Source organism: Myotis myotis, unplaced genomic scaffold, assembly GCF_014108235.1.
Source record: "Myotis myotis isolate mMyoMyo1 unplaced genomic scaffold, mMyoMyo1.p scaffold_m19_p_10, whole genome shotgun sequence".
Lineage (NCBI taxonomy): Eukaryota > Metazoa > Chordata > Mammalia > Chiroptera > Vespertilionidae > Myotis > Myotis myotis.
Window position 1 is genome coordinate 15,956,153 of NW_023416314.1, and position 72,089 is coordinate 16,028,241.

The 72,089-nt window shown below is 42.4% G+C and overlaps 2 protein-coding genes and 1 pseudogene across 2 annotated transcripts; 2 read left to right on the plus strand and 1 right to left on the minus strand.

Moving 5' to 3' along the window:
• Nucleotides 1-5,855, minus strand: part of LOC118664135 — a 9,557-nt pseudogene extending 3,702 nt beyond the window's left edge.
• Nucleotides 5,856-24,121: 18,266 nt separating this feature from the next.
• On the plus strand, nt 24,122-35,770 carry MMP8 (matrix metallopeptidase 8). The gene is made up of 10 exons (XM_036324577.1): nt 24,122-24,415; nt 26,568-26,812; nt 27,484-27,632; nt 27,720-27,845; nt 30,703-30,864; nt 32,385-32,502; nt 33,232-33,365; nt 34,293-34,446; nt 35,287-35,390; nt 35,548-35,770. The coding sequence occupies exons 1-10, from the start codon at nt 24,305-24,307 to the stop codon at nt 35,649-35,651; spliced, it is 1,407 nt and encodes a 468-aa protein (XP_036180470.1). The 5' UTR covers nt 24,122-24,304; the 3' UTR covers nt 35,652-35,770.
• A 3,814-nt stretch (nt 35,771-39,584) lies between these two features.
• Nucleotides 39,585-55,705, plus strand: MMP27 (matrix metallopeptidase 27). Its single transcript, XM_036324576.1, has 11 exons — nt 39,585-39,634; nt 43,425-43,555; nt 44,623-44,861; nt 45,959-46,107; nt 46,197-46,325; nt 50,382-50,543; nt 50,720-50,840; nt 52,099-52,229; nt 53,172-53,331; nt 54,118-54,221; nt 55,185-55,705. The coding sequence occupies exons 2-11, from the start codon at nt 43,454-43,456 to the stop codon at nt 55,424-55,426; spliced, it is 1,539 nt and encodes a 512-aa protein (XP_036180469.1). The 5' UTR covers nt 39,585-39,634; nt 43,425-43,453; the 3' UTR covers nt 55,427-55,705.
• The last annotated feature ends 16,384 nt before the right edge of the window (nt 55,706-72,089 follow it).

Sequence of the window (72,089 nt, forward strand, 5' to 3'; positions counted from 1 at the left end):
GGACAACCTCAGAGCTATTGCTGAAGTGGTGGGTGTGTCAAGGTTATTCAAAGGGCAATGAAACAACATGAAGGGGGAGATCAATTTTCAGTGGAAATCCACTCTTCCTGCCAAGAGAGCTTCCTCCCCTGAAGACTTAGGATTCAGAAAAGTGCTGATCCCACGGACGAACTTAAAACTTGGCCCAGGAGAACAGACACACTGTGATGAGAGACCTAGAAATTGCTAGGTGTTAGAAAGAAGATCAAGACATCCTGCTGTGGGTAATAAGGACTTTGAATGAAAAAAAGACATGTTGATGCAGACCAGCTGGTGTGAGATGTGGACGATATCATGAAGATATCATATATATCATGATATCATTAATATAGTTCACAAACTGGCTCTTATGATTATCAAATCCTAGTCCCACCTCACTATATTATAACATGCAGGCCAATTCAAATATCCTTGGTTTTCATTCTAGGGTAACAAAAAACTCTGCCAGGCTAGACTCTGAAATTGGGATAAAAAGGAAGGGTTTTGCCAAATCTACAGCAGCATACAGGTCCCATTGGCCTTTGCACTTACTGTATGGTGTTAACTCTATCAAATCTGTTGGAACCATTTGAGTGACTGCCTCATTTGATCTGTGATCGCCTCTGATAAACTTCCATGAGCTATCTGCCTGAAACGCTGGCTACACTAGATCATTAAAAGGGCATTTGGTGGAAATCAGAAGTCGTGCCTCAACCATTTCTTTTATTACCAACAGTGGTCTTTTGTTGTTCTCCGAAACAGGACTAGCAACAGGATGTGCAGTGCCCAGTGCAAAGTGCAAATGCGGGTCCTTGTTCCAGAGCAGAGTTCAGCTCCTTTCTCAGGCAGTCAAGTCTCTCTCTCGTCCTGTCATGATGTTTTGTTTGTTCACTGTGTACGCCCTTTTCTACTCCTAAATACTTCAGGATATATTTCCTGGAACACAGAGTTTCTCTTGCCTGTCCACAAAACAATGACCAAATTAGGAAATCAACATTGATAAAATGCTATGACTTATTCTAAAGATCTGATTCAAATTTTACCAATTGTTCCAATAATACCCTTTATTTTATTTTAACCAAAATAAAAAGCAGTTCACCTATTTTTCACACCCTTCACTCATCACCTCTGACAATTACCAATCTGTTCTCTGTATCTATGAGCTTGGTTTTTGGTTTTTGGTTTTTGGTTGTTTTTAGATTCCACATATAAGAGACATCAGATGGTCTTTGCTTTTTTCTGTCTGATTTACTTCACTTAGCATAGTACCCCAAGGTTTTTTAATTTACTATTTAATGTCACACTCCATTGAGCTTAGGGATAGTTGTGAGGCAAGTTCAGACTCTTCCTGGGGCACCTTTCTGGCAATCTGGGGGTGCAAGTGCACGCTAGGCCCAGGAGCTGCTGGCTCCCCTTCTCACCATGCCTGGCAAAGGACAGAAACTTTGAGCCAGCAGTTTCCCATGGGTGGCTGCTCATAGTGGACAGGCAACACCCAAGGGTATTGCAACTTCTGCACCAGAATGTGCATGTCACTGGGAGTGGGCAAGAGGCTTGCACCCACCAAATTGCTTGCTAAAAGCACAGTATTGCAATGCCCCCAACCTGTGAAGCAGATGATTCAGCTTGTTGGTTTATTATGAGGAAAATATTTGGTTTTCTCAGCTTTATCTCATTGCACAGCAATAATTTCCTCATACTCATTTCCTTTGGTAAGTTCAAATCCTCTTAAAATGATCTTACTCTGTCCCATGAATCATAGTCACAATTGTTTTTCTTTCTAAGAAATAAAACTGAGAATTTGAAGGTCTCAGTTTTCTCATTTCCAATGTAAGAGGGTTTAAATAGGTACTTTTAAGATATTTTTAACTTTAAGAAGAATCATCACTCAAGAAAAACTATGTAACAAACATTGAAGTACATGTATATAATATACATTATTTTGTTTAATTCTTGTAAAAACCATTATAGGGTGATAGTATTGTTATTACTAGGGGCCCAGTGCACGAATTCGGGCACCTTGAAAGGAACTGTGGGCTGCGAGGCTGTAGTAGGCACAGGGGCAGGTCTCGGCCCATCCTCCACGCCCCTGCCTGGGCCCTCCTGCCGCGGCCTCCGGTCCCTGTCTGCCTGCAGCCCCGCTCCCACTGCTGCTCCCACACACTGACGGCACTGGCCCTGCTCGTACCCACTGAAGGCGCAAAGCAATTAGGGCTGGCGCCATCAGTGGATGCGAGCAGCAGCTCTGCCCCGATAGCCCCTCAGGAGCAGGGGTAGGTGAAGAAGCCCTCAGGGAAGATCAGGGCCATCAGCCACCACTCGCACCCGCCGATGGTGCCAAGTGATCAGGACTGGTGCTGGGCACTGGCAGTGGGTGCGAGTGGTCCTGGCACCGGCAGCAGGCGCAGGAACTAAGAATTTTCAGTAACCACCAGAGGCTCAACCCAAAGACAGCAACCAGCACCCTGCCTTGGTCTGGCACCCCCACTCACCTGCTCCACCATCCCACCGCAGCCGATGCCCACCATGTTCTGCACACACCCCCTGGAGGTCGGTGCACATCATAGCAACCAGTTTCCCGTTGTTCCGGTTGTTCCGCTGTTCGGTCTATTTGCATATTAACCTTTTATTATATAAGATTCCAATCTTCCTAGTGAAGGGACTGAACTGAGTCTATACACCTAATAAGGAGTAGCTCAGATTTCAAATCTCTATCTGCTTCATACCAAAATCTTAACTGAAGTATTGCCTCTGATTCAACATCCCATGAGCCTATTATAATGAAACTAGAGGCCCGGTGCACAAAAATTTGTGCACTCAGGGGGGAGGGGGAGTCCCTCAGCCCGGCCTGTGCCCTCTCGCAGTCTGGGACCTCTCGGGAGATAACGACCTGCTGGCTTGGGCCTGCTCCCGGGTGGCAGAGGGCAGGCCCAATCCCTAGATGCAGCCCCTGGTCGGGCTCAGAGCAGGGCCAATTGGGGAGTTGGGGTGCCGCCCCCTGTCATGCACAGAGCAGGGAGATTGGGAGGTTGTGATGCCACCCTCAGTCACAATCAGGGTAGGGCCGATTGGGGGGTTGGGGCACCGTCCCCGTCACACTCAAGGCAGGGTCGATGGAAAGGTTGCAGTGCCACCCCCTGTCATGCACAGAGCAGGGCCCATCAGGGGGTTGGGGCACTGCCCCCTGTCACTCACAGAGCAGGGCCCATCAGGGGGGTTGGGGCTCTGTACCCTGTCACTCACAGAGCAGGGCCCATCAGGGGGGTTGGGGCTCTGTACCCTGTCATGCACAGAGCAAGGCCCATCAGGGGGTTGGGGCACTGCCACTCTCACACTCAGGGCAGGGCCGATGAGGAGGTTATGGCTCTACCCCGTCACACACAGAGCAGGGCCTGTGGGGGGGTGGGGTTGGGGAGCTCTCCCCTATCAGGCACAGAGCAGGGAGGATCAGGGGGTTGGGGTGCCTTCCCCTGTCACGAACAGAGCAGGGTGGATAGGGAGGTTGTGGCCCCGCCCCCTGTCACACACAGAGCCACAGGGCGATCAGGGGGTTTGGGCGCTGCCCCCTGTCACGCTGATCCCGGTGCCGGGAGGCATATTACCCTTTTACTATATAGAATAGAGGCCTGGTGCATGGGTGGGGGCTGGCTGGTTTGCCCTGAAGGGTGTCCTGGATCAGGGTGGGGGTCCCCACTGGGGTGCCTGGCCAGCCTGGGTGAGGGGATGATGGCTGTTTGCAGCTGGTCACACACCCTTCAGGGTAGGGGTCCCCACTGGGGTGCCTGGCCAGCCTGGGTGAGGGGCTGAGGGCTGTTTTCAAGCTGGGGTGACTGAAGCTCCCAACCACTCCTTTTTTTCTTTTTTTTTCTTTTATTCTGGGCCAGCTTTAGCTCTGAGGCTTGGCTCCAGCTCTTAGGTTTCTGGCCTTTGCTTACAATGTTGCCATCCTGCTAGCTGAAGCCCTGTGGTATTTGTTACAGAGTTTCTTAAACTGCAGGCTCAGAGGCCTGCAGCCGCAGGCGGGGATTGTTGGAGTCCTCCGTCACTGAGGCAAGCAAGCCTCATGTTAGTTTCAAGCTGCCTGGCTGCCGGCCGCCATATTGGCTGACAGTTAATTTGCATATCTCGCTGATTAGCCAATGAAAAGGGTAGCGGTCGTACGCCAATTACCATGTTTCTCTTTTATTAGTGTAGATTATTCAGCATTTGCAATGAAACAACTTGGAATATCGATTGCTTGGGAGTTGTTTTCATGCTGTCTTATATTACTAGTAACTTGGTTTATATGCCTTCCTTTAGAGCAAGAAGATATTAACCATGAACCAAGAGAATGCATTACATTTCCCTGAGTATCTTTCTTTACCCTGTATTACCATATAACACCTGATCCCAGGGAAAGTTTTGAATATCTGGGAAATAATAATTGCTGTTGTATTAGTGCAATATTCAAAACACATGTCTATAATAGCATATTTATAAAAACCTGGTAGTCTAAAATTGTTACTTCTTTTTAACAATTGAGCATGATATAGGTTAAGAAACATCGCCATGTTTACAGAGTTTATAAGTGTTGGAGCTAGACGTCAAAGCCAGGCTCTTTGACTCCAATTCTGTGCTTTTTCAAACACTCTGCGGGGACAGTGTGAATTAATAGAAAAAGTATCTATATTGGTCTCTGCCCCAGTTCCTGTCAGAGAGCTCCTGAAATCCTTGAAATTTCCTGGGTAGTAGAGGTGTCTTTTGTTCTAACGAGGTGATATTTTTTAAGCACTTGTCTCCTTTATTGAACAACTGCAGGGGCCCCGGGCACTGGCCAGGCAGCAGGAGGAAGGGCAGGCAGGCAGGCAGGGGGTGGGCACATCAAGATGGCCCTCGCACTTCCAGTTCTTGAAGAATCGCTAGCAGATGAGACTCTCACGGCCCTGGTGCAGAATCTCCACCTGAGTGTTTGGCCGGAGACCAAGTCCTCGGCCACTTGGAGGGCCGCCTGCTGCTCCTTCTCATTAGCTTTCTGCCCCTTCCAGATGTAGATCTTGCCACAGAGCCCAGCACCAAGCAGTCATCAGGTATCAGCAACTCATGGCAAAGGTGCTGGAGTCAGCCGCCTGGGTCAGGTTCATCTGTCCTGTGGCATCAGAGACCTTCTACAGAGCCGCAGCGTGGGCATTAGTCTGGCCAGGGGTGAGGCCTGGGGCCCAGGCCCTGGGTCATCTCGGCAGGCACCTCCCCATTAGTGACGCTCTCCATCTGGGCCTTGCCCTGCTGCTCACGGGCCCTGACGGCCAAGGCCAGGTCGCGAGCCTTGTTGCGCTCCAGGATGTTGGTTGTTCCGCCAACCAGGCGAAGATGTCCCGGCCCAGGTCCAGGATGAAGCTGCCCCCCGCCGTTGAAGCTGTCCCAGCTCAGTGGCGCGGATATGCTTCTTCCCCTTCACCTGGTAGAGTTTCCTGATGGCAGCTGGGGTGGCCTCTGCGGAGACTTTGTGAAATGCTGACTCCACTCCGTCTTCCTGGTACTTGAGGCCCCTCGGGAAATAGCTCATGAGGAGGTCGGACTCATTGCCCTGCACCTCTCGGTGCTGCACAGGCCGCTCCCCGAGCTGGTGACAAGGAGCACAGTGTGCACAGCCCAGGCTCCCTGTGCATCCCAGGAGGACCGCTGGCCTGGCCACAGGTACAGGTGGGAGAATTCCGTGCCTTTGAACAGCACTAGGTAGGAGGTCCCCGGGAAGAAAATGGCACTGGCTTCATCTTCTCCACTAGCCCTAAGAATGAACAGGCGGGGTCCTGCACTGATGTCCAGAATGGAGACTGGCTCTGGGGGATGGGTGTATACATGCTGTTTCCAGATCTTTCTGCAGCTCTGCTTCTACTTCTACTTCCCAGGCTCTGCTTCCTCCATTGTACTATTGAGGTGATTCTTAAAAAGTGTATCTTTATTGTTGAAAGTCTTACAGATGTCCCCTTGATTTTTGATAAGCTCTTGCCTGGGGGCTGATCACCAGAAAGACCAAGCTATGATTAGAAAACCTGGAGTTTCCAGCCCCACCCCATTCTCCAGAGAGGGAAGGGCTAGAGCTGGAATTAATAACTGAACATGGCTATGTGATGAGGCCTCCAAAAACCCTGAAAGTATTGGGTTGGAAGAGCTTCCGGGTTGATGAATGTATCCACACACCAGGAGGATGAGGTACCCCAATTCCACAGGGACAGAAGCTCCTGAGCTCATGACCTTCCTAGACATCTCCCTGTGTATCTCTACATCTAGTCATTCATCTGTATTATCATGTCCTTTAGTACAAAACAAACTTGTAAATGGAAGTAAGGGTTTCCCTGAGTCTGTGAGCTGTTCTAGAAATGATTGAATTCAAGGGGGTGTCATGGGACCTCCAATTTGTAGTAAAACTCGAACAGAAGTGGTGGGTAACTTGGAGACCCACTACTTGTGACTGGCATTTGGAGTGGGGGTTGGCCTAATGGAGATGAGCCCTCACCCAGTGAAATCTGATGCTGTCTCTAGGTAGGTGGTGTCAGAACTGGGGTAAATTGTAGGGTACCCAGCTGGTGTCACAGAGAATTGCTTGTTGTGGGGAAAACACCCACACATCTGATGTCAGAGTGTTGTCAGTGTGGCAGTAATGTGAGAGTAAAAGAGAAACACAGAGCCCTAGCTGGTTTGGCTCAGTGGATAGAGCATTGGCCTGCAGACTGAAAGGTCCTCAGTTTGATTCCAGTTAAGGGCACATGCCCGGGTTATGGGCTTGATCCCCAAAAGAAGGCATGCTGGAGGCAGGCGATCAATGATCATCTCTCATCATTGATGTTTCTATCTCTCTCTCCTTCTCTGAAATCACTAATATATATATACACACACTAGAGGCCCAATGCACAAAATTCATGCAAGGGGCTCGGCCCCTGCAGCCGTGGTGGCTTGCCTCGGCCCTCTAAGCCACGGCTTCATGTTATGCTTTTATAATATATATATATATATATATATAGAGAGAGAGAGAGAGAGAGAGAGAGAGAGAGAGAGAGAGAGGGAGAGAGAGAGGGAGGGAGAGAGAGAAGCACAGGGAGAGCATAAGGTTTCTAAACAGATAGTATGAAAGAACCACCTTCCTCTTCACACATGCACAACTCTCCTCAGATCCAAAGTCCTTACTGGATACCTCAAATGGCACTGTGTCAAGCAACTAAATTTGTGGCAATTTGTTATGCAGCAATAGCTAATTAGTACACAGAGGGGAAAGTCCCTGGAAAGCACTGACTTGTATATTGAATATTTCTTTTTCTGTTCTTTCTCATAAAAAAATTTTTTTTGGTGATGTGTGCCCACCTTAAAACTATTTCCTCCATTAAAATTGTGGTGATTTGTGGCTTCCTAGGAATGAATTGCCCTATAGAGTATGAAAATCACACTCAAAGTTTCTGCAGAATTTTAAGGACCATAGTACTGTACCCTTGTTTCCCATATGATGGAATCTTCACAAATATGCTTTATTAAATCAGTGAGAGAGTCTATGTTTATTCCATCTGTTTATACAAAAATTCAAAGGCTCTAATAACCAACATGAGCTTGTCTATTTATTTGATAGCACCTAGATAATTATAATTTCACTAAGAGAGCACCGTGACTCCTTGGGTTTAAATATTTTGGCACTTATATTGACTTGGTCTTTCCCCCAGTTATTTCAAACCATTCCAACTGCAGCAATCAGCAGTGATGCTGTTTGAGTAAAGCCTTCAGTGGTGTAAAAACTCATTGCCAAGCATTGAATAATCCCTGGGTTCCCTTACTGAATGAGTCTTTATTAACCCTAACTGTGGTTTCCTAAGTTTCCCAGAGGTCTCTCTTCCTATTGCCATGGCCGCTGAGTGAGGTTGGTGATCCCTGGCTGGAAGCAGCAGGAGAGCTGGGTGACTGTCCCTCCACTCCCAGAGAGCGCGCTCCCTAGTGAGCTGGGAGCTCTGCCTCCCCCTGCCTGGGAAAGCATGGCCTGTATTCTGCCTGTCAGAGAAAATACCGCCTTTCCCGCTGTCCCTGGTCTCTGCGGGCATCAGGGGTCCTGTGTTTGTTCCTGAGAAGTTATTCACTTCCCCTTTTCTGCTTGTATGCATGTGATACCCCATCGAGACAGGGAAGTTGTGGTTAAACATTAAGTTGACAAAACAGGGACAAATGAACTGTTACTCGTCATATGTTGCAAGTCCACCCGAGCATTCCTGTTATGCACCAGGTAACATCAGGGAATTCTGTGAAATCAAATGGACTTGGAAGGAAAGGGGAGAGACACCTGCCAAAGAGGAGGGAGAGGAAGAGGAAGAATCCTGCAGGGATGTCCCGATACCTTGCCTGTCTAGGTCATGCTCTCAGGAAGGAGGTTAGTTTGCTGAGTAGGGAGAAGAAGCTGTCAGGCTAGGGCAGTTTTTCCAAAGGGTGGAGAGCAAACCACTGGAGACACTGAGATGCTTCTATGGAGCACAGGGATAACATTGAATATGAAATCGAACTACTAATCATGTTCCCACGAATAACGTTGCTTAGAATTAGGTTATGTTTTTATTTTTTTTAATACATTTTATTAATTTTTTACAGAGAGGAAGGGAGAGGGATAGAGAGTTAGAAACATCGATGAGAGAGAAACATTGATCAGCTGCCTCCTACACAACCCCCACTGGGGATGTGCCCACAACCCAAGTACATGCCCTTGACCGGAATCGAACCTGGGACCTTTCAGTCCGAAGGCCAACGCTCCCAGGGGTGGGCAAACTTTTTGACTCGAGGGCCACAATGCGTTCTTAAACTGGACCGGAGGGCCGGAACAAAAGCATGGATGGACTGTTTGTGTGAACTAATATAAATTCAAAGTAAACATCATTACATAAAAGGGTACGGTCTTTTTTTTTTTTTAGTTTTATTCATTTCAAACGGGCCGGATCCGGCCCGCGGGCTGTAGTTTGCCCACAGCTGCTATCCACTGAGCCAAACCGGTTAGGGCTAGGTTATGTTTTTTAAAGGATTACTTTTTTTTTTTTTTAAGGGAAAGCAAAGAAGAACAAGGAGGGGTACAATATCTGACAAAATCCAAGAGGAAAAATGAAGATTAGTGAAGGTCAGGAAACACAAGGTGCAGGGGACAGAATTATAAAGGGGAAGGGGCTGCTAGGGTGAGGCTGGAACAGAATGCAGCTATGGCAGTCCTTGGGATCCACAGACATCAGCTATCTTTAGTCATCAGGTGATGAGATGGTGTTTTGACTCCTGGTGGGTTGGTCTGACCATGCTTATCGGTTCTGCTTGCTGGATTCACAGATGAGTCACCTCTTTAATCACTTCACACAGGCCTTGAAAAAGAAACTTTAGAAAAACTTAATCCCTTATTCACATATAAGAAACTTAACCTCCTATTCACATAAGTATTTGTGTTCTAAGATTTAAAATAATATGATTATTGTTCAGATTAATTCAGGTGCTCTATCTATCAGATATAAGTCTCCCGCCCCCTTTCCCCCTACTCTCACACCATCCTCCAGGCTTCCCTACCAAGACACCAGACCTTTGATGAAACTGGTACATCTTGGATATCCCAGCTCTCCCCCATCGGACTATAAGCCATAGAAGAGACTCCAAAAAAGACCAGCCAAACTGCCCAGCTGAGACCCCATCAGCCATAGAATCATGACAGATGATTGAGTAATTGTATTGTGTTAAGACACTAAGTTTTGCAGTGGTTTGCTACACAGCAATAGATCACTGAAATATTTGTCCTCAAGAAGCTAAATATATAAACAAACAAACAAACAAAAAATGTCCCACGAGGAAAAGGGCTAAACAAAATCTGTACCACAACTAGACTCTGTGCAGACCTTTCCCCCATTTCCAGAAAAATTTTCTTCCCAGGTGAGAAAGGACTGGCTGGTGGTGTAGAGACTCCTCCAACTCTTCTGTCTCACAGTCACTATAAAGCTCCCTTCATTTAGCATTATAACACAAAGTTACAGACTCAGTTCCCCAACTTCTGCTTTTATATATTTCCTTTCTAAAATCATCTCACATTTGAACTGCAGACCAGGTGGCTTCATGCAAACCTGGGCTCCTCTGTGATGGAGAAAGGCCATGGAGGCTATAAAAACAAAGTATGTCCAGGAGCTGGGAACCCACTGGAAATCCTTAGGCACCTGTAAAAGCAAGCCAGCTGTAGAGCCGGTTCTCTGTTCTGTGAGGCTGGAGAGTCTCTATACCACCAGCCAGTCCTTTCTCACTTGGGAAGAAAGTGCACACAGAATCCAGAGCACTTTAGTGGGACCAAGGAGTAAAGTCCATGGAGTGCTCTGTATGTTATACATTATAGACATTCTTTTGTTGCTGTTAATCCTCACCAGAGGATATTTCCCCATTGGTTTTTAGAAAGAGTGAAGGGAGCGAGCGGGAGAGACAGAGAGAGAAACATCAGTGTGAGAGATTGGTTACCTCCCGCACATGCCCCCGACCAAGGCCTAGGATCGAGTCTTCAACCCAGGCATGAATCAAACCCAGGACCCTCAGTCCCAGGGCCAATGCTCTAACCACCACACCAGCTCCTAAAGAATTCTTCCTTTTTTTCCTCCCAGCTCAGATATCAGAAAAGTACAGACATAGCAACGGCCCTCAGAAATACTCAGCGCCCCAGACAGTTTCTGAGTGGTCCTTGAGGGGAGGGGCCGCTGAGGAGGAAGAGAAGTGAGAGTAGTTGGGTATAGACTTTGTCACCAAGCACCATGCCCTGAGCTGCTTTCATTCTATCCCAGCCCCTAGAGTAACAGAGACAACAAGCCCAGACCCAGGCTACACCCCATCTAAAGAGGCCGGGGAAACCGACAGTCCCATGGAAATATGAGATCACAGGGGAAAGATGTATTTGTAATACATATATCTGACAAACATTTTTTACCCAGGGTATATTAAAAGGTCCTACAGATGTCCTTTTAAAATGATAAATATCCAATTAAAAATGCATAAAAGTCTTAATCAAATCAGACTTTTCACAAAAAAAAAGACATATAGTCAATAAAAAGTACTTAACATCACTAGTTATAAGAAAATACAATTCTTATAAGGTACTACCTACAAAACCACTCAAATAATTAATATTAACAAGCCTGAAAGCACTAATAGGAATAAGAGAAGGGTGCCTCCTACCACTGATACTTGTTCAGCATAGTCCTGGCAGGCTGGCCAAAAGTTAAGACCAAAAATAAATAAACAAATAAAAACAGGTATAAAAATTAAAAGAAATTTACCCAAATTACCATTATTTGCAGATAATTTGATCATTTACATAGAAAAAAACCCCCAAAGAATCAAAACTCTTCAGACAAGAAAGACAATTGAAGGATTCCATACAATATCATCAAAATCATTTCTATTCCTATATACTCACAACAAAAAGCAGGTAAAAAATAGACAGTAAAATACTAATAGCTGCAGTAAAATCTATGATCGACCTAGGAAATAATCTAGCAGAAAAAGAGAACAAAACCTTAATAAATAAAATCTGAGACTCTATGAAAGATATACAAGAAAAACATAATATCATATTCCTGTATGGAATGATTTAATACTCTAAAGATGACAATTTCCATGAATTAATTCATAAATGTGATGACACTTTAAATCCCAAAAGGAGTATCCAGGAAACCTGAGAAACTGACTTTCAGGCTTATATGAAGAAAAATAATTCACTCAATGCGTTAAGAATTCTGACAAAAAGAGGAAGGACGGAGTCCCACCAGACACAAAGCCATCTTCCACACACCCTGTGGCACCAACAGTGGAGGGCTGGTCAGAACTAGAAGGGAATGTAACTGAATAAGTCCAGAAACATGCCCTTGGTATGCTGGAGGCAGCATCATTAATCAGCAAGAAAATAATGAATTAGCAAGTAATGAGTTGGAGAAAATTGATATACTACATGGAAAGAAATAAAGATGGATTTTATTTACCAACAGGTTTTCTTGATCAATACTCCTTACCATGTATTTCCAGTTCTTCGTCCACTGGACACATGGAGCAAATTACACCTTCTAGCCTACTTGTAGTAGGTTGGAGGCCATGTGACTGGTTCTGGACAGTGAATTGTGCGTGGTGACATGTGGCTCTTCTGGGCTGGAACATTTAATTGCGTGTGCAAAACCCTTCAAATATCTTTTCTCCACTCACCAGAATTCACGATCAAACCCCTCTGGAGGCCTGACAATCTGAGTCACTGCCATGAGCAGAGCCCCTCTATCCAACCATCATTCATGAAGCAGGAGCAAGAAGTAAACTTTTGTTGCTTCAAGAGACATTAAAGGACTCAGGGCTTATAATTACAGAATAATTTAGCCTCTCCTCTCTGATATAAGTCATGCACAAAATTAAACATTGGATGAATTTAAGATCGCAATATGAAAAGTAAAACTATATAAACAATATAATATTTTTGCCTTCTTAAGGTGAGAAAGAATATTGCAAACAACACCAAAAGACATAAACCATAACAGGTAAAGCTGATAGGTGTGACTATATCAAAATTAAAGAATTATGTTAAATGAGGGAGATAAAAAATGAGGACAAAGAAAAACTGAAAGAGATGATATTTGCAACATAGGAAACTAAGCAATGATTAATATATGGTCTATAAAAGGAATTCCTACAATTCAACAAGAAAAAGATAAGAAATTCAGGTGAAGGAAATAAGTTGATAATTAACGGGAAGGGAAACCTGGATAGCAAAGAGAATATGGAGAAATATAAAATCTTACTTTTCAGTTATGGAAAAGACTATGTAAACAAGATACAAATTCATACCTATCAATATGCCAGAAATTGGAAGTTTCCATAATATTAAATGCTGTTAAGAACATAGGAAAAATTAACTCTCACCAACTTCATTCACAGCTGGTGAAAGTTCATTGCTACAAGCATGGTGAGGCAAAATCTAGCGGTACGGTAAAAATGCCTTTTCCCTAACTCCAGTAATTCCACTCCTGGGTATGAATTCTGACCATTGTCCCTCGGAGACCTGTAGTAGGATAACCACTAATGAACGGTTTGTGAGAGCAGGGAACTAGCTGCAGCCTGGGTGGCCCTGGTTTAGAAACTGGTAAGTAGAATGTGAGATATATATATCTCTCTCTGAATGAATGCCATGCAGCCACGAGAAGTAGTACACTAGAATGACTTTAGAGCAACACGAACAAAAAACAAAGTGTTGATCAAACAAGTATGAGGCAGAACGAAATATAAAGTGCAAGACCATTTATAAAAAAAGTAAAATACACACAGAAAGGAACACTATATATTTTTTAAGAATACATGCAGATTTAAATGAACACTTGGAAGGATTATATTAAGTACAGTAGGCAGGGGAGGGCATCTGAGCTGCAGTTTGGGGTAGAGAAGGAAAACAATAATAAAAATAGTGATGGAGTTAAGTAAAGACTAATAAGGATAGTATGTTCTGAACTGAGGGCTACAATGAACAAAATGAATGTCTGAGTTAAAAAAAAAAAAGGAAAATGGAAAAGAGAGTTGAAGGAAAGAGAAGGAAGGAAAGGGGAGAAAGTAAAATAAATCTTTAAATATACACTCCAAAATAAAACAAAGCATCTGTAATCTTACCACCCAATGATAAGTACTGTTAATATTTTTGGTTATACATTTCTAATATTTCATGCTTATATTTGTCTTTATAAATATGAAAATATATTGTACATACCATTTTATAGCCTAGATATTTCACATAGCAAATATTATATTAAGTTTGTATCAATTGAAAAAATACTGATCACCTACTATGTGGTCTACATGGATGCTCTGATTTAGGCATTTTGGATATATCAGTAAACAAAATAATGAGTAGTCTTATTTTTTTATTTTTTAAAATATATTTTTATATTGATTCATCCACTGGGCACATGGAGGGAAATACACCTTCTAGCCTACTTATAGTAGGTTGGAGGCCAAGTGACTAGTTCTGGACAGTGAATTGTGCGTGGTGACATGTGGCTCTTCTGGGCTGGAACATTTAATTGCCTGTGCAAAACCCTTCAAATATCTTTTTTCCACTCAGCAGAATTCACGCATATTCTAACACATTGATTGGCTGCCTCCTGCACGCCCCCTACAGGGGATCGAGCCCACAACCTGGCCATGTGCCCTGACAGGGAATCGAACCATGACCTCCTGGTTCACAGGTCTACACTCAACCACTGAGCCATGCCTGTCGGGCTCAAATAGGTTTTTAGACCCTTGAAAAACTCATAAGCCTTAGGATAGTTCAGATGTCAGGCCATAACCTAGTCTATCAAATTATCCAATGTCCTTAATCTACTTTGACATTTTTCAGGAGTGATGGGTTCTGGTAACTGTTAACTTTTGATGAGTATCTTACCACCCCTTCACTCAGTAGGACCAGACCAATTCACCCTTGACTAATGTCCTGCATAATTTCCTGGTATCAATTGACCTGGTCTATCACAGAACAGATGCAGCTGCCTTGTCTTCCCTGGAACCAGCAGATATTTACTATTTGTGGTCTCCCAGGCAAGAGAAATTAGTCGTCTTTTTTTTTTTAATCCTCACCCAAGAACATGTTCTTTATTGATTTTTAAAGAAGCAAGTACAGAGGGAGTGGAGGGGAAAGGTGGGAAGGGGAAAGAAAGAGAGAGACATCAATGTGAGAGAGAAACATCAACATCAATCAGTTGCTTTCCATCCGAGGATCAATCTGGCAACTGGGGTATGAGCCCTGACCGGGAATCGAACCCTCCTCTTTTGGTGTACAGGATGATGTTCCAACCAACTGAGTCACACCAGCCTGGGGAATGTCTTTATGGGGCTTACATTTCTGTTCAGAGAACATAGATAATAGATAGTAAATATAATGTTAAAACAAAGTGTGTAAGAAGATGACAAATATTATAGGGATGGGGAAAGTACACAGCATTCGGGGAATGCAGGAGAAGAAATCAACCGATCACTGTATTAATTAGAATAGCCTGGTTAGTAGTTATTGACAAGTTGTCCCTTAAGGGAAGGAGGAGCAGGAACAAGTAACTTGAATAGATGCCGGGGTCCAACCCCAGCGGGTCCAGGGGTTCCCAAAGGTGTGGACGGAGTCGGCGAAGAAGGAAGGACACGGAGACAGCGTTCAGTTGATCAGCAGCCTAGCCAGGATCTCCAGCCAGGATCTCCAGCCAAGTTCTGGTCTGGATCTCCAGAGAGGTTCTGCTTCGGATCTCTAGCCAGGTTCTGTATCCATGTTGTCTTGCTAGGTTCTCCAGGTTCTCCAGCCAGGTTCTGTAGCCATGTTCCCTCGCTAGGTTCTCCAGCCAGGTTCTGTCCAGGTTCTCCAGCCAGGTTCAGTCACCAGGTTCTAGTCAGGTTCTCTTGCCAATTTCTGTAGTCAGGTTCAGTTCAGGATCTTTTGCCATGTTCTCTCGCTAGATTCTGTCTCTAGGTTCTGAGGCCAGTTTCTGTCCAGGATCTTTTGCCATGTTCTCTCCAGCGAAGTTCTTCTGTCTCTAGAGAACGTTCTGTGGAGGTTCTGTGCCTCCTGGTTCTGTCTTCTGAGTTGTATTCTAAGCTCTGTATTCTAAGTTCTGTCTCTTGCTGTCTTTTTACATCTGTATTTATACCAGTTGATTCAATCCTATCAATCTCTATTACAAAGGTTAGGGTGTTTCTTATCTCCATTCCAGGGAGTAAAGATTATGTAGCTTAAGCATGATTGTTCGTAGTTAAAGTGATTAATTACCCACCTGGCACTAGTTTATTCCCTCCCTAACTTCAGGGGAGGTTTTATTCCCTCCCTAACTTCAGGGGAAAATCCCTACCTGGGGAAACAACCTTTCTCAGAGACCTTGGTTAAAACACATAGTGCCAAGAAGGTGAGCAAACATATTAAGAACAGTATGCCATATATGCCAGGTCCCTTGAAACAGCAAGCATGGACTGGCTCCCAGCAAATAGAAGTCTGGCCACTTGTATTCAAGCCTCCTTTTACGAGTTTCTAAACAAGGGACCCAAGCTGCTGCTAGCTCCCTGCTCTGACAAACATTTCATTAGTGGTTATTCTACTACCAGTCTCTGAGGAAATGTTCAAGCAGAGGTAATATCGCCAAGGCAAAGGCCCTGAGAGAGGGCACACTGATGGGGCCAAGGAAAAGCTAGGTGGCCGGTGTGGCTCCAGCAGAGTGACAGAAGCCAAGAGTAGAAATTGAGGTAAGAGATGGGCCAGATCAGAAAGTTTCTTGTAGGTCATAGTCATGACTTACATTTTCACTCTGGGTGAGATCAAAACTGTAGCATATTGAACAAAGCAATACATGCTCACTGCTGAATAGCAAAAATAAAAACAAGGTCTATTGTCCTGGCAAGAGATGACTGTGTTTCAGACCAAGTTAGTACTGGAGGAGATTATGAAAGAAAATATTTCTATGTTTCCTTCTATTCTTCGCACAAATATCAATTTTCTTGCAGGTTCTTCTGGGCTGGTGGTAGGTAGTTAAGTCTCCCACTGCTAGTTGACAGCCTTACCATTTTTTCCTTTTACCATGCTCCAAAGCAAATTGTGACAACTCTGCACTTTGGGGGGGCATCCTCCTCCACATGTGCGATCCATCTCCAACCCATAATCCACTGACCTTGCTGAGAACCTGCTCTCCGCTGAGAAAGCTTCATGTGCTGATGTACTTACTGTCTTGTTGCCTCAAGAACGGTCTCAAGCAGCTGTAGAAAGAGCTGGGAAGCATGTTGAAATGAATACTCTGTGTTCAATATGTCCCAGGACCTTCTAAAGCAGCGACCCATGATGTGGCAATGAGAAGAGGTCTGTTAATGGACAAAGAGTGTGCTTAGGGACTTTGTGGCCACTCTATAGAATTTCTCATTCTGTAGTCTCAGCTACAGCAAATTGTGCATTTTAATGAGCCTTAGCTGAGTCTCCAATGCTCAATTCTCCAACTAACCTGCCTTGTTCAAATCCTGGGCTCATCCTCATCAAATAAGATAATGGCCATCTGTGTTTACATTTCTATTTCTGACTATTGACCTGACCAAACAGCTCACTGCCCAAGTGAACTCTGGGCGCCCTCTACTGGTTTCACATGGGCATGACCACCACTAGCATGACTGAATGACAGATTTTAGTCTTTAGGGCTTAGGCCTTGTTTGCTTCTCTGCACCAGCATCTGACATTTTACACTGGGGACACACTGTAGTCCTGGAAACTTCTTCTCTAACAAAAAATCTTTAATACTTGGGATTAAGACATAGACAAATATCTGGATGGCGACATATCAAAGTTAACTGTGGGTACCTCTAGAGCAGTGGTTCTCAACCTTCCTGATGCCGCGACCCTTTAATATAGTTTCTCATGTTGTGGTGACCCCCAAGCATAAAATTATTTTCGTTGCTACTTCATAACTGTAATTTTGCTACTGTTATGAATCGAATGTAAATATCTGATATGCAGGATGTACTTTCATGATTACAAACTGAACATAATTAAAGCATAGTGATTAATCACAAAAACAATATGTAATTATTTATGCGTTTTCCGATGGTCTTAGGTAACCCCTGTGAAAGGGTCGTTTGATCCCCAAAAGGGTCGCGACCCACAGGTTGAGAACCGCTGCTCTAAAGCAGTGGTCGGCAAACTCATTAGTCAACAGAGCCAAATATCAACAGTACAATGATTGAAATTTCTTTTGAGAGCCAAATTTTTTAAACTTAAACTATATAGGTAGGTACATTGTTATTAACTTAATTAGGGTACTCCTAAGGCTTAGGAAGAGCCACGCTCAAGGGGCCAAAGAGCCGCATGTGGCTCGGGAGCCTCAGTTTGCAGACAATGGCTCTCGAGGAATAGATTGACGTGAGGTGAGGGCCTTAGGAAGCTTCATATCTATTTTTTCATATTTCTGAGAATTCAAAATTTTTATAAGCAAATTAGCATGTATTTCTGTATTACTAGAATATTTCCAAATGATTTTTAAAATAAATTATTTCAACAACACTTCATAGTTCTCCTTACTTACACTTTTCCACACCTTAGTCTGTCCAGGACACTGTGGCCAGGTAAGCGTTATAACTCAGCTCAGAAGCCAACAATGACTGCATGTTATTGACATTTTCTATGTTCAATTTCTGCCCCTCCACCATCTGGCTCCAGCCTACCATCCCAGCCTGCTTCTCTTTATAAAATCTATGCTTAATCACCTAGAACCTTGTTAATCCCCACATACTGGGGTGGGCAAAAGGAGCCTTACAGTTGTCATACAAATGAATAGTACAATAATCTATACTAATAATAGAGGAATATGCAAATCGTCCAGGATGCCATCACAGTAACAGTAATGACTGAACAGCAGGTTGCATGGGGCGACCAGGCTGGCAGGGGAGTTAGTGAGGGATGACCAAACGACTGAACAGCAGGCTGCGTGGGGTGACCAAGCTGGCAGGGGGGTTAGTGAGGGATGACCAAACGACTGAACAGCAGGCTGCATGGGGCAACCAGGCTGGCAGGGGGGTTAGTGAGGGACAACCAAATGACTAAACAGCAGGTTGCATGGGGTGACCAGGCCAGTGGGGCTGGGGGAGTTGGGGGCAACCAGGCCAGTGTGGGGGGGGGGACAGTTGGGGGTGACCAGGCCAGCAGGGGGGCAGTAGGAGGGACCAGACCAGCAGGGGGGACAGTTAGGGGTGACCAGGCTGGCAGAGGGGGGCAGTTGAGAGCAATCAGCCAGTAGGCAGAGGTGGTTATGAATGATCAGGCTGGCAGGGGGGCCAGTTAGGGGCAATTTGGCAGGCAGTTGAGCAGTTAGGAACCAGCAGTCCCGGATTGTGAGAGGGATGTCCGACTGCCAGTTTATCAGGCCTAAACCGGCAGTTGGACATCCCCCAAGGGGGTCCCAGGTTGGAGAGGGTGCAGGCTGGGCTGAGGGGAACCCCCCCCACCCCCATGCACAAATTTCATGCGCTGGGTCTCTAGTGAATGAATAATAATACAAGGATAAACTTTGTGTTTCACATACTCACAATTGTAAACCTACCTGTATAACCCCAGGTTTCTCATCTCTCTGCCTTTGTTTTTTGTTTTTTCCAATCTCACTCTTATTCACCCCAGTCTCAATGCCAAAATTCAATCCATCATTCAGTATTCATCTCAAGGACCACTCCTTCTATGAAGGCTTTGCTGATCTCCCCAATAGGATATGATTGTTCCTTCCTTTAAATCTTAAAGATGTGGATGTTTACCACACCTCTTGCATGTTCTCTATCCTCTCTTACAACAGAGGTTCTTAACTCATCCTCAGAGTCACCTGAGATGCTCTCGGAAATTATGTATGCCTGAGGCCCACCCCAGAGATTCTGACTCAGTAGCAAAAGTGAAGCTTACATCTGTATTTTTAATGCAGATTCTGATATAGAACCAAGACTGAGAACCCTTGTGTTATTTTGAATTTTTCCTACTGAGAGATCAAAGGGAGTTACTAGGAAGAATAAATGAAAAGGTAAGTTTGAATCAGATCTCTGAACCTCAATGTCCTTATCTTTAAAACTAGAGGCCCAGTGCATGAATTAATACACGGGTGGGGTCCAGCCAGCCTGCCCCAATGGGAGCCTATCAGGCCAAGCCAGTGGGGAGGAGGAGCCGATCAGGGGCCAGGGCTGGCCGGGGGAGGGGCCACCCCCCAATCAGGCCAGTTGGCCTGCCGCAGTGCGTGTCATAGCGACCGGTCGTTCCAGTCATTCCAGCATTCTAGTCACTTGACTTTTTTATATATAGATGGGAATAATGACCCTTACTGCTTTAGATTGCTTCGGAACTTAGGGCGATGATAGATAGTGAACATCTAAGAGTCCTACAGGGTTTCCTCCCCCAATAGTAATGACTGCCAGCTTAGCTCAGCGTTTGGCTCATGGTGGTTTGTACGATTTTAACATAATCATTTCTACTCCGTGTAAAGGGTGCATAAGTTAAATGCATATATTCCCTGGCTGCACCCAGCACTGGATACTGAAAGAAACTGTAGAAATTACTTCATCACTCTGTGGCTTAACTTTGAAGCAGTTCTCCTTCCAAAAAGAGGACCTTCTCAACATTACTAACTGAATTCATGGAGTGGACACATGAACTAACACATCTATCACTTCATCACATTCACAATACAAAGAGGATACCACACTGGAGGATTTACTCAGACTTTTCCATATACCACTCATCTAATCCTCTCGATGCTGTCCAAGGGAGATGTTAATGTACCAACTTTCAACAAATGTGAAAGTTGAGGCTCAGAAGAATTGAAATGATTTGATAAAGTTGCATAAATAGGAAGTGGCAGAGCTACAATTGGAACTCAGTAGTATAATTTCAAGTGCAATATTCTTTACCCTTCAGTATAACTGACCCAAAAAATTATTTTATTAACTTGATCAAAGTGTGTAGGCCTCCATCCTGATCATCAAAGCTCAAAAATACCTGATGCAAAGGATATTTTGCCTTGGCTTATATGGATCAAATTAGCCATGTGCTACACTTCTGAGCTTAGTGCATGCTATTTCCTCTACAGCAGGGGTCCTCAAACTATGGCCCGCGGACCACATGCAAATACAAATATTGTATTTGTTCCCGTTTTGTTTTTTTACTTCAAAATAAGATATGTGCAGTGTGCATAGGAATTTGTCCATAGTTTTTTTTTTTAAACTATAGTCCGGCCCTCCAATGGTCTGAGGGACAGTGAACTGGCCCCCTGTTTAAAAAGTTTGAGGACCCCTGCTCTACAGGATTACATTCCTTGTTGGCAAACCCTTACTCAACCTTCAAGATCCAGCCACACATGAACACCTCCAGGCAGCTTTCCCAGTTACCTTTGCCCCTCCCTGCTGGCTGGACCCATTTTTTTTTAACTATAAAGAAAACAGACTATATCTATGCAATCAGTTTTTGCTTTTTAGACCTAAAAAGCAAAACTGAGTAATAAAAATACAATTTTTTATCTCTGCTGTGGGGGTGACCCATCAGGGGATGGCAGTGGTGAGATAAAAAGATCCTCCATTGTCTTACATTGTATTGTCTCTGTCCAAAATGAAATTTTCTTCTTTTTTTTTTTTAACCATGACCCGAGGATATGTTTTTATTGATTTTTCTTGAGAGATAGAGAGATAGGAAGCGGGGGGTGGGGGGGGGGGTGGGGGGAGGGGGGGGAGAGAAACATTGAAATGAGAGAGAAACATCAATCAGTTGCCCCCTGTACTCACCCCAACCATGGATCAAACCTGCAATGTAGGTATGGACCTTGATCAGGAATCTAACCCCACAACTTTTTGGTGTATGGTATGATGCTCCAACCAACTGAGCCATTGACCAGGGCTGAAACTAAGTTTTCTTTATCTTCCTCCTTTCTCTTAAACTAATAGGAAACAATGTTTTTTGCTTTATTTCATTTTTTGATTTGCTTGTTTGGTTTGGGTTTTTTCCTAGTAAGAAATTGGCTTAAAAGAAAATAGCCCCTAAGCTTACACTAAGGTGTAAATGACATAGTTGATCCTCTCCCAGATGCAGGATTTCCAGAAGATGGCCTAAGAGAACTCTGATTCCCGGGCATCAGAAGGGGTAAGGCGCAGACACAGTGCAGGCAGGGGATGGTCGGATGTTAAGAAAGGATTCAGAAAGCAGAAGCTGGAGGCCCTGGAAACAAACATGGCCTTCTCCATCACACCACTCGAGCTGGACCTGTTGTCAGGGATCCAGACCCAACAATTCTGTTTTTAACACAACATGCCAGAGAACTGAGTTCACCAAAGTGCTGAATTCTTATCTAAATCCCCTACCATTATGGTCAGAAGAAACTATGTTTATAAATCTTATAAATAAGTCAGCGCATCAAAATAACTCAACATAAAGAAGACCAATGTTAAGACATTCTTATTCAGTAAGGAAAGACCTGATATGGAAGAAGCCACATCATGACTAAGCTGTGCCCCCATTTGGGGATAATAAGAACATGACCTTAGAACATCTTGAACTTGGGATGAGGGGCGCTACCACATGTGTACAGGGGATGAACCATCACAACTCTACATGTTCACAATCTACTTCTCCTTCAAAGTTCAGTTCAAATTCTACCTCCACCATGAAGCCTCCCTTGGCTGCACTTCCCCCCACCATTGTTCTTTCCTTCAGACAGCATTTTATCTGAACTACTATTCACTGATCTCCAATAACCTATTATCCATCACAGCACCTGGCATATGGTAGATAGCAGGAAATGTTTATTGAGTGAATGCAGGAATCTACATCATGAACATTAATCTGCTCTCCAGATATGTTCTAACTCCAGACACATTATTCTGGATTGTTTACAAAGAATATAAGCAACATCAGGAGGGAGCTGAGCTACTTATCATAACATCCTAAACAAAGACTTTATTTACATATTAAGACATTATATATCATACATGTTTATGTATATCAGCCTGGCCTGTACCCTCTCCAATCCAGGACCCCTTGAGGGATGTCTGACCACAGAGATTGGGTCTAAACCTGCAGTCAGACATTCCCCTCGCCATCCTGGACCACTGGCTCCTAACCACTCTGCCTGCTGTCCTGATTCCCCTAACTGCTCCCCTACCAACCTGATCGCTCCCTAACTGCTCCCTGCCAATCTGATCACCCCTGACTGCCCTCCCCTGATGGCCTGATCGCCCCTAACTGCTCTCCCCTGCCGGCCTGATCACCCCTAACTGCCTCTGCCTTGGCCCCCACCACTGTGGCTTTGTCCAGAAGGACATCTGGAAGATGTCTGGTCTAATTAACATATTACCCTTTTATTAGTATAGATTTATATACAAGAATATATAAAGAATGCCCTTTAGAATATATGTAAATGAATATATACAAAAACTGTATGGTAAGGTAACATAATTTACATGCATGTAGAGTTAGAATAAGTAGGAAGAAGTGACATAATTTGAAAAGCATGCCCAAGGGCCTCTCACCAATACAGCCCCCTGTGTAGCCACATTGTCTGCAAATCCTCACTTAGTCTCATTCTCCCTCTTGTTCGTCTCCTTCTCTCGGAACACAAGCCACAGTATCCAAGTTGTTGCTGGCCTGGAGCTATTGCTCATTAGGGGCCAGCCGAGCCCCCAGTAGAGATATACCAGCGCAGGCTCCGTCTCCCTAAACATTCCACCTGGATTGAATCCTGGCTCCCCTACAATCATCGTGTGTGACTCTTATACAAGTCACCTCACTTCTCCAGATTTGAGTTCCTGTGCAAAATACAGATTATAATAGCACCTACCTCCCAAGGCTGTGTGAGGGTGACCTGGGGTGATATAGGTACAGCACATATGTCTGGGACATAATAAATATCCAATCAATGTCGATTATTGTCATCCTCAGTATTGCTTTCCTTGTCTTTCCTGTGGAAAATCCGGCTTCCAGGTTGGGGATTTTCTTTCTTTTCTTTTTTTTTTATAATATATTTTATTGATTTTTTACAGAGAGGAAGGGAAAGGGATAGAGAGTTAGAAACATCGATGAGAGAGGAACATCGATCAGCTGCCTCCTGCACACCCCCTACTGGGTACATGCCCTTGATCAGAATCGAACCTGGGACCCTTCAGTCTGCAGGTCGACACTGTATCCACTGAGCCAAACCCGTTAGGGCGAGGGATTTTCTAATACATTGATGCCAGAACCACGACCTTCAGAGCTGCTCTGAGACCCCCATAGAAATCCTGCTTTGTGACAACACTCCCAACACACCCCTCACAAACAGCAGGGGCGGTGAGTGCAGAGGCTCTCAAATTGGGCTTCCTGGTCCCAAGTTACCTACCACTAACAAACAATATTCCCTGGTATACGTGCCAGCCGTAGATGACTGCTGTTCATAACTTCACAATTAATCTCTATTCTTTTTCCTTGACCAGACGATTTTGCAAAAGTTAATATCTAACTAAAAACCCCAAAATCAAAGTGTAGTAAATTGCACTGTTTTTCTGTTGAAAGACTCCTTCATTGGCAGGATATTAAATCACATTTTAACATTGCAAAATTGTCAGAGTGTAATTAACCTGTGTTTCTTCACATTCCCGTTGTGGCAATTGTTTAAGACACAGCTTTATAAGGGACCAAGAGAGCAGCGAGGGACACATACGTGATTCTGTGAACGTCTGGGCACCCCCCGGGGAAGGACCCTACCCAGAGCGGCAGAGCGGAAGGCCAGGGGAGGTGGCGTTTGGAGGGAAGGCCATGTCCAGTCTGAAGGTGCTCCCACTTCTGCTCTTATTCCACACACAGCTTTTCAAGGCCTTTCCAGTATCTTCTCAACCCAAAGGAGAAAAATATATAGAAGTTGTTCAGGTAAATTAACGATCAGGTGGGTGGTTGATTTGCTGGTAAGTAGGAAATTGTATGGGTTGTTTTCTCCTTTTAATTAAAACAGCCTGAAAGAAATTATGTGGATAATCTGCTTGAGCTTAAACATCTCCTTTCAGTGGTTTGGGGGTTCCAAGCTGAATCCTCTGAAAGCCAGGCTCTTCAAATCCTGGCCAAACACTGCTGCTGAGCTGCCTCCATCTGGGGAACCCTTTGGGAAGGAATGGTTTTACTTACTCAACTGAGCGGTTTTCTCTTCGACTTACCTAAGATTTTCCCTCCCAGTTCATCTGCAACCCAGTTATTCCACGCCTGGCTCCTTCCATGTGACTGTCTTTGCAGCCCCAAATCCCAGGTGCACAAGAGAGCAGGAGGATGGGAAATTATAAGGGAAAAAAAATCAGTTTAAGCATAAAATAGTGTAAGCAGATTTCCCTACACCAGATCATGGGGCTTTGTACACACTCTTGGAAGCATTGTAAAAGCAGCACCAATAGCCTTTTTCTGTTGTTTCCCAGTATGAACATTAGGCCACATTTTTAAGACGCACAAGAGAAAGCTGTCCCAAACTTGTCATACGTGATTTTCTTAGCATTCTAGTTTTAGAAAAGTGTTGTGCTTATTTCTTTTTCTTTTTATCTTTTATGTTTTAAACGTATCTCTTATAATGGTAATAGTAACCCTGGCTAATAGCTAGTTTATTCAGTATTTATTCTGATATATTATCTAATTTCATCCTTATGACAACCCTGTGAAAGAGGTATTATTATTATTAATTTCCTCTTTAAGAAACCAAAGTGACTCTTAAATCAGTTAAGTGATATGTCCAAGAACTCACAGTTAATTTGTGGCAGAAATAAGATTGGAACCAAAACCAATATGATCCCATAGCTTGTGAGAGCCCCAAAGTGCCCTGTCCTCTGTCACTTACAAAGTGCCCGGAATTCAAAGGCTGCTTTAAGAAATTTTAAGATTGCCTGCACACCCCCCAGAGCCTTTCCCTCCTAATGAGTGTTGGCCCCTTTAAAAGAGTTACTGGGCCACATAAAACTAATATCAGTGAGGCTAATGTTGCCCAAAAATTTATTTAAATTTCTTTTTTTATTTATTCAACTTTTGTTTATTGACTGATTGATTAATTCATTCTCTTTTTTTCTTTTTTTTAATTCTCACCCAAGGATGTTTTTCCAATCATTTTTAGAGAGAGTGGAAGGGAGAGGGAAAGACAGAGAGAGATATCAATGTGAGAAAAACACATCGATGTGTTGCCTCCTGCACGAGCCTCAAGCAGGGCCCAGGCCGGGGAAGAGCCTGCAACCGAGGTATGTGCCCTTGACCAGAATTGAACCCAGAACCCCTCAGTCCACAGGCCAATGCTCTATCCACTGAGTAAAACCAGCTAGGGCCATTTTTTTTTTCTTAAAAAATTTTTAGTATTGACATTATTGCAGGAAATACCCCGCCCCCACCCCCTTTGTCCACTTCCGCCCTCCTCCACCTCCACCTTTCTTGGCCTTTATCAAAATATTGTCTGTGTCCATGGGGTATGCACATATGTTCTTTTATGCAATTGTGAATTCCCACTTGAGAAGCAATATGATGATTTGGGACCTGAACTGTCATCTTGGCCAGTTCCTTCCTTCTCTGCACCTGCATTTCTTTCTTTTTTCAGAGTGGTTTTATATTTTTATTTTATTTAATTTATTTTAATACACCTCCACTTCTCAGTGAGGAGGAGTAAACCCCCACTATAACAGTGAAAAGAGGATTAAAAGAGAGAATTTGCATTGATGCAGCTAATATCTCAAGAAGTGAATAAATGCTAATGCTATTTTTTTATATAAAAATAAGGCAGTCTAGGTGTGGTCTAGCATTTTGCATGGGTCTTGTACTTCATCCCTTATGAAATATCTTTTTTTTGTATAAACATTAATTGGAGTGCTGACTGGGTGGGGGGCTGTTCTTTCAAATAGGCATTGTTCTTTCAAAGTCAACCTACAAATTTGTGTTTTCTGTTTCTGTGGCTGTCAGGATATTAGACTGTTTCAAGTTGTGGTAACTTAAAAGGAATGCAAAATGCCCAGAGGAGTGAAGGTAATTTCAGAGCAAGTTCCCTCACAGGTTTGTCTTTGTCCAGAATTACCTGGAGAAGTTCTACCAGTTACCCAAGGACATCTATCAGTCTGAAAGGAAGAACAGTGCCAGTGTGATTGTTGAAAAGCTTAAGGAAATGCAGCAATTCTTCGGGTTGCCCGTGACGGGGAAGCCCGATGCGGAAACTCTGGAGATGATGGAAAAGCCTCGCTGTGGAGTGCCCGACACTGGTGAATTTATGTTGACCCCAGGATACCCCAGGTGGAAACACACTAACCTGACCTACAGGTGCTATTCCAGGGGCTTCAAAACGTACTCACGCATCCTGTTGTTATTGAGCATGCATAATGTGGCAGGCGCTGTTCTAGGACTTGAGATACACCAGAGACAAGCAACTAAATATCGCTCCCCTTGTAGAGTTTTAGATGCTAATGAATGAGTATGAAAGGGTAAAGATCTCTTCATTCCCAAGCCTGTCATTTGTTACTTCCTTCTAATAATCTAAAGAGGACTATGTCAATGTCAATGTCTAAGAACTCACTTTAGGATTTAAAAAAAAAAAAAAAAGGCTTAATCATTGCTGGAGAGAAACTGGCCCCGCCTTCCATTCATCTAATAATAATAATAATAATAATAATAATAATACTCAATATTTGTTCAATGCTACTATTTTCCAAAAACTGAACTAAATTCTTTACATGTATTTAGTCTCCCACAACAACTCTATGACATGGGTACTATTTTATTATCCTCATTTTATAAATAAAGAAGCTAAATTTAAAAACATGTAATCACATGTGCAGAACCCATATCTGTCTTCAACCCTGAGTCCTGCACTCCACCCTCCTTACACCGTCTCCAGTGGTAGCCCCTCATGTACGTAATTCACTCTAAAATGAAGAAACTCAAGCTATTGGAGTTCTAAACGATGAGCCCTCACACATCTTCTCATTTTGAAGGATTATTAACTACACCCCACAATTGTCAGAGGAGGATGTGGAAGCAGCTATTAAGAAAGCCTTTAAAGTCTGGAGTGACGTATCACCCCTGAGCTTCACCAAGGCCTCACAGGGAGAAGCAGACATCAACATTGCCTTTGTCCAAAGAGGTGGGCTCGAAGCAGTCACGCTCAATTTTGCTTTCTCTGGCTGAAGTGAGACTTGGCAAGGTCCTAACACAAATTATTTTATTTCAGCTCATGGTGACAACTCTCCGTTTGATGGGCCCAATGGAATCCTTGCCCATGCCTTCCAGCCAGGCCAAGGTATTGGAGGAGATGCTCATTTTGATGCAGAAGAAACATGGACCAAAACCTCTGAAAGTATGTTAACCAAGGTCAGGTCAACATGTGGCTTCTGAATAAACATTTTCCCTTCACAATACACATCACACACCACACGCACACACACACACATATCCAAGTTATTATAACACTTCAAACTCACACAAACTGACCATTTAAAAATTTTGCTATCTCAAGATACTAAGTCAATTTAGGTTTTAAAAAAATCCTGACTCTAATTATGGATCATTTCTTAGGGCAGAAATCAGAAAGCTACAGATCATAGGCCCTGTTCGTGGAAACTCCGTGTTGACGGGACAGGGCCACACTTGTTTGCCCACGTGTCATCTGTGGCTGCTTTCCTGCTGCCAGGGCAGAGCTGAGTGGCTGCCACAGAGGCCGCATGGCTCACAAAGCCTAAAACACTCATTACCTGGGCCTTTACCAAACAAGTTAGCTGACCGCTGCTCTAGGGTGTATCTTTCTCTTAGTTTTCTGAAGTTTAACGATGTTTGTAAAAGGTCCTATTTTTGGAAACCCAGAAATATTTGGGTTCATTTAGAAAACTGTCCTATTTAGTGAAGAGCAGCCATCTTCTTTTTCATCTAGTTACAGGTTCTTCCCCGACATCCTTTTCTTTTTTCTTTTTTAAAAATATATATATTTTATTGATTTTTTACAGAGAAGAAGGGAGACGGATTGAGAGTTAGAAACATCGATGAGAGAGAAACATCGATCAGCTGCCTCCTGCACACTCCCTACTGGGTATGTGCCCGCAACCAAGGTATATGCCCTTGACCGGAATCGAACCTGGGACCCTTGAGTCCGCAGGCCGACGCTCTATCCACTGAGCCAAACCGGTTAGGGCTCACCGACCTCCTTTTCAATGGTATGTTTCTACATAGCAGACGCCCTGTTCAGGAGAAGGCTCAGAATAAAAAGAGTTGGGACTCTTGAGGAGAAGGACAGGTACATGTGGTCCATATGACACTTCACAAGGCCCTGAGGTGACAAACAATATGTCACAGAGCACTTGAGAAAACAATAGAAAGGGAGCCTTTTACCTTCGCTCGGGCCTGTTCCTCCCACCATTTCCTCCCCATGTAGGCTGTGAGTGTTATTCTACTTGAGTCCCTGTGTTAGGAGCCGTGTGTACCCACAGATAAATTACAGTCTCAACCACTATGCATTCCTATTGGCCAACCTGCTAGGTCAGATGGTCATTACCGCTCGCTGGAATTAAATGATCCAGGTTCCCACCTGGACTGTTCACCCCCAATCTCTGCTCCCTCTGACTTTTCCCAACGCTGCAGCAAGGTTTGCCTTTGAAAAGTCTACCTGGGATCTCATGAGTCTCTTGCTTAACACTTTCAGTGCTTACGTCATATGGACCAAATAACATCCAAATACTTCGCTTGGCATTGAAGGCTCTTGGCGACTTTCCAGCCTCATCTTTCTTGGCTTCTCATAGTTCACGTGCAGCGGCCACATTGTGCGTTGGCTGTTCCTAAATCACACCATGTACTTTCCAACTTCCCTGTACTAGCTCCTGTTGCTTCCTCTTCCTAACATGCCTTTCCCCGCACCCCAAGCCCTGCCTTTCAACATCTCCCTCTTCCCAGGCTGTGTCCAATGCCACCCAGTTTTATCTTTCGTCGGGAAGTGAGGCCTCCTCCTGAGAACAACTACTGACAGCCTTTCTATCTCCTCCACCTGCTGTCATTACTCTACGCATTCGTCTTTTTTCATGCATTTCCCCTTCCAGACTGGGCGCGGTGATAAATCCCCCCGAGCCTCTGTCACTCAAAGGTGCTCTTTGTAAGGCACTCGTAAATGGAAAAAAGATATAGTGATCAAGAAAGCAAGTCTTGGGGCATGGGGAGAATGAGGCTGCTTATCAATAGGAAGCTGAACGTTGTGGTAAGAGCACAAGTCTTGCCATCATACCTGGCTTTAACCCCAGCTCTACCACTTATTGGTTACAAGCCTAACAAGAAGATATTCAAAATCTGTGTGAGTCAGTTCCTTACTGTAAAAATATTTTTAACCATACTTGACAAAAATGCTGAGAGGATGAAATAGTACTACACTTCCTAGCATAAAGGGAGTGCTCCCAGCTCTGATTTACAATGTAGGCATGTGAGAAAATGTACAGTGTGCCGTGAGATGGCACTTGGACTGGCTGGAGGGAGGGGTTCACATCGGAAGCCAAACCCCCAGATGTCTGCTGGAGCCACGGGGAGAGGTTTTGGACTTGGCGAATGAGCTTGGGCTTTATTTGATTAAAAAAGTATGAGCCTTGGAATTTTTAAGTTTCTAGTTGGGAATGGCTCTGTGCTTGTGAAGTTAAAAGTTGAAGGAATGGAGCAATAAGAGGCAGGGTTTGTCTCTTTCTGGTGGAGGATTCTGGAAGCTGTTTGGAGAACTTGGAACAGGGAAGAGCTGGTGCTGGGCTCTGGTTGAGCAGTGAGTCAGCTCAGTGCCTGAGGCTACTCCGCTGCCTGGCAGGCTTCTAGCTAACTGCCTCTTTCCTGAGACCCTGCTAATGGGCCTGAGGGCCTGGGAGACTGACAGGGGTGCACAGGAGGAGAGGGTTTCTGAGGGTCATGAGACCTGTGAGGGCTCTGCACCTAAGCCTCAGGGCCACATCCATGAAACATGGGAATCACAATAAAGGCAGGTTTATTTTATTATAAAATTTGATGTGAAGCTCACAGTCACCTAATCTGAATCCTGATTCCTTCTAATCTTCAATTCCCTGGAGAGAAAAAGAAAGTGACAGGCATGAAAGGCTATTTCTCCAGACAGTTTCGGCTCAGTAGCTGCATTCCTTGAGATCATCTTTCCACCACCCTCGGGTATACCGAGCCACTCACCACATATGCTTGCATTTCAGATTACAACTTGTTTCTTGTTGCTGCCCACGAATTTGGCCATTCCTTGGGGCTCTCTCACTCTTCTGACCCTGGTGCCCTGATGTATCCCAACTACGCCTTCAGCGAAACCAGGACCTACTTGCTCCCTCAAGATGACATCAATGGCATTCAGGCCATCTATGGTAAGGTCATCTGAAGAACATTGCAGAACGTAGTAAGACCTGGGCATTCAAGGACGTTCATTGCAGTCCCTGTTCATGGTGGTAGAACTTGGAGAGCACTTGGGAGTCTATTAGGAGGAGAATGCACAGGTGAAATGTGCTGGATGCATGCCATTAAATATGCACATAGACAAAGAAAGGTATTTTAACATGCTGACAAGAAGATATAAACAATAATCTTAAGATTATTGTTTGTGGGGGAGGGAGGACAATGTGAATGGGAAATGGAGAGAAACATTTTTTAAAGTCACTAGAGACCCGGTGCATGAAAATTCATGCACTGAATGAGGTGTCCCTCAGCCCGGCCTGCCACTCTCACAGTCTGGGAGCCCTCAGGGGAAGGTGATGCCCCCATCACACCTCTGCTGCTGCCATTTCCAGCAGTGCAAGCCTCAGCTGGCCCTGGTTACCTGAGCCTCGGGTGGCCCTGGGAGGCTGGGTAGCTGCCATCTGAGGCTTGCCTGCACCTCGAGCTGGCCCTGGGCGGCTGGGGGGCTGAGGGGACTGGGTGCTGCCATTTTGTGGCTGTGGGTGCTGCCATCTTTCAGGCCGTGACAGTCAATTAGCATATACCCTCCTTATTGGCTGTGGGTGCCGCCATCTTTGTGAGGGCATGATGGTCAATTAGCATGTTCCCTCTTTATTAGATAGGATGACTGAAACTTCGGGGAGGTAAATAGAAGCCTTTGGCCCTGTTATAGAAGTACTATCTGGGTAAGACCATTGCAACTCTCCTCTCTCTTGACCTCCTGCCCCCTAGTGGCTGTGACTAAAATGTGTTGAAGGAAATGGAATGGAGAGAGTGAAGTGGAATGAAACTGGGGGGAGCATTCGGTTCTCTCTGGTGGGATAGAATTACAAAACCAAGCCTGCCAGGGCACCACAACTAGGGAATGTTTATCATCACAGTAGAAGTTTTAGGAATGATGAGACCTACTCTAACTGCCTTCCCTCCCCAACTTCTTTTCCCCTGAAAACACCTGCTTCCTTTGCTCACCAAAGTTTTAAGTTCTCTTAACTCTCTCAATCAACAATGAAAAAACACTTTTAAGTGCAAATAGTTATAGAAAATCATATTGCTAAAATTTGACTTAGATCTATGCTGTGGGGTAAAAGTCTGGTATCCGTTCCTTTCTGAAGGTGGATTTTGGAGGAGTGGGAATTGGATACTAAGTGACCCAAAAAATTCAGAAAGAGGGGGCAAAAAGGAGGAGAAGGGTGTGATTAGGATTTTAAGTGGAGCATAAAATTCAAATTTATTAACTGCAAAATTTAACCTGGAACTGTCTCTGAAAATTACCATGACTCTTATTTTTTAAAAAATTTTAAGAGGGACAAATGTACAGTTACATTGATGCCTTGTGTGGTAGTCAGGCAGTGTTCCTCTTCATGTGAAGATGCTTCATCATCCTGAAAAGTGCTGAAATACAAAAAAAAAATCACACTGGGCTTGCACTTACAAAAAGCCTTTTCTTTTTTAGGACCTTCAGACAACCCTATCCAGCCAACAGGACCAAGCACACCCATTGCCTGTGACCCCCGCCTGACATTTGATGCTATCACCACACTCCGTGGAGAAATACTGTTCTTTAAAGACAAGTATAAGATTGAACTGTTCCTTCCTTTGGCTTACTTTACTGGCATAACTTAAAGCTATGTTTTAATTAAGTCATATGTTACATATTATTCAGCTTTCCTTTCAATTCTACACATATGTGCCTCATTGGGATTTCTAGTGGTTTCTGGACAACCGAAAACATCCAGGAAAAGAAAACTAAAATATGTATGAACATTCAGGTGTTTGTGGTGATGTAAATAGACATGGGCTCTAGCTACTTGGGAACCCTATAGCTAGGTTTACACAACACCAACACATTATTCAATTCACCCAAATTCAATCAAGTAAATGGAAATTATGACTTAAGCTATAGGGTGAATATCCAAAAGATTGAATTTTTCTATTTCCCCATTGTCTATTTTGTGCTTATGTAATCACAGGCTAAGTGTACTTGTATTGCTTTTGCTGGAGTACTCTAAATATTCTCATCATTTCTGTAGGAACAATAATGAAAGACACTAAAATAAGACTTGTCAATGAGTGAGGAGAGGACAGTGCAAACATGTCATCAAATAAGGTCACACTGATGACCTCCTCTGGAACTGTAAAGTACATACCGGATGAACAATATCGGTCCCTGTGCTAGGAACTTTGCTTTTCTTATACGGTCGTATCCTCCCAGCAATCTTATGAGGACCCATACTAGCCCACGACTCCAGAAGCGTCCTACGTAGGCTATAGTGTGTGTTCTCTCCCTTGTGCTCCATCAGGTACTTCTGGAGAAGGCACCCTCAGCTACGAAGAGTTGAACTCAATTTTATTTCCCTATTCTGGCCATCCCTGCCAACTGGTATACAGGCTGCTTATGAGGATTCTGACAGGGACCTAGTTTTCCTATTTAAAGGTAACTGCCGTGGGTTTCATTTCATTTTAGTTCTGCCTGAAGGGAAGGGAAAAGGATTTTTTTGTGGCCCCTCCCAGGTTCAGGGGAGGTGAGCCAGTGAGAGTGTTATGCTGGCCAGGCTTCATCTAGAGACCTGGGTTGGTCCCATCTCTGCCACTAACTGCTGCGTAAACTTGAGCAGGTTGTAGCCCCTTCCAGCCTCAGTTTTCTCATCTCCAAAGTGAGAAAAACTTTAGTATTTCTCCACCCTCAAGTTTCCCCAAGGCGGTAATTTAGTTTCTGGATAGAAGTCATGTAAAATAAGACATCCAATTGTGAGATGTCAAGCTGAGAAGTTGGAAATTTTTATTTTTTTTCCTCCTACATGCCCCCTACTGGGGATTGAGCCCACAACCTAGACCTGTGATGGCGAACCTTCTGAGCTCGGCGTGTCAGCATTTTGAAAAACCCCAACTTAACTCTGGTGCTGTGTCACATATAGAAAATTTTTGATATTTGCAACCATAGTAAGACAAAGACATATTTTTGATATTTATTTTATATATTTAAATGTTGTTTAACAAAGAAAAATCAACCAAAAAAATGAGTTCGTGTGTCACCTCTGACACTCGTGTCATAGGTTCGCCATCACTGACCTAGAGCATGTGCCCTGACTGGAAATCAAACCATGACCTCCTGGTTCATATTTTGATGCTCAACCACTGAGCCACACTGGCCGGGTGGGAAGTTGGAATTTTTAAATAGAAGCTGGAGTACCACTGAGGCTATTATAGCCCAATGAACTTCACTTTATCATCTTTATTTTTTAAAGACTCTTTGTCCCATTTTCATTTCTATGATAAATGTATGCAATGAATAACAAGTGGTACACATTATTTTGTAGGAAAGGAAGCATTTTATCTCACATATAAACTGAATCATTTGCAGGCAACCAGTACTGGGCTCTAAATGGCTATGACATTCAGCAAGGTTATCCCAAGGATATATCCAATTACGGGTTCCCAAGCAATGTTCAAGCAATTGATGCAGCCGTTTCCTACAGGACAAAAACATACTTCTTTGTGAATAACCAGTTCTGGAGGTAAGGTCAACCATTCGTTCAACCAGAGATTGAAATCTATGTTTATTGACCCTGTCTACAACCCACTAATAATCAAGCATCTGAAAACTTAAAAAACATAAGTACTCTTTGGCAGCCATTCTTTTTCACATGATGATTAATGTTGCTATATCTTTTGAAAAATTTTTGTTTACTATTGATTTCAGAGAAGGAGGGAGAGGGAGAGAGAGATAGAACATCAGTGATGAGAGAGAATCATTGATCGACTGCCTCCTGCATGCCCCCCACTGAGGATTGAGCCAACATCGCAGGCATGTGCGCTTGACCAGAATCAAACCCAGGACCCTTCAGTCCCCAGGCCAACGTTCTATCCACTAAGCCAACCGGCTAGGGTGAAATTTTTATTTTTTATAAAATTAAAATGCCTGCACAATGGTATTGAAGATTCTATATCAGGAGCAAATCTTAATAAAGCACTAGGATGGGCTGCAAAAAGTTAGGTTAACTCTCATTTATGAGTTCAAGTCTAACATTCTTAAGCAAGTGCTAGCCAGACAGCCCACAAAATCTGGTGCCCAAGTTAGACTTATTATTTACATTTATTCAGAGAGAGAGGGATAGACTATGTATCCGTTAACCAAATGCCTTAGAAAATATAGCTCTTCTTTTTAAAAATAACACTGCACCAGTAATCAAAAACCTATTTTAATAATAATGATACCCATATATTTTATAAATGGGTACCAATTTTAAAAGTTACTCATTCTTAGTCCCAGTAAAAAGGACATATACAATTTAAATAAAACCATTATACTTATATACTGTATTGGCCTTAAAACACAGGACTTTTTTTCTCATCAGATATGATAACGAAAGACAATCCATGGAACCAGGTTATCCCAAAAGCATAGCAAGTACCTTTCAAGGAATAGACAGTAGAGTTGATGCAGTTTTCCAGGAGAATGGTAAGTAGAAAAAAAAACTAATTTGTTTCAATATTTTAAGTGGCGTATTTGCATTTGAATGTTATGGGATAGGAGTGGAGTATTTTTAATTGAGGACATCAGAAATCTTACTCCCACAGGCTAATTCAAAACTCTATCTTTTTTTTTTTTTTTATAGATTTCTTCCTTTTCTTCAGTGGACCAAGATATTATGCATTTAATCTTAATAGTCGTAGAGTCACTAGGGTTGACAGAAGCATTCGATGGCTCAATTGTAGATAGAGTTGAAGCAAAATCAAATGTGTTTGTATCCACATGAAAGGGAAGTCTAATTTGTATATCCATGGTGTGTCCTATTATACTTTTCTCAATATTAAATAATGCTGTTTTGTATCACTCTATTTGGACTTGTCTTCTGTGAAAATATGTTTATGTATTCCGCTGTTTGCAGATTCTGATTTAGTTCCTTCATATTCCATCTTAGGTTAGTGAACCCATCTCAAGAGAAAGGGGTTAAGACCTCTTTGTCACCCAGAAGATAAGCAACTATTTCATTACTTGCTTATCTGACTTGTAAATGCATATATATTCCTAAATCTCTTTAAACATGTCTTAAGTGTACTGCTACATGCAATTTAGCACTGGGTTTTGGCTAGACAGTACCCCTTGCTTCTATTGAAAATGTGGTACTATTTTCCACTCTTGGAAATAAATATTGTTGCTACATGTGGGTAGAATTGTGTCCTCCCCACCCCCCCCCCCCAGAAAAAAATACATGTTTAAGTCCAAACCCTAGGTATCTATGAATGTACCTTATTTGGAATTAGCCTTTGCAAATGTAATGACTTAAGATGAGTTTATACTGGATTAGGTGTCCTTATGAGAAGAGGAGAGACATAAATACACAGGGGAAAAGGCGTGTGAAGATAGAGGTGAGATTGGAGCAATGCATGTACATGCCAGGAACTGCCAGAATCCACCAGAAGCTAGAAAGAGGCAAGGAAGGCTCGTCCTTAGAGCCTTCGGAGAGAACATGACCCCGCCCCCAACACCTTGATTTTAGACCTCTAGCCTCTAGAACGCTGATAGAATACACTTCTGTTGTTTTAAGCTACCAAGTCTTGGTACTTTGTTATGGTAGCCCTAGGAAGCTTATACAGTATACCTGCACTTAAGGAAATGAATCAACAGATAATGACAAAGTTGAACCCGCAGAAAGGATTATTGGCATCTTCGGGGGGGAGGGGTGGCAGCAAAAGGTACCACTTCATCTCCTGCTTCCTCCCACTCTCTCCTCTACAGTCCAAGCAAATGGGCTCATTGAAACTGTAGCTCTTTATTTCTTTTTTTCCTGAGATACTCCAGAGGACACCCTCTACAGATAATTGGGGTTTACTGTACAAACAACGCTGAGCACAAAAATTCAATAAATCTCATTAAATTGAGCTTAAATTTGCTAGTGGCTCTTTCCAGCAGCCGCCGAGCAGCCTGTCCTGTTTACACCTGTGAGACCATAGTGTCTAGTCTAGACATCAAAATCATGTACATTTGCAGATCTTAGAATGCAATGTACCTTATTGCACAATAAATATGTGAATTATAAATATATTTATCACTAGCAATCCTATTTTCTTTTTCTATTAAAGTTTTTAAATTCCACAGTAATTATTATTTAGTACTAGAAGCCCGGTGCACGGATTCAAGCACCGATGGGGTCTCTCGGTGTGGCCTGTGGGGATCGGGTCGAAACCAGCAGTCCAACGCCACCTCCCACCCCTGCCTGCTGCTCCTGCTCATCCTGGTCCCGCTGCGCCTGCTGCCACCACTCTGTAGTCTCACTGCCATTCCACTGCAGTCTCCAGGCTGCGATGGCCAGCCATGAGGTCTGCATCTGGCGCCCATCAGTCAGTTAAACAGTGCTCCCACTGTGGGAGCACACTGACCACCAGGGGGCAGCTCCTGCATTGAGAATCTTCCCCCTGGTGGTCAGTGAGTGTCATAGCAATTGCTCATTCAGTCATTGGGTCACTTAGGCTTTTATATATAGAGATAATTTAGCACCTTATTCTAATTCAAAAAATATTTATTAAATGAATTCAAAATAAATATTTTCAACAACTGACTTGTAATCTACTATAATTTCTTAGCTACCACCACATAGTTAATCTAAAGTATAAAAATAGCAAATTTTGATTTATTCCCTTGTCACAATTATATTAAGCTTTTTAGATATTGCTTCACAGGTTATGGAATCTATAATAATAAAAGGGTAATATGCTAATTAGACCGGACGTCATTCCAGATGTCCTTCCTGACCAAACTGGGGCCAGAGGGAAGCCATCACAGGTCCCGGATGACTGCCTGTGGCCGGAAGAGGGAAGCCCGAGTCCCAGGTGCCGGAGGGAAGCCAGTGCCGGCAGCCAGGGGAAGGAAGGTCTACTCTTGCACAAAATTTCATGCATCAGGCCTCTAGTATTTTATAAATGCTCAATGCCCTCAAAAAAACTCTTAAAATATGCCAGCACATTATTCTCAATTTATTTTACAAAATGAGAAAACACAGACTAGCATCTATGCTAATAAAAGGGTAATATGCTAATTAGACCAGACTTTTTCGGGACATCCTTCCAGACAAAGCCACAGTGGCGGGGGCCGAGGCAGAGGCGGTTAGGGGTGATCAGGCTGGCAGAGGAGAGTGGTTAGGAGTGATCAGGCTGGCAGGGAAGAGCAGATAGGGGCGATCAAGCTGGCAGGGAAGAGCAGTTGGGGCAATCAGGCAGGCAGACAGATGAGCAGTTAGGAGCCAGCAGTCCCGGATTATGAGAGGGATGTCTGACTGCCGGTTTAGGCCCGATCCCTGAGGACATCCCCCGAGGGGTCCTGGATTGGAGAGGGTGCAGGCAGGGCTGAGGGCCACCCGCCCCCCACATGCACAAATTTCATGTATGGGGCCTCTAATCTATCTATAGATAGATAGATAGATAGATAGATAGATAGATAGATAGATAGATTAGAGGCCTGTTGCATGAAAAGATTCGTGCAATAGGCCTTCCCTTCCCCTGGCTGCCGGCACCGGTTTTCCACCAGCACCCGGGACCCAGGCCTTCACTCCAGCCGGAGCCTCCTTCAAGCCTTCACTCCGCTGCTTTGCGCCTACGTATGCAAATTAACCGCCATCTTTGTTGGCGGTTAATTTGAATATATTGCTGATTAGCCAATGGGAGGCATAACACAGGTACGGTCAATTACCATGTTTGTCTATTATTAGATAGGATATATAAAAGCATAATATGCAAATCGGCCAGATGGCAGAACGACTAGTCACTATGATGCACACTGACCACCAGGGGAAAGACTGTCAATGCAGGAGCTGCCCCCAGCCCAGAGGCCCTGATCACTTGATCAGGGCCTGACAGCCAACCTCTTGCCCCTCCCCACAACTGGCAGGCCCGATGGGGAACGGGGAACCAGGGGTTGGTGGCAGCAGATGCAGGCAGTGCCAGGCCAAGGCAGGTGCAAACAAGTGGGTCCCTGATCGCCCTGCCAGTCGTCCCACACACAGAGGGCAACTGGCAGCGGGAGGTGGAGCCAACGAGTGGGAGGAAACGGCCAACCTCTCAGTCTCTCCCCCCGGCCAGCAGGCTCTAATCGCCTGATGGGGAATGGGGAACCGGGGGTGGGTGGCGCGGGCAGCAGGGGCAGGCTGGCTGCTGGCAGCCAGGGAAGATCGGCCCTGATCGCAGGCCAGGCCTAGGGACCCTACCCATGCACAAATTTCATGCACCAGACCTCTGGTATACTATAATTGTCTTCATTTGTTCATTTATTCAATAAGGATACATCAGTGACCTATGTATTATAGTGCTATGCTAAGGGAAGTGAGCTCGATATATAAACAATTCATTTTATCAATGTAGCAAGTGCAAAATGACATGTAAGATGTGAGTATTTCACTTTTAACAGTAGATTCAGTTTCAGGTTATCTATCATATTTTCTAACACTTATGTCAGTTAGTACAGACATGAAGTTAGGAGATTCATCTTCTCAGAGCACCTGTTGGTCATGATAGATTCTTGGCCCAAACTTCACCTACACATTTTTGAGATAAGAACTGAGTGCATATTATTTCTTTAACCATATTTTATAGTCATAGGAAGTAGATAGAAATATAAAGTATAATAAAGAATTCAAAAAATTTATTCTTTTTCTAGGTTCTTTTCTTGACAACATATGCTATTTTCTGGCTGTTCTGCTGAAATTTTATGTGAGTACAAGTGATGTAAGAATCTAAGCTTGGAATTTAAATAATAATATTATTTTTATCTTAGCTTCAGGTTTGTTCGTTTGTTTGTTTTTTTCAAAAGCAAAGCCTAAAACCTTGGTAGAGTTCTTTTATTCAGGACATGGTCCCAGGAAGCAAGACTGAGGTAGCAAGGAGACTGAACAGAGAAGGAACAAAAGCCATCACAAGTGTGTGTTACTGGGTATTTGCTATGATCAACTGCTAACTACTATTGGCTCAGGTTCATCCAAATCGCCTGAGAAGCCTACAGAACACCAGTCAACTATTCAGGTCTCAGTGGAGAGAAGGCTGGAACAGTCATCTTTCTGTTCCCTGACCCATTGCGTGGCTCTAAGGCAATGACCTGTCAGGCTCTGTGGCATCTCAGTGCCCTGGGTAGAAAGCAGAAGAATATCCAAGTATTCCCTTCAAGCTGGACTTTGTCAGAACAAGGTGAATTACGCAAACCCATCCTCTGCCATCGCAACTACAATCAGAGGTGTGCCTCGGGGATGTGACACAGGGCACCAGAGGCATCTCCTTCATCTTTGCTGTTGGGAGATTAAAATGATGGGCAATTGGAGGAGTCTTCTCTGGTGAAGCTTACTAGCCCAAGAAATAAAGACTTGCAGATACACTGAAGAAAAATGGGGAAGAGGCTGCCAGTTGCCTACATAACACGATTCTCCCCTCTCTTTGCTGCTATAAAACCCCAATTTTGTTTAAAGTAGCAATGTATCCAGCTAAAAGACTACAGTTTGTATCCTTGCTTTCAGCTAGATGTGGCCACATGTTAACTTCTTGCCAAAATGTGAAAGCAGGATATTGTATGGGCTTCTGGAAAGAGACTGGGAACTTACTTTTCCTGCCTGGAAGACACATTCACTAAAGCTTGAGAAGCCATCTGGACCATGATGAGGTGTTACACTAAGAGTGTGGTGGGTGCAGCAAGATGTTGACTGCTTCCCTGATGATGTGGAGTTCTCATACACACCCTGGATCACCAAATCTGAATGCCGTCTATGGGAGAGAAAAATAATTTTTTTAAGTCATCTGCCATTTTGTTTTTCTATTATATTCAACCAAAACTCATTCTAACTAATGTGTCAAGTCTAGAACCCACCTACTTCCAGGCAGTGAAGGTCATTGATTGACAATTCCTGCCCATGCACACAGAGCTTGCAGTCAGCTTTCTTGTTTCTCATTCTTTTTAAATTTTTATTTATTTAATTTTAGAGAAAGAGAGGAAGGGAAGGGTAAAGAAAGTGAGAGGGAAAGAGAGAGAAACATCAATTTGTTGTTCCACTTATTTATGCATTCATTAATTGCTTCTTGTATGTGCCCTGACCGGGAATAGATCCCAAAACCTTGGCCTATCAGGATAGAGTCTAACTAACTGAACTGCTACCTGGCTAGGGCTTGCCTCCTATTCTTAAGCAGATTGCACAACACAAGGTCTCCAAACTTTAGGAGGGGAAAAAAAAAAAGCTTCTAATGTGAAAAGCAGACACCAAAAAAATTTTTGGAATACAGATAATCCTGGGAGCAAAATAAAATGTCAAAATAAACTAAAAAATATGCTTAATATTCCCTTAAAATACGGCCTATTTTACATCCAAATAGACTAACAAAATGCAAAAAAAAAAGTAAAAAAATGATACTCAGAGAACTAGAAAGAGTTCTTGGAGATTAATAATATAGCTGAAGTGAGAAACTCAGTAAGTGAGCTGGAAAATAAAGTTAATGGAAAATAGAAATTAGAAACACAGAGACTCAATCCAGAGGTACAACAAATATATATATTCCTGGGAAAAAAGACGAAAATGAATGGGAAAAAATTATCAAAGAAATAACAGGACAGTTCCCTCCAACTGAAGTTTTCATAATGAAAGGACCCACTAGCTCCCCGGCAATGTTAATGCAAAAATACCCACATTAGGACACATCATTATGAAATTTCAGAATATCTAGGTAAAGAGACTTCTAAAAGTTTTCAGAAGAAAAAAATAAAAATATCAAGAATCAGAATAAAAAGACTACTCAACCACAACATTGGATTCTAGAAAACAATGGAACAGTACATTCAAAGTTCAAAGGGAAATTTATTTCAGCCTGAAATTCTCTATCCAGACACACTCTCAATCAAATGCAATCGTGAAATAATAAAGATTCTAAACATTCATTTTCTCTATACCTTTCTTAGACCCTCCATCCCATCTACTATGGCTGTCAACACATGTATTTGCTCCAATAGGGCCATATTTCCTACAGCTCATTGTCACTGCAGTACCTGCTTCCTACGGCCTTCCCTCCACTCATACACCTTCTCCCTTCCTCTGCGCAATCCAAATCCTACGCATTTTTCAAGACCAACTGCAAGCCCCACCAGCTTAAACACTCTCAGTCCCTTCTCAAAGTTTCAGGAATCTTCACTGTACATTTGCTACTTGCCTCCATTTTGTCTGGCCTTGGTCTCTGTATAGGTCTGAATTCTCCACCAAGATTGTGACTTAAAGTGACAGGCAAATAGTAGGTGCTCAATAAACATTTGATGTTTTCCCTAGTTAATTTTATCGATTTATTCCTAATTCAACTGTCTTTTATGATATCATGTTACCCAAGATATTTTAGAGTTTCAGACAAAATAATCCTATATAATCTATACTAATAAAAGCCTAGGTGGCCCTTGCGCCCTCACAACCTCGCGTGACGCCCTCACGTCATCACAAGATGGCCACCCCCACGTCACCTCAAGATGGTCGGTATAGGAGGGCAGTTGTGGGTGATCAGGCCGGCAGGGAAGGGCAGTTGGGGGTGAACAGGCTGGCAGGGGAGGGGAGTTGGGGACAATTGGGCCTGCAGGGGAGGGCAGTTAGGGGCAATCGGGCTGGCAGGGGAGCAGTTAGGCATCAATTAGGCCAGCAGGGGAGTAGTTAGGAGGCAATCAGGCTGGCTGGCAGGCAGGCAAGTGGTTAGGAACCAGCAGTCCTGGATTGTGAGTTGGACATCACCCAAGGGGTCTCAGATTGGAAAGGGTGCAGGCTGGGCTGAGGGACACCCCTCTCCAGTGCACACATTTCGTGCACCAGGCCTCTAGTAAAGAATTAATATGCAAATGGTTGTCACACCTTTGTGCCCTCGCACCCTCGCACCCTCACGCCCTCGCGCTGGGACTGGGGAACCTGAGGCCAAGCTGGGGGACCTGAGGCTGCACCCCCCACCCTGCAGGGCTTGACGAGGGTGGGGCTGGCTGGGTATGGGTCTCGTGCAATTTCAAGGCATGCGTGGGTGGGCGGGGACATGACTCTGGGTCCCGCAGTGCGCCCCAGACTCTGACAGGAGGGAGATTTTCATATACATTTTACTAATTTTCTTTCATCTCTGACACTTCTTTTATAGAGAAAGGGCAAATAGCAATATTAAAATATTTCCTTTAATTAATACCCTTTTAATGTGCACGAATTTCATGCACCAGGCCACTAGTTATTTTATAAACTCTCAAGAATTTATGAACAGGAAAACCTCCAAGTTGGCAAGGACAAAAGTAACTTGGAGCTGACTTCATATTATATTTAATTCAGTAATGAACAATGGCTTTGTTTACTAAACAATTGCAGATCTTGATTGCAAAATCACTTCAACCTAAGGGGAAAAAAAAAGCCTGTCATGACACACTTCATGGCAAATGTCCTTTTTCTGTTATTAATTAAACGATGATACAAGCCAATCCATGCCACGTCTCACTATTATTTTCTAAATTCTGTGCAAACAGAACCAGGCTTCAACTGAAGAGACAGAGGAATGAAGAGCCTTTTGCTTCTATTTGTGCTCTTCACAGCGTTTTCTTCTGCATTTCCTACAGAACAAAAGATGGAAGATGAAGAAAACATGCACCTGGCTCAGGTACTGGCTCAATAAATGTTATTAATGACTATCAATAAAAAATTCATTTTATTGATTGTCCCGGGACTTAAAAAGACAGGAAATACCTACAAAAGAATCCTGAACTCCCTTGTGAGAAGGAGCTGCTTTTATTTCCCTAATTCCACGGACATCGAGGATCTATGTGTGAGGGTGAACAGTGAGGGTGTGGGGTTGGCGAGACGCAGGGTTGCTACACCTTTGAGCAATGATAACAAGTGAAGAGCTGGTGAGCAGAAAAAGGGGACAGCCCTGCAGAAAATGGAGCTCCATATAAAGGTATTTTAAGCCCTAGTCTGTTTAGCTCAGTGGATAGAGCATCGGCCTGTGGACTGAAGGATCCTGGGTTCGATTCTGGTCAAGGGCACATGCCCGGGTTGTGGGCTTGATCCCCAATAGGGGTGTTCAGGAGGCAGCTGATCAATGATTCTCTCTCATCACTGATGTTTCTACCTCTCTCTCTCCCCCCCTTCCTCTCTGAAATCGATAAAACTATATTAAAAAAATTTTTTTAGAAAAAAAAAAAGTATTTTAAGACCAGCTAGGAGGTGCCAAATACAATTTGGATCCCCTTATCCTTCTATGTATGAAAAATACACTGCTTTGGAGATTCCCTCTAAAAATTAGTCCAGCTGGTTTGCCATATTTCGTTAAATCAATTAAATTTGCCAGATGAATAATCATCTATCTAGAATGTGTTTCAAAGAAACACTAAAATGAATGTCACAGTAAAAATGTCTAAGATACGCAATCATGTAACACATAGAAGAAGCTTGATTCTCTTCTGTGGGGGTTTGGAGTTTTATGGGTTGAGTGGTTTGGCCAATTCTGATGACACATGGCTCTACAGTTCTTGGAAATTGGAAAACAGGGTGACTATTTTCTTTCCTCTTTGTTTCCTTCTTGTTTCCCTTGCTCCTTCCTTGTCCTCATTGCTTATTTCCCTACTCCTCCCCCACTGCCCAAAAGGATTTCAGACAATTTTGTTTTATCCTGAGATGGAAATTTGCTTTCCTGTAGTCTGTGCCTTTTTTTGTCTTTTCGGTCAGGCATATCTCAACCAGTTCTACTCTCTTGAAATAGAAGGGAGCCATCTTGTTCAAAGCATGAACAGGAGTCTCATGGATGGCAAACTTCGGGAAATGCAAGCATTTTTTGGGCTGACAGTGACTGGAAAGCTGGACTCAAACACGCTGGAGATCATGAAGACACCCAGGTGTGGGGTTCCTGATGTGGGTCAGTATGGCTTCACTCTCCCTGGGTGGACGAAATACAACCTCACATACAGGTAATGCTTCTGTCAACTTATTTCCCTCCAGTCCCAAGGAACAGGAATATCATCTCCAAAGAACAAAAATAATAATAGTTTATTTTACCGCACACTTCCTATGTGCACAGCGTGCCCTAGATTTCATTGATTTACCCTCCCAACAAACTGTGATGTAAGCACCACTGTTTTTACCACCTTAAGTACAGGAAAAATGAGACCAAAGGTTATTTCCCATAGTCAAGGTTACCTAGCTCTTACCAGCACACTGGCTCTGGTAGGTGTGCCCTAAAATTCTCTAGCCTCTGCCACCTCCTTATAAGTCCAGGACCAGATGCACTGCCATTTGATTTAGATGTTTGGAGGTACGGATGACGTGTGTTCAGGAGAAAATGGGGAGACCTTAGAGATGAGTGTGAGGCTGTCAAATCTCAGCTGGACCGCAGAGTGAAGTATGGAGTTTGCCTCCATGCACCTTGAAGACAGGGGCTGGCTTCCTGGCAGGAAGAGGATGAAGTGCTCCTATGAGCTGAGATATAGTCAGTGGCCTTGACCATCGCTCTAGACCCCTCCTGGCTGGCCCTAAAGAGTCTTTCTGATAGTTCTTCCTTCATCTTCGTGAGTCTTAGGGATTGAGTTAAAAATAGGGTTCGCAAAATAGGTAATATAAACAAAAGGAAAATCTGCTGAGTAACTGAGTATTCATGACTCTCAACTGACACTCTTAACGTACAACACATGCATGAGACTGATTTCCACAAGCCAACTGGGAACATCTCAATGCTTTTTAGAACATTTATAATACAGTCATACACACAGCAAACGCGTCCATGGGACGAATGCTTTCCCATTTAGCGTGTGATCTTAGGGAAGTCATTTAACCTCTTTGAACCTTATATGTTACAGTGTTATAACACTACCTGATTAATAAGGCAGATGAGAGAGAATTGAAAAAGTACTTTATTTAAATAGTAAAGTATAATACACGTGTAAGTATAGCAGCATACGCAAAGTCACTGCAGCATCTGATTCATAAGATAGAAATTATTTTCTTTTGTAGTATGCATGCATACATGCATGTATAACCACCAACTGACATCTTTATGTTAATTTTTAAGAATCGTGAACTACACTCCAGATATGGCACGAGCTGATGTGGATGAGGCTATCCAAAAAGGTTTAGAGGTGTGGAGCAAAGTCACTCCACTCACCTTCACCAAGATTTCCAAGGGGGTTGCGGATATAATGATTGCCTTTCGGAACCGAGGTAAGCTTTAATATCGTGAGGAAAACATGGCTATTTCATCTCAAGGCTTTGAAGAAACTGACCTTTCCCCCCTTTGAATTTTGTCTCAGTCCATGGTCAGTGTCCTCGTTATTTTGATGGGCCCTTGGGACTCCTCGCCCATGCCTTTCCTCCTGGTGTAGGTCTGGGTGGAGACACTCACTTTGATGAGGCTGAAAATTGGACCAAAGATGGAGAAGGTAAGCCTAATTTTATTTATGAACAAAATTTTATTATTCTAGAGAATTCCTGAAAATAGTTTTTTAAGTAGTAGCTTTTTAATGGTCCGATTTTCTCACAAGTTTCCATATTTTCAGATGACTGATGAAAGCATTCAATATCTATTCAGACAATTGTGCTTGTACAGTCAGAGCCTCAGCCACACAACACCTCATAAAGTTGCTAATCTTATTATAATCATAACATTCTCCACTTACTCGTATTCATTTATACACCCACAATGCCTGAGGGTTCGCTCTGTGCCTGGAATTATGCAAGGTGTTGTGGGAACCACAGGATTGTACTAGAAAAATTCCAGGCCTTCGGAGGTCCATGATCTGGCGGTATATACGTTCTAGGCATATATACCAGCGTAGCAGGCAGAACATGCGGTAGAAGTCATCTGTGGGTGAGGACTTTAAAAAGCCTCTACCGACGTGGTAATTTTCAGTTAGTGACTGAAGGATGGTGTGTGTGAACTCGTGGCTCGTAGGAGGTCTGTTTACAAGCATGAACTTCCTCTTCAAACTCTTTCCCGTCTGCTAACGAATTAGACGCTAATCTTTACATTTGATCCATTCCTGCAGAACAGCGTTTGATTTTATTTCTCTTAAAGGGCCTCCCTGCCACTAAAATAAGGGATATTTTATTGCTTTTTAAATAAAAAGACAAAACGTTACTACACAAAACGCATGTGCAGCAAACAAAGGAGCTCAGGAGGCTTTCCCCACTCTTTTTTTTTTTAATCACTGACAGCAGTTGCCTCGGAGCTGGTATCTGGTGTCTAGGGTCCCAGGAAAGCAGGGGCTGTGGCTCTGCTGGTGGGCGGTATACATGCCACAGTTCAGTTCTGACCAAGTAACTCCAGATAGTTTGTATGTCGGTTTTCTACTTTCTGCAAAACTGAAAGCCAGTGACTCAGTACGGTTTATGGCCACAAACTGTAATGCGGTTATTCCTCCAAGCGCTAGTGAACAAGCGGGGTAAAAAAGTCAGCGCGTGGCTGGACTTCAGGCACCAGGGCAAGTCTAGCGTCGGTTGCTTCCATTGCCACAAAGGTTAGCATCACAGACAAGTGGGTGAAGGAAGTAGGGTTGAATGGGTCATGTTGGTTATGTATCTTCTGCTGAGACATGTCCCAATATTTCTTTAGATTTTCCCTAAAGGCAGTGTGAGTATGTTCAATAGGTAATATCCTAGTATTTGCCCAAATCAGCATGACTCCCAGGATTTACTTTCATATCTAGAGGCAGAGATTAGTCAAAGATTTCACCATCCTTTCATCCCTATTAAGTCCAATATTTAGTGGTAATTACTATGACCCACAGTGCTATAAACCTTCTGCCAAGAGGGGTGGATTATTAAAACATCCAAAGAGTTCTGGGCCCCACATTGGCAAAACTTGCTTGAGCAAGCCAGGGAATAAATAGAGCCCTCCACCAAGTTCTGGGTGCAGAATCAAGCAACAGTACCCAAATAAATGGGTTGCTTCTTAACTACTTTATTATATTCTTCAAGGTATAGATTGTAAGTCCCAAGGAATCCAATTGTATGTCTTGTAGCTCACTGACATGAAAGGGAAAATATCTTCCCATTCTCTAATAAAAACAACAACAAAACCCTCATGCAAATGTAATCTCCAATTACATTGGGATTTTTAAATAAAAAAATTGGCAATAATATATGCTATATGATTACCTGCTTGATTGAAACATGTAGGGTCTGTCTGTGGGAAAGGTGCTAAAGTCTTAGTATAACTTGCCTAAGAGCAATAGACAATAGTCATCTGCTAATCCCACTGCTTCTTGTAGGAAGAACAAGTCATTACATGATAATAGCAGAGGGGCAAACCTACAGCTCATAGAGAGATTTTCCCAAGAATCTCCTAAAGCCAGGCCTGTGTGTGAATGTGTATGTGCTACACAGAGACATGCACTGAACACCTGAACAGGCTCTTTAGATGCTACTGGTGCACAGTGTTGTGATGTGGAAAGAGCGATGGTCTGTGGTTTGGCAGCCCTTGGTCTCTTTTAGGGCTTCCCATTTACTCACTACCAGAGGGACCCTGGGCATCTTGGTTAATTTTCTTGTGCTCTGTTTATTTATCTGTAAAATAAGGCTAATAATGCCATTCTTGTAGGAAGATGACACAAGTACCTGCAATCCAACACCCTGCAAAGCACTTGCCCATTGTGAGCATTCAAAAGGTGTTTGACATTGATGATTATTAGTATTGATGGTAATGATGATTTATTTCCAGGCACAGGGGAAAAAAAATATTCACAAAGGTACCAATGTATAATGCAAATTTTATCTAATCACATCTCCAAGAAGACTGAGATGTTATCCTTTTCCTACCGTATCATACATCCTGTAACATTTTCAGCACATGATAGATGCTCTACACATATTTGATAAAGGAAGTCATTCAACATCCTCTCTGGCCCAGGCTCTGTGATAGAAATGGAGTATGCAATAGTGGATAAGACACAGACCCTGACCTCCAGGGTTTACAATCTAGGGAGCACACACTATCAAATGGCAATTCAAATCAGTATGGTCAACATACGGATAAAGGGAACTATGGGAATGTAATAGAAGCACATCAAAGAAATTCACCCAAAGACAGATAAAGAAGTCAGGGGAGGAAGTGACGTCCAGTCAGAGACCTGAAGGCCAAGCAGGAACTCTGAAGGCAAAGTGTAGTAAAGAGTGCTCTAGACAGAATAATCCAGCCTACTGAAGTGTTAGAACTGCAGTGGAAGAGAAGGCTAAAATGGTGAATAGGATTCAGTTTATAGAGGGTCATGAAAGCCAGGATAAAGGTTTGGACCTCATTTAGATGACCTGTGTTTTAATTATTTTTTCAGTTGTTTGTCCCATTCCTTGTCCAGAAGCAAACCCTGTGATATCACCAGCCAGACAAGGACAACAACAACATCAAGAGCAGAAAAGCATGAAATGCCATGTAATAATCCTTTTGTCATTTCATGTTCATTTTGTGCAAATATCATTGGACAAGGCTCCATCACGAAAGGCTCAGCCTTTTCCCTAGGATCCATAGGCTTAGTTCTAAGTCCAGGGGCAGACTCTAATATTTATAACCCTAAGGACTAGTGACAGAGAAGTAAAAAGGCAATTCCACCATGCATAGTAAGATTTCCAGTCTGGAGAAGTACAGAGTAATATAGTCTTATATAAGAGGTGTAGGTAACGATTCTATAAATACCTGCATAGCCAGCAACCATTGTTAAGCACTCACTATTGATAAGTTTTGCAGTCACCAGGAATAAAAGATGGTTAAGACATAGTCACTTGACTGAAAGATTCACAGCTTGGTGAAAGAAATAGACAATTGCTAACCCTTAATGCACTCTGCCAGAATTAGGCACTGAGTCTATGGAAGCTCAGAGAGGTACATTTAACTCAACCTGGGTAGGAGCTGAGGGGATAAGGGAAGTCTCATGAAGGAGATAGTTCTAGGATAGCTAGGTAACAAGGGGGTAAGAGAGGTAATATTCTGGGCAGAAGAAATGAGATGTTAAGACATTGAGATTAGAAAGAACGTAGCATAGATGAGAACTGCAAATGATTGAACATGGCTAGCTCATGGAATATGAAAATAAAATATAAGCCTGGAGAAAATGCAGACACTAGACCTTCCTAGTGAAAGCCTATATGTGAAGGTATTTGGACTTCACCCTACAGCCAATGGAGAACCTCTGAAGAATATGAGTAGAAGAAACAGCACATATAGCATAGCCTAGCAACAACCAAAGCTGGCAACTTCAACCTTTTTTAATACTATCCATTCCTGAGACACTTGATTTCTGCCATTTGCTTACTTTGGGTTGCATTTCTCCATGATATGACTAATACCACTGATTAATATTGAAATATTTCCCATATACATGATGATGCATATGTTACAAGAATTAACCGCTATAGGGCAAATCTTTAGTTACTTCCTAGTCTCAGGTGTAACCATTCTCCTGTTGAGTGACTCATGTACTCCTGTTTTCCCTGTTTTTGTTAAGGATTCAACTTATTTCTTGTGGCTGCTCATGAATTTGGCCACTCACTGGGGCTCTCTCACTCCAATGATCAAACAGCTTTGATGTTCCCAAATTATGTCTCCCTGGATCCTAGCAAATACCCACTTTCTCAAGATGACATCAATGGAATCCAATCCATCTACGGTGAGCAACACCATAAATCTGAGTATAATGTGAACTAAATAGGAAGGTTTCTAGAAGGAAGTTGAGAAAATCACTTCTTGAAATACTATCATGAAGAAAATATTCAGTTGGGTAAGATCCTCCTGTAGGTATTTCCACATGCCCTCTTAATTCTGGTATTTCTTTTCTCATCAAAGGGGGTCTACCTACGGCACCTGCTAAGCCAAAGAGACCCACTGTACCCCGTGCCTGTGACCCTGATTTGACTTTTGATGCTATCACCACTTTCCGCAGAGAAGTAATGTTCTTTAAAGGCAGGTAAACCCATTCCCTTAAATACCTTAACTTTCTACGAAGATTTTTCTATTCAAGAGATTTGGGGATAAAGAGGGAGTCATGAGCATAGCAAGAATGTGTGCCTTTTACTTTTCATTTTATAAATGCACATACTGTTTGAATGTTTTTCTATGTGCATATATATCTTACTTGTTTGATAAATTGATTTTTAAGGTCTTTAAGCAAATTTTTAAATTTCCACTGAAAGTCAGCCTTCAATGATGTTTTAGCTAAAATAACACACCAATCTCGCCGCTTGTTGGAGATGACTTATAGCATTTCAGGATCCAATTGTTAAATTTTCAGGAATTTTGTAAACCAGTTCACATCCCTTTGGTAGCTTGAAACTGGCTATGGTTAGAGTGTTTACATCCTGCAAATCAGAAAGTGATAAAAATTAAATATTTTTTCTACCTGGAGAGCCCAATGTTAAACTCATATCAGCAGGCCATTTCTTAATGTTACAACAACAAAGTGTTAACTGTAGTAGGAAATCTCTGTGTATAATTTATTGGGCATAAATTGCAGCATGATGTGCCAGTTATGTATACCAGGCCTGTTTTTAGAAGAAAGTATAAGGACATACACCATCTAACAAGACATGGGACAAAAGGAAAGAATATTTGAAATCAGACTCTTTCCACCCATGACTATACAGTGCTGTAATGACATGCTCCTGAAGCAGAGGCGAGAGACCACTTGGCAGGGGAGGGTTGCCAGCATGGGAAGGGGAATAGAATATAAGGACTTTTCAAGTCTCATTCAGAGAATCAGAACTTTCCAGAAGGGAAAATCTGTGGAAATACTTTGCAATGCCCACAATAATGTTCCTTCGTTCTAGCAAACACCGGCACCAAAAAGTTCTCAGAGTGCTTGGTGTTGGCTTAGAATGTTGAATATTTCAGTTTTGGCAAAAATGGGGCCAGTGAGCACTCCAATTTGGGTAGTAAATGAATTAAACTCCCCAAAACATCGAGTACTATTTATTAGGATTCCATGGATAGTTTGCTACTCTATGTACCCGAGAGAATGGGCACGAAGGTATGTCCTGACCTTGGTAGTCCAAAGAGTAGAATTGAACTCACAGCCACCTAACTTCACTTAGGGAAATTGTATTGAAGCTCTAAATTATTTGAGGAAAATACCAACCAATTAGATAAAAGCCAAGCCTCAGTTTAAAATATTCTCATGGACCCAGACATACATAGGCTGTATAGAAAGTGTTTTTTGTTTAACACAGGTACCTATGGAGGATCTATTGTGATATCACCGATGTTGAATTTGAATTAATCTCATCACTTTGGCCATCTCTGCCAGCTGATATTCAAGCTGCATATGAGAACCCTAAAGATAAGATTCTGGTTTTTAAAGGTAACTTTTCCCATCATGATTCCCTTTCCCCTATGAATGCCTGTACTTAGGTTTCTGTTGTAAAGAATAACTATACAGCCCTAACCGGTTTGGCTCAGTGGATAGAGCGTCGGCCTGTGGACTCAAGGATCCCAGGTTCAATTCTGGTCAGGGGCATTTACCTTGGTTGCGGGCACATCCCCAGTAGGGAGTGTGCAGGAGGCAGCTGATCGATGTTTCTCTCTCATCAATGTTTCTAACTCTCTATCCCTCTCCCTTCCTCTCTGTAAAAAAATCAATAAAATATATTTTTTTAAAAAAGAATAACTATCTCCATGGCTAGGAACATAAACACTACCTAGTTGCACAGGAGATTTTAAAAAATGGTATAAACAGTATTTTTTTCTGCCAAATAAAAGTAATCCTTGTCTTTCCTATATTCCCTTTTTACTAAGATTGCCAAATTTGGCAAATAAATCACAAGATGCTTTAAATTTCAGATAAAAACAAATAATTTTAGTATAAGTATGTATTACAATTTTTGGATATAGTTATATCAAAAAATAGTCATTGTTTGTTTGATATATTTAGCTGGTATTTTATATTTAATCAACAACCTTGCTTTTTCTAAGAACTTGTTCAGATTACTTGTTAATGAGAACCTTTGAGTGCTGAAATTTAAGAGAATGTGTCCAAACACACTTGATTGTTTTTTTCAGAATTAGAAAAGCAACCAATACAGTGAAACCAATTGACATGGGTAGGCACACTCTTAACTATAGGTATATTGTTATTTGTGTAATATTAATGATACAAGTAGCTAAAGAAAGTGGTAAGATTAAATGGAGACGTAAGATCACTAAATCTCTAAGCATTAAAACTTAATTTTTTTCAAACATCTTAAGACATCTATTTCTCATTCTAGAAAATAGATCATAAGAGAATCACTTTCTCTCTTTCTAGATGACAGTTTCTGGATGATCAGAGGATATGCTGTTTTACCAGACTATCCCAAATCCATCTATACACTTGGCTTTCCAAGATATGTAAAGAAAATTGATGCAGCTTTCTGTGACCACAGCACAAGAAAAACCTACTTCTTTGTGGGCATTTGGTGCTGGAGGTAAGTTTATTCTGTAGAAAAAAAATTTCACATAGCATCACTTTAGCACAAGCAAAAATAAAACTAACCTATACTCTTCTTAACGTGAATTATGTTGAAGGCAATTTCAGGTGGATAACATTTATCCAAAAAAAATGTGAGTCTAAAGATCTTTCTCCCACTTAAAAAAATAAAGATAATATAAAATAATAAAGCTGGTGATGTCAACCAACTTGCTGGTGGCACAAAAATATTTAATCAAATATATGAGAGCCCCAAGCTGAACCCTTAACTTTAACATTTCCTGGGAATAGCATCAGTCTGACAAGTGGTGTGGCTTTTTCCCCCTCATCAATTTTTGTTTTCAAGACACCGTAAAAAATTCAACCAAACATATTATTTGCCTTATTTTGTTGTTGTTAGTCCTCACCCAAGGATATTTTTTTCCATTGAGTTTTAGAGAGAGTGGAAGGGAGAAAGGGAGGGAGGGAGAAAGAGTGAGAAACATCAATGTGAGAGAGACACATCAATTGGTTGCCACCCACACATGCCCCAACTGGGGCCAGAAATCAAACCTGCAGCCCAGGTACATGCGCTTGACCAGGAATCGAACCCTCGACTGACGCTGTAACCACTTAGCAACCACAGCCAGGGCCTTTGCCATATTTTTGAATATTGATCCAATTAGTTTTCCTCCACTAGGCCTCTTTTTCTCCACATCTCTGCTTGACTTCAAGTTGGGCAGTAGATGAATTAAGCTCCCCAAAACTAAGAATCCAAAAAAACTTTTCATATCCATGTATCCAGGTATGATGAAGTGACCCAAACCATGGACCGAGGGTACCCACGGAGGGTGGTAAAATCCTTCCCAGGAATTGGTCTCCGGGTAGATGCTGCTTTCCAACATAAAGGTAAGCATCAGGGCCTAATCTCTTAGGACAATTGGAAGGCTTTATTGACTGTAAAAGAAGACAGAAAAGACTTCAACGTTTCAATTTTAACATAATTTTACTACTCTCAAGCACATGTGGTAATAAACTTTAACCCTGTGGGCAACATCACAAACTGAATCAGTAAATCCTGAATTATATTCTCTGCTGTACCATTTCAAATCTATGTGAATAGTACAAAAATCAGTTTTATTTATCGTTGATCCAAGATACCCCCTAGCAGACACTCCCTGAAGAGTTTTAAGCATAAAAAATAACTAAGCACATAAACTGAACAGTGATTCTCAAACTATAATGTACATAGTTTAATATGCACAGCTCAGGTGTGTGAAACTACAAATTCTCCAGAGTTTTGAGGCCGTGGTACTGTGGCAGATACCCAGGAATTTACAGTCTTCAAAGAACCTCAGGCAATTTAATGTATCAGTCCAGCTACTAGTGTTTCCAAGACAGTGACCCAGACCATGGAGTAAACAGGAGTCTAAAAATGTTTTCGAGTGACACAATCTTTATTCCAGCGACATCTAACACAGAATCACAACACCTAAAATAGATAAAGTAAAACAACTCTACGAAAATGAGGAAATGGGACCAAAGTCCATACCCACAGGGGCCTTCTTCTCCCCCTCACACTCTTTAGACACATACTTTGCAAACCTCGGCATAAACCAAAAGTCTGGCTAGAAAGGTAGTAACTCCCTTGAAATTCATGTTTCACACCTTAACATCTTCCTCAGGGAAATAAAAATAATAATATTTCTCATGTGATACTAAGAAAGTAAAATGTATCTATATAATTACACGAGTTTGTTTTCTCTGCATGATGTTCAATTATTTTATTCTGCATTCATAAAATTAAGAAGTATGGAACCATTGTCTAGTTTTGCAAGATAACTAATCATGATTCTCTCTCTCTCTCTCTAGGATTCTTCTATTTCTTCCGTAGATCAAAGCAATTTGAATATGATCCTAAGGCAAAGAACATTACCCGAGTGCTGAAGCCCAATACTTGGTTTCGATGTAAAGAACCGCTAAACTCATCATCTGATTTTAATACCAGCGAGGGAAAAGTACATTCAGGAGGAGTGGAGATATTTTATCAGAAGAATTTAAACTTGCTTATTTTCAGTATTGCTCATGTGCTGAAAGAAATCTACAGTTATTAAAAAAATTCACAGACCTAAAATAAATCTCAAGAGGTCTTTTCATCTGAATTCTGCTTCAAAGTAAAATAAAACTATTCTTTAACATCAAGTTGCCCATCCTACTTCTAAATATCTATTGGATAAAGATGCAACAGCCATTCTGTGATTCTTTTTACAGAAAGTTATTATGTATAAACAAAATTTTCTCTGTGCTTTAAGACCATTTTATACTTTGTGGGCTTAGAGAAATAAACCATGTGTCTTACAATAACTAAATACTAGAGACATGTATTAAACAAATCTTTAGTATTCTGTTTTGTCTGGACCTTTGGAGCTGAACCTGATTCTGATAAGGTAATAGACTAAGCAAGTGTCAATGGATAAAAAAAAAATCTCAGAATTCCTACAGCCTTTTCCCCAACTCACAAATTTTCCCTTGAGTTCAGTGTTCCTAAATCCCTAAAAGAAAAGGGCAAAGAAAAGAGTTACTACATATTTGAAACAAAAAGTAAATGTTAGGAACTACAGCTTAAAGCCTAGCAGGCAGTAAATAGTAGGCTAGTCTTTGAAAAAAAAAATAGTGCTAGAATAATCAAATATTTATACACATAAAAAGAACCTCAACCTTCCTTTACACTGTTCACAAAAAATTAACTAAAAATGGGCCACATACCTCTAAATAGAAAAATAAAAAATATAAAACTTCTAGAAAAAATATTTTTTTAAAGAATTTGTGACCCTTGGATTAAGCAAAGATTTTTAGATACAACAAACAAAGCCATGAGACATAAAAGGAAATATTAACAAATTAAACTTCATCAACACTTAAAACACTTGCTCTTAAGAAATATGTTAAAAGAATAAAACAAGCCACACACTTAATGAAAATATTGTAGATACATACGCACTTATAATACAAAAATAAGAAAAGCAGCTCAACTTTTATTTTTTAAATATGTTTTATTGATTTTTAGATAGAGAAGAAGAGAGATGAAGAGAGAAATAGAAACATCAATGAGAGAGAAACATCAATCAGCTGCCTATTGCACACCCCCTACCTGGGCATGTGCCCTGCCTGAGAATAGAACCAGTGACCTCTTGGTACATAGGATGACACTCAATCCAGTGAGCCACACCAGCCAGGTTCAGCTTTTTTAAATAGCCAGAATATTTGCTATGTGAGTGACAAATAAGCACACGAAAAGATGCTCAACATTTTTATCACTAGGAAAATGCTAATAAAAACCACAATGAGATACCACTACATTTCCACCAGATGGTTAAAATTAAAAAGACTAAAAACACCAAGTGTTGACAAGATGTAGAGTAATTGGAACCCTCTTAGAATGCTGGTGAGAATGATACAGTCACTTTGGAAAACAGTTTGGCCATTTCTTATAAAGTTAAATATTTATCAACCCTGTAACCCAATGGCCGCACTCCTAAATATTTATCTAAGAGAAATGAAAACATGCTCACATAAGTTGTTGTCATACACATTCATGACAGCGTTATTTATGATAGCTAGAGCCTGGAAACAACCCAAATATCTATCAGTTGGTAAATGGATAAACAAACTGTGGTATATCCAAGTAGTGAAAAACTATTCAATAATGAAAAGCAAGAAATGATTGATACATGCAACCATATTAATAAATCTCAAAAGCATTATGGTAAATAAAAGAAGCCAGAAACAAAAGACAATATATCAGATTATTTCATTTACATGAAAAATTAGAAAAGGCAAAACTATAATAATAGAAAGCAGATCACTAGTTGCCAGGGGCCAGAGGTGAAGGAAGGGATTGACTATAAAGGGACATGAGTGAGCCCTAGCCGGTTTGGCTCAGGGGATAGAGCGTCGGCCTGTGGACTGAAGAGTCCCAAGTTCGATTCTGGTCATATGCCCAGGTTGTGGGCTCCATCCCCAGTAGGGGGTGTGCAGGGGGCAGCCGAGCAATGATTCTCTCTCATCATTGATGTTTCTATCTCTCCCTCTCCCTTCCTCTCTGAAATCAATTTTAAAAAAAGGAAAATGGCCGAAGCCGGTTTGGCTCAGTGGATGGAGCGTCGGCCTGCGGACTGAAAGGTCCCAGGTTCAATTCCGGTCAAGGGCATGTGCCTGGGTTGCGGGCACATCCCCAGTGGGAGATGTGCAGGAGGCAGCTGATCGATGTTTCTCTCTCATCGATGTTTCTGGCTCTCTGTCTCTCTCCCTTCCTCTCTGTGGAAAATCAATAGAATATATTTTAAAAAAATAAAAATTAAAAAATAAATAAATAAATAAAGGAAAATGAGTGATTAAAATATTCTATATCATGATTATGATGGTGGTGACTGCTGACTATACTCTTTTAAAGATGTACACATAAAATTAATGAATTTTATTATATGTTATTCTACTTCAATAGTGTTCATTTTAAAAAGTAGTGAGGTTTAAGACTTAACATGTACTAGTTTGTTTCCTTGTATCTATTCTCAGTTCTGTGGCATGAATACCTGTAAATGCAATAATTTGGAGAGCACCTGAAATTGCACTCAGACTTGCATATGGGCAATTACTTTCTCCTTTATTTTCCAGAAGAAAAAAAAGATCTATAGGAGAGGGAAAGATGAAACTATAAAAATAATCCTATTTTAAACCCAGTGGAGTATCTTAAAACAATTTTCTACAGCGTATATGTTGAATATTAGAGCTAAGTTAAGGTTTGATAAGTATAATGCAGAGGCCAGGTAATATCACTCATCTTTTGAGTTTAAATAACCTTGACTTCCAAAATCCTATGGGGACCCTAAAGCCCATTAACAAGTAACTAGGCAGGGGGGTGGTATTCTTTTCCTCCTCCTCCTTCTCCTCCTCTACCTCCTCCTCCTCCTCTCACCCCAGGATATTTTCCCCATTGATTTTTAGAAAAAGTAGAAGGGAGGGAGGAGGGGGAGAGAGAGAGAGAGAAACATGGACATGACAGAAACACATTGATTGGTTGCCTCCCACACTGGGTTGTGGATTGAACCTGCAACTGAGATACATGCCCTTGACTGGGAATCAAACCGTGTCCCTTCAGTCCACAGGCCAGTGCTCTGATCACTGAGCAAAACTGGCCAGAGCAACATTCTTAATGTCCTTTTACCAACCCCCCTCCCAAGTCAACTCCCCAGTCACTCCCCAGACTCCAGCCTCCTGCTCCTCTGTCCAAATCCCTCCCTGCCTTGCCCTCTATGGGGAACGCAATTTCTTATTTATGTGGTTATTTTTAAAAAGTATATATATATATATATATATATATATATATATATATATATATATATATAGTAGTTAAGCAGTAACTGCTTTAATGTCTCTCAAATATGTCATCATGGCCTCCTCTTTCTTGGAAAAGCAACTTAAGAAGGTATTTTTTCTCCTAGAGAACTTGCACCTTGCTTCAGAAAGAAGACATTTTCATTCCCTGAGCCAGCTTGGAGGCTGGGTAAAAACATGGGTTTTGGAGCCAGACTGCTCAGGCTCGTGGCCCAGTTCCTCCACGGACTAGCTGTGGAACCTTGGGCGACTTCTGACCGCCCTGTGCCTGAGAGTCTCCATATGTGAAATGAGGACAGTAAGAGATCCAGGCTCCTAGCGTTCTTTTTTTAAAAATATATTTCTTTATTGATTTCAGAGAGGAAGGGAGAAGGAGAGAGATAGAAACATCAATGATGAGAGAGAATCATTGATTGGCTGCCTCCTGCACACCCCACACTGGGGATGGAGCCCACAACTCAGGCATGTGCCCTTGGCCGGAATCGAACCTGGGACCCTTCAGTCCACAGGCCGATGCTCGCCACTGAGCCAAGCCGGCTAGGGCCTAGCGTTCTTCTTAAGCTGAACAACTGGCCACGTACAGCACATAGGCTTAGTGCTTGAGGCGTAGTTAGCTGCTCTCCATAAGCCATCATTATGGTAATTAGGTAAGTTACGCAATTTATCCAAAAGTACAAACAACTGGAAAAATTAGAAGCTGATCTCAGGGTTTCTCAAAACTGGAATAAACGATGAACCAGGTCTTCCCCTGCTATACCGTATACATACCGGGAACAAATTAACCAGAACGACAAAGTGTTCCAGTTTTCTGTGTCCTTCCTGGTTTTCTTAAGGGCCTGTGATTGAGTCTTGAAGAAACAGCCTTTGAAACAAGCATGAACAAGACTATTAACAATAGTTACTCATTTTGGAGATGTGAGCAGCTGGGATGAAACAAATGAATTCACACAGAGAGAATGTATTTGAATGTCTTCTTGCCTAGAGACAAAGAGAAACTCATCATAACCTTTCTATTGTTCATCATGGGTGGGCTTTCCTCAGACTCTAACCTGAATGAATCATTTGTTCCAGAGGAAATGGCATGGTTTTGTTTTTTGTTTTTGTCTGGAAGTTACTTTAAACACATGACATGTCTTGAGCCCCAAATTCAGTCCCTTGTTTATCTTCAGATATAGATAATCTAAAAACAAAGATCGGTAGCTAAAAAATGTTTTTAACATACTAAATTGGCCATGAAATCATAAATGTTATATAGTTTCATGCAGTATTTATTGATTAATTAATCTGTTAAGCCAGGTTTGGCTTTAATTTTGAAATTTAATAAACTAGTGATTTTAGTCCATTTTTTCAGAAGTATACAGTTTAATTGTATTAGTAATAAATAGTACAAGCATTTAATTCCAAGGTTGTTTTATTTTTTGACAAACTGAATTCAGAGTTTTAGGTTTCCTGGACTATTTTAAAACTTAGAAGCTATAAAGCTACAACAACAACAAAAATCAAATAGGGAGCATTTTAACTACACAAATTCATGAAAATGAAACAAATTAAATGAGTTAAAAAGCCTTCTGGACGTATGACTCTAGGGATTTGAAGGAAGGAATCATATTTGAAAATGCATCATAAATTACAAGGCTCTTCGATTATCTGAGCTTTTTCTCAGGAGTCCTGTGTTAGAAAATCTATTGAGATAGATTTCAACTAAGATGTCACCTTGTTATTTTTCACATTGTACTTACCTTGGTATTGTAATGATTCATCAGTCTCATGGATTCAATATATGTTTGTTTAATACCTGCTTTAAGTTAGATGCACTGTCTGTTGAGGCATATTCTTTCAATCAGAGAATATTTATTGAGGCACCATTCTAGGAGCCAGGGATATTGTAGTGAACAGAACAGCAATGCCCCTGCCTTCATGGACTTTATATTCCAGTCCAAGCAGAGAACTCACAAATAGACCAAAAAAAAAACAAAAAACGGTGAATATGTCAAGGATGATAAATGCTCTGAGGACAAATAGAGCAGGATGTGCCAGTGCTGGGTCTGTAGCCTTCCATTCGGGCCCCTGTGAGAACAGGGTGGTGGGTGCTGCGCCTACAGGCTAAGCACAGCCTCTGTGTTAGCCCCTGTCTGCATGAGTTCATCCAGCAGGAGGCACTGCGGTAGACCAGGGCAGGAGGGAGGGAAAAGCTGGATGTCTCTCTCTCTCCCTCTTGTGACAGCATCTAAGTGGGGTCAGTCTCTTCAGGGTCCAGCATCTGCCACAACCACTGTGGTTCCTGCTTTGACCTGGCGATGCGGGTGCCTTTCTCCTGCCCTGGAGGGCGACTAGTGGTTTCCTACTATTTCTAACTTCTGGGTTGCTTCACTGCCTCCTCTGGCTTCTCAGCCTCTTCCATCACTCATAGCACTAACTTCCTGTATGAAATCCCACACTCTCCCCCCCACCCCCCACGCCATTTCAAACACTCGGAATGATTTCTGTTTTTCTATTGCTACCTGACTAATACTCTTGGTAAAGAGATAGAGAGGAAGTAACAGGTGTGGGGTGTTCTGGGGTGCATTAGAGCTTTTAGTGAAGATCTGAGACTTAATTCTGAAGGAAACAAGCAAACCATACAGGGGGGAAAGGAGTTCCAGGAGGAAGGGTTCAGTGCAAAGGGTCTGAGGCTCCGTTGAAGAACAGTAAAGAGGCTCCTGAGACCAGGGAGAAATGGGGGGTGGGGGTGGAGTGAGGGGAAGGAGGCAAAGTCGGGGAATGGCAGGGAGACACATCATGTGAGGCTGTGTAGGTCACATGTAGAGTTTAGATTCCAGAGATATTTAGGAAGAGAACATTATTACTTGGCTTGTATTTTAAAAGGACCCCACTGGCCATTCTGAGGACAATAAACTATAGAGGAGGAGGGAAAAGCAGAAACAGTGGCTACATTAGGCAGCGACTGCAGCAGTGATGGAGGTGGCAGCAGTGAGACACAGTCTGAGGATGGATTTGAAGGTAGGACAACAGGATCTGCTGATTGATTGGATGTGTTGTGTGATATAAAGAGAGGAGTTGAGTGTAACTTGACTCTTTTTTTCCTGAACAACTGGAAGAATGGAGTGTCCTTCATGGAGGTGATTGAGTCTGGGGAAAGCAACCTTGAGGAGAAAATCAGCATGTCCAGTCAGCAGCTGGATCCATGGGTCTGAGGTTCCGAGGAGCCTGAGCATGGGGCATAAACCAGGGAACCGTCATCATGTAGACACAGGGTTGGGATAGGTCATCGAGGCAGCGATCCAGATAGAGACAAGAAGAAATTGAGAAGGGATCCCTAGTCCAGCAGTCGCCAACCTTTCAGACCTCACAGACCACCAGTGGTCCGTGGACCACCAGTTGCCGACTGCTGCCCTCGTCCATTAATGTGAAACTTTATAAAATCAAGATTAAAGATAAACTGTGTTGTACATTTTACTTGATCTTCACAACAATGTTTCTTTTTTGCTTTATTTCATTTTTTAATCATTATTGTTGAAAGTATTATAGATGTCTCCTTTTCCCCCTATTAACCCTCTCCACCATGCTCCTGCCCTGTCCCCAAGCCTGCCCTCACTAGTGTGTGTCCATGGGCTGTGTATATCTATATATATAAAAGGCTAAGTGACCATTCGACCGGCCAACTGGCTGGTACCTATGACACGCACTGACCACCAGGGGGCAGATGCTCAACACAGGAGCTGCTGCACTGCAGTGACTTGGCAGCAGTGGCTCTGGGGTGACGCACCCTGGAACCAGAGAGGAGGGAGCCCGATTCCTCGCAGGCCACACGATTCCACCTTTGGCCGTGGGTTATGTTGTTCCTGGGCACTGTCGCCCCAAATCTGGTTTACTGCACACTTGCGTTTGCATCCCACACCCTGTACAAGAGCAACTTTGCAGAGTGCCTTCTCACACTCCGAGACCTCACAGGTCATGTCGAAGTGCTGGTTTTGGCCCGATCCCCACAGGCCAGACTGAGGCACCCCACCTGCTGGAGGGGCCCCGCTCACTCCGCAGACACCCTTTGAGCCGTGGCACCGCCCCAGGAATTCTAATTAATTTCCTTTCAATGTGCACGAATCCATGCACCGGGCCACTAATATGCATATAAGTTCTTTGGTTACTCTCTTCCCATCTACCCTCTTCCCTCTGAACAAAACAGACCCACAGCAATTCTCTTTATGCACCTGGGGACATTCTTCCCGGTGTTCATTCTTCATGCTGTGTACCAGCGACCTCCTTACTCACCCTGCATGACTTACCACGCTTTCAAGGCCTTTTGTAGATTCTCCAAGCCAGGGTGAGCGCATCTTGCAGAATGAGGAAAGATGGGCAGGAGGGCACTAGCCCCTAACTCCCAAGATTTAAACAAAGCAGAACTCTCAAAAGTACATGAAATAAATCTATGGCAACAATGTACATCGTGGTCTTATATAATACACATACAAAACGATCATACATTTTTCATTAATGTGGGAAAATTTATAAAATGAGAAAACTTCCCTCATGCCACCCTGAGGAGGGACCAGTTGTCTACGATGTAGGAGGACTCTGCCCACCTCCTCGCTCAATAATCTGCAAGCTGCCTTATGGCCTTGTGGGCTACGGAGGCTTTATTTTAATGAGCATTGTAAACTTATTGGCTTTTTTCTATAAAAATGAATCTTTTTTTTTAAGAAAGAAAACAAGAATAAATTTTAAAATATTAAATTAGAGGCAACATTTCTTTAAAATATATATATTAAATATATATAATTATAAATATATATAATTTAATATATATAATATAATTATAAATATATATATAATATATATATATATAAAATATATATATGTAATTGATCATTTTCTACCTCAGGCATCGCATTCAAATTAGGAAAGCATCGTGCTAACTCCCTGGGGCAAGAACACATTATCAAAATGGAGTGCCTACCCTGTTAAATCAGATAAAGGAAAATGAATTCCTATATTTTAAAGCCCTACCCTGGCCAATGTTCAGTGGTTAGAGCACTGGACTGCACACCAAAGTGTCTCAAGTTTGATTCCGGTCAAGGTCACGCACCTGGGTTATAGGTTTGCTCCCTGCCCCTATCCCCTGTTGGGGTGTGTGTGTGAGGCAACCAATCTATGTGTGTGTGTCTCTCTCCCTCTCCCTCCCTCCCTTCCACTCTCTCTAAAAAGCAATGGAAAACATATCCTCAGGTGAGTATTAAAAGAAAAGAAAAAAGAAACCCTTATATCTTATATTCACTATTAAAAATGCTTATCTCCAAGCTAGTTATATAAGAGTTCTTTAAATAATCATAATAGCAGTGACCATTTACTAAACAGTATCCTGATCACTATATGGTATCTCATTTATCCTTGTAACAATCCTATGCGGGTATTTTAAAATACTGTTGCACTTTATAAAGAAAGAAGTGAGTTTTAGAGAGACGATTTTTCTTGCCCAAGTCCTAGGATAAATGTTAAGCTCCAAATCCTGTCTCACATATTCACATTTTAGTCTACTCATGAAACATGGCTGTTCCAACACTCTATCATACCCCGCACTCAGCAAAGCATTCAAAGCAAACAAACAGAACAAAAACCCCTTGTGCATCTATCACTTTACCTACAAGAAGCTGACTTTCCTGCCCACCCTGACTTGCAGCAGCACCGGCAGGTTCCATTGCAATGTGCTTCCTGGTTCTTCTGCAATATGTTTCACCAAGGCTCTGATTTCACGACTGCTGTGGTTTATTTCCTTAATGGGTATAACGGGAAAGGAAGGAACACAGTGAATTCCTCATTAAGCAATCAAGTGTCACACCAAGTGACAAAAGATAGTAACCCAGGTTATGCCAGACCCAGGGGTGACCGTGTCCTTCCACAAAGATATTCCTGCTGAATGCAGGTGTCTGTCAGAGTAATAAAAATACTGGCTTGCAAAGAACTACAGATGCAAAGTATGACAAACTGACAAAGTTTGTACTTCACTCGTTATTTTCACACCTAAGGTATTATTTGGTTCTCGAGATAACCCTGGGAGGTGAGGAAGGAAGTACTGATGTGATAAATCTGATAAATCCATTCTCTGCCTAAGAAAGCTAAGACGCACAATGAGTTTCTAACAAAGATGGAACTTCGATTTAGGTGCCCTGGCTGGTAGTTCTGTGCTCTTTTGACTACTGCTCTTTCCTCTATCATGTTCTTTGCCTTCCCAGCTTCTCTTTTGTTGTTATTGCTGATGATGGTAATTCATTTTAGTCTTAACTGACCACCTTCCTACATGTAGGAACTATGCCTTAGGCATATTTATATTCAGTAGAGTGTCTAATGACTAGAGGCCTCAAGGAATTGCATTAGATTGAAATTAATGACCTCACGCCTCATGGTCACACTGCCATGATCTTGTTTGGGCCTTCACGTTCCCGGCATTGATTCCATCAGACACAAGCCTGGGTACCAGTGGTGGTTTGGGGAATATTACAATCCAACTCACTGCTTTGCATCATCTGAAAGGAGCGTTCATTAACTTAACCTTTAACACCCAGAGACCTAGCTGCCAGTCACGTCAAGGATTATAAGAAAGCAGGCCTTAGTGGGAGCAAAGGTTCACAAGATCACGGAGCTGCAGCATCCTTGACCTATCACCCATATGCACAGCTGGTTTGTTAACCTGCGTGACCAAGATGCTGATGATTCCTGGCGAGGCTGCAAGGCCAGTCCTGACCGTCACCCGGTTGGTGGGGACAGTCCTGATGCTCTCCCAGCACTGCCTTCCCCTCTCCCTGAGCTGGGCCTCTCCACCAGCTAACCCTGCGCCCCCGCCCTCAGGCAGAGCCCTGGCAGCCTCCCAACTCCTCTCACACCGAGAACTGCCCACTTTCTCCCTGGTTGCTGAACCTGGGCTGGGTGGGAGTTGAACTTGGACTGCTAGTTCCTCTTTTCCTGAATCTCCATTTCGGCTTTTCTTGGCCTTTACCTCCCATTGGGGTAAAGCTTGACCTTGGCTCTTCCCTTCATTCCCTTGAGGGAACCTGAAAGTATCATTGGCTGATGTTGTGCCACTTCTAACATTCGGCCTGAGTCTGCCAGGCCGTTTTCTGCTGCTGACCCTGAAACGGACCCCTCTGTTGAGAGAGAAGTGATAACTGAGCTCTTCTCGCTGGTCTCCAGGACCCTCAAGGGGAAATTACTCAGCATCTGTGGAGAAGGGAGCCCCTTTTCTCCTGGAAAACACAATGTGTTTGACCATGTCTTTCCTAGAGCACGATTCTGAATCCTGACGCGTGCCTTGGCCCAGCTGCTGTAGCAGAACACCGTGGACTGGGTGGCCTAAACAACAAACACTTATTTCTCATGGTTCTGGAGGCTGGGAGAGCAGCATGGTCAGTTCTGGGTGAGGGTTCTCCTCCTGGCTATGTCCTCACATCGCCTTTTCTTCGTGTTTGCACTCAGGAGAGATCTCTTTCTGCAGGGGCATGAATCCCATCCTCAGGGCCCCACTCTCAAGACCTAATATAAACCTCATTATCTCCCAAAGGTCCTACCTCCAAACATCATAACAGTAGGGGTTAGAATTTCCACATAGGAATGGGGGGTGGGGGACACACAGACACTTAGTCCCTAGCAACGCACAATTGGAATCCCTTGGGGAGCGTCTTACATCTCTAATAATTGGGCTCCTCTACCCAGACAATAAAGTCAGAATCTCAGGAGGGTGGGAGCCTGACATTCTCACGTCTAACTAGCTCCCAGGTGACCATGGCCCACAGACTTTAAGTGGCACCGACTTTCTAAAACAGTGCTTCCCAAACGTTAGTGAGCATCAAAACTACCTAGAAGGCTTCTTAAAACACAGACTGTAGACTTTCTGATTCAGTGGGTCTAGGGTGGGGCCTGATAATCTGCATTTCTAACAAGTCCCCGGGTGATGTTGATGGGCTGGACTGGAGACCACACTACAAATCACTATACTGAGCACTGCCTCCCCTCCCACACCCTGCCTGCCTTTCTGCCCTTCTTACTCCTGTGTGGCTCTCCTGGTGAAGAGAAAGCAAGGGGAGCAGAGAAAACCAGACCAGGCAACAGAGGCAGAGGGCTCCCATCACTTGGATGGTTCTTGGGTCTGGCTCCCTCAACCCAACTTCAGGCTTTGGGTTCAAGCGGCCAGCCTCCGCGTAACAGTCCCCATTTGTGTGCTGCCTGGTGAGGAGAATGGGAAGTGCCTGATTGTACATGAATTCCCAATGTATTCTTCTGGCTGAGAGAGGATTGCCATCATTCACTTCATCTATTTTGACCCCTTGGACTCCCCGTGGAAGAAGGAGAGGGCAAAGTAAATACATCTCCAGCAGTGTGTGACACCCAGCACAGTGAGAGCAAGTAGCCAGCAGCTGGTGCTAACTGGGCTTGGATACAGCCGTTACCAAAGAGGTAATCCCATCGGGGAAAGTCAAGCCCCCATTTCTAGACCTTGACGGAAACCAGTCAGTTTCCACAAATCTCCATGGAGTTATTAGGAAGGAAACATCAGGCTTGGCCACTGAGAAAACACTCAGACCAATGACCAGAAATGGAATAAAATCAGATCACAGAACTAGACATCCTGGGTTCTCTCTCTCTCCTAAACACAGACCTGATTCTCTCTCTCTCAACCTCTCATACAATTCATCCTCAATTAAGTGGACCCAGTATGTCAGGTCTGGTTTTCACAATTATCTGAATTTAAAACTTGGAATCTTAAGCATTTAAAATCCTCCATGCACCACCTAGTGATAAGTTGAGTGAGCTGCGAATGTGTTCTTACATCTGTCCTTTTTAATAAAGGGGAAATGCAAACACACACCCTTGCCGTGTTTCTCTCATTTAAATGTGCATAAGAATCACCCAGGGAGCTTGGTAAAATGCAGATTGTGATGCAAGATGGCCTTGGGTAGGGCCTGAGATTCTCCATTTCTAAGGATCTCCTAGGGCAGTGATGGCGAACCTATGACACTCGTGTCAGAGGTGACACACAAACTCATTTTTTGGGTTGATTTTTCTTTGTTAAGTGGCATTTAAATATATAAAATAAATATCAAAAATATGTCTTTGTTTTACTATGGTTGCAAATATCAAAAATTTCTATATGTGACACGGCACCAGAGTTAAGTTAGGGTTTTTCAAAATGCTGACATGCCGAGCTCAAAAGGTTCGCCATCACTGTCAAGGTTCTCCAAACAGCACTTGGAGCAAAAAAGACCTATTCCACCTGAACTGGTGTTTTAGATTACAATGCAAACACTAAAGTTCTGAGAGAAAACATGGGGAAATTTTTTAAACATTTTTTTCCCTTTCTACCTAAGCACAAACCCAGAAATTGCGATGGAAAAACGGAAAAATTGATTAAATAAAAATTTAAATTTCTCCATGGTAAAAAAAATACTATAATCAAGAAAAAAAACAGGAACAACATTTGCATCGGGAAAGAGATTGGTTCCTTCTTTAACAATGAAAGTTCTTTTAACATCAGTAGGAAAATGATCACCAACTCAGGAGACAAAAATGGTCAAGTAACAGGAATAAACGGTTCATGGTGGAAAGAGGGCTTCCACATAGATCTATGCTCTATCCCTCACAATTAAAGAAATCAGATAAAAGGTGTTAAGCTACTATTTTAATTCTTAGATTGTCAGAGTTCTTTCTTTGCTTTTTAATGTCCTAACACGCAGTGATGAGCGTATAGAATAAAAGATAGCTCATGGCCTGCGAGTACAGATATCCACTATTGCAGTGGTTGGTGGGCAATTAAAATACACACATCTTTGATCTATCAATACTACTTCTAGAAACTTATTCTAAGGATATATTTGCACACATATACAAAGTTCAATATCCACAAACTATCACTGACACATTGTTTTTAATTATAAATTACTGGAAATAACTAAATGTAGGTAAAGGGCTGGTTATATAAATTATTATGTATCCATACAACTAAATACATTGCAAGCATTAAAAAGAACAATATGATATATTGTTGATATAAAAAAGATTTCAAGAACTGTATCACAATTAAAAATATTTGCTCCATGCAAGACACTATTAAGAGGATAAAGAAACAAACTACAGACAGACTGGGAGAAAATATTTACAAAACACATATCAGACAAAGGCTTTATTTTTAAAAAATCCAATTAGGAAATGGGCAAAGGATATAAAGAGACAATTCACAAAGAAAGCTATGTGGATAGCAAAAAAATATAGGAAACGATATTCAATGTAGCCATTAATAAAATGCAAATTAAAGCCACAATGAGATATCACTACATCTATTAGAAATAAAAAGAGGTTTCCTTCAGATGTCTAACTAAAATTAAAAATCAATATATTGGGCCTCATAAGCTAAATTAAATAATTTGTGTTTTGCCTCCTTAAACAAAGTTTATGTAAATTTACTTAAAGACTAATACCAGAAATTTAATTAATGTCATTTACTGTCCATAAATTAGGACAAGTAAAGTTAAAAGAATAAATGTTATTTCAAACTGAGTTAAATTGGCAAATTGGGTTAAGTGGATATTCAGGGGAACTTAGCTGTCACCTATTAAAATATAAACTACTACAATTTTTATATAAGACCTCCATCATTATACCAAAAAACACTAGGCAGGAACCAATTCCTGGAACTTTAACTGTTTTTACTGATGGGTCATCTAATGGGAAAGTTGCCCATCATACTATAAATTCTGACCGAGTCATACTGACCAGTCATACTTCTGTGCAAAGAATTGAATTAAAAGCTATTAAGGCTGCGTTGCAAGATTTCCAACAGCCTGTTAACATAATTTCTGATTCCTCTTATGCTTCAGGCCTAGTAAGTAGAATTGAAACTGCCCGGCTGAAATGGCTTAGTGACCAAAGTTTATTCTTACTATTTAAGCAAGTTCAACAGATTGTGCAGCAGAGAAAATACCCTTTTTATATCACCCACATCAGGGTTCATAGCATATTACCTAGCCCATTAACTAAGGAAATGCACATGCTGATCAATTGGTTGCTTTATAAAAAAAGAGGCTTCAGAGTCTCATCAGCTTTTAAAAATCCCAACTTGAAAAACAAAAAAGGGGGATGATGGAGAAATCACCTACAGGTAGGCTGCACCTAGCTTTAATTACTCTGAATTTTTTCACTTGTGATGCTGATGGAAAGACACCTATGGAGCTACATTGGTGTCAGAATAAAACAAAAGAAAATGGTTTAGTTAAATGGAAGAATCCCGAATCTGGTTTATGGAAGGGACCTGACCCATTATTAACCTTTGGCAGAGGGTACGCTTGTATATTCCCAGAGAATTTTTCCAAACCTGTATGGATTCCTGCTAGAAATATTAAACTGCATCAGGAATCTAGCCAGACTGAAGATCTTGCGCCTGGAGCCATAACATGTAGCTGTAAACAATCAACTACCTCAGCCACAGAGAGCAGCGACTCCCAGCAGTCCACTGAAGATGAGGAACAGGAGGAAGACAAACCATACAACCAACAGCCCAGAGACCACCTGGGGCATGGTAAAGTGAAGTATGGTAACAATCCTTTCAGGTAAAAACTAAAGTTTCATATGTCTTAGAAGGCACGTTTTTCCTTTACCGGGGAAGGACAGCACAGCTATCCCAAGGTCAGGGGGCTCCAGTTAGCGTGTCAACTCAGTGTTCTGGAGACCCAAAACTGTAATTTAGATAACATTCCTAAGTTTAACCTAAGTTATCCAAGGACTCTAGATAATGTGTTCATCCAAAACTGTAATTTAGATAGCATACTGTCTCTGCTTCTGTAAATTTCTTCTTTTTTTTGAAAACTAGGTTCCTCATTCCAAACCTTGAGACAGCCAGTTTAGAAAATTAAGTTGTCATGACCTAGAGCAAAGAATATTCTTACATGGTATTATTCTACAAAGCTTTATTAATAATTTTTGATGCTTTACAACAGTATATTGTGCATTTATCCCAAACAAATTTACAAATGAATTTGAATGTTTTACATGAAGGGATTTATTCCTTTCCACTGTATGGAGGGCCTCCTGGGGAAGGACCTTAAGCATTCTGTATTGACCTATCTTGACTTTTTTTTGCCAAGAGGAATCCAATTGCCTACAGCTGTTACCTGAGCTCTCCGTTCAAGCTGGGATCATGAAAAGCTGGTACCATGGATCTGTCTCTGGCCCAATGGCGTAAGCTGGGCCCTCTCTGGAGAAGAAACCTGGGTTCCCTATGATCAATGCCGGGGCCCTGCCAGCAGGCGAGGGGATCCAAAGGCAGTTGCTGGGCATGGAGGCCAGAGGGACATAGGTTAACAAGGAGACAGAACTGAACCTCACATCACCCTACTTGGCCCAGAGATGGTTGGTAGTCAAAGACGGGTAAGACCCCACAAGGTGGGGCAACCTAAGACAGGCACAGCCAGGGGCCAGTAGGAGAACACTTGGGGTGCAACAAAGGTGGGGCACAGCCCCCCCCCCCCAGTGGTGCATGGGCTTGAACACTCGCCCCTTCTGAGAAAGGTCTCCTGTCCCCATGGATGCTTCTTGCTTCCCATGCCCAGCCCAGATCAGGAACCAAATAACAGAAGAGATTTGGTCCAGCTGAAATCAGAATCCAGATAAACAGAGGCTTGGCTAACAGACCCTATGTCTAAATCTAGCCTAACAGCAGGAATGCTCAGAGCCTTCACAAGGATGTAAAGTGATCCTTTTCATTAATATTTACAGTGTAAATTAAGATTATTGTTAGAATATTAAATTTGACAGTAAAATAGTTGTCAAGTTTTCAAATTAATTAAATTTGGCTAATTTGAAATAAGTAAGTATTCAAAAAGTATTAACAAAAATTTTCATTTCGTGGTAAACATGCTATGAACCTAAAGCATGTTCAGGTTCATTTTTTTGCGTGCAAAAAATTAATATTTAAAGCTATCTAGATGGCATTATAAAATTTCCAAGAAGTCTCCTAATTAAATCAAAAAAAAAGGGGGATAGTGGAAAAATATAGTGGAAGAATACCATGTAAAGAAATAGATCCTGTAACTAAATTACATTTAGAGAAAAATTTTTTTCGCTTATAATGCTAATAGTGAGACACCCAGAAAAAACACACATTATGCCAGGGTAAGCCAGGGAAAGATCATTTTAAAGAAAAGACCCGAGAGAACCAAGATGGCGGCATAGGTTAACGCCGGAGTTTGCTGCCTTGAACAACTACTTCAAAAGTGAAACTAAAAGACGGAAGGGACATCACCCCAAACCACAGGAACGCTGGCTGAGTGGAAGTCCTACAACTAGGAGGAAAGAGAAACGCATATGGACACTCAGAGGAGGCACAGTGCTGAAGTCAAATTCTGA

What these genes read in the sequence shown, in the direction of transcription:
- MMP27 (XM_036324576.1), top strand. Translation starts at nt 43,454, where the DNA reads ATGAAGAGCCTTTTGCTTCTATTTGTGCTCTTCACAGCGTTTTCTTCT. An exon ending in GATTGCCTTTCGGAACCGAG is followed by an intron (nt 46,108 to 46,196) that starts GTAAGCTTTAAT and finishes ATTTTGTCTCAG; the next exon opens with TCCATGGTCAGTGTCCTCGT. An exon ending in TTGGACCAAAGATGGAGAAG is followed by an intron (nt 46,326 to 50,381) that starts GTAAGCCTAATT and finishes GTTTTTGTTAAG; the next exon opens with GATTCAACTTATTTCTTGTG.
- MMP8 (XM_036324577.1), top strand. Translation starts at nt 24,305, where the DNA reads ATGTCCAGTCTGAAGGTGCTCCCACTTCTGCTCTTATTCCACACACAG. An exon ending in CATTGCCTTTGTCCAAAGAG is followed by an intron (nt 27,633 to 27,719) that starts GTGGGCTCGAAG and finishes ATTTTATTTCAG; the next exon opens with CTCATGGTGACAACTCTCCG. An exon ending in CCTAGTTTTCCTATTTAAAG is followed by an intron (nt 33,366 to 34,292) that starts GTAACTGCCGTG and finishes AATCATTTGCAG; the next exon opens with GCAACCAGTACTGGGCTCTA.